This window comes from Xiphophorus maculatus, chromosome 5, assembly GCF_002775205.1.
Source record: "Xiphophorus maculatus strain JP 163 A chromosome 5, X_maculatus-5.0-male, whole genome shotgun sequence".
Lineage (NCBI taxonomy): Eukaryota > Metazoa > Chordata > Actinopteri > Cyprinodontiformes > Poeciliidae > Xiphophorus > Xiphophorus maculatus.
The window spans coordinates 26,232,526-26,304,614 of NC_036447.1; the positions used below are offsets into that span (position 1 = coordinate 26,232,526).

General features: G+C 40.0%; 1 protein-coding gene across 1 annotated transcript; it reads left to right on the forward strand.

The window, feature by feature from the left end:
• Positions 1-319: 319 nt before the first annotated feature.
• Positions 320-30,871, forward strand: LOC102233016 (vasorin-like). Its single transcript, XM_023334375.1, has 2 exons — positions 320-585; positions 25,436-30,871. Exon 2 carries the CDS (start codon positions 25,456-25,458, stop codon positions 27,562-27,564), a length of 2,109 nt encoding a protein of 702 aa, XP_023190143.1. The 5' UTR covers positions 320-585; positions 25,436-25,455; the 3' UTR covers positions 27,565-30,871.
• Positions 30,872-72,089: the final 41,218 nt, after the last annotated feature.

Here is a 72,089-nt window from a genome sequence, read left to right on the forward strand (position 1 = left end):
GTTTTACAGCAAAATGCTGTTCTGCAGAATATTAAAAACACCCACAGACACCCGACATCACATGCAAATAATAAGACTATATTAACATACATAAAAAAATAAAAGCAAAAAATTGGACATGAGTTGTAAACTGATGTTCTACGTGTTTTAATGATTACTTCCGTAACGAATGAGGCAGTAATGAACGAGAAGAAAAAAGCCTCGTCAGCTTCACTCAGCTCTCGTGCAGGTGCAGCGCGAAACGGGGACGCCCACGGACGCGCGCGCCCGGCCTGCCGTACCTCCCACTTCCCCGCAGCTTGTTTAACTTCTCGCCTCCTTCACTTCACTGAGCGCTTTTGTTGAAGTCCGGCGGGGCTGATGCGAGTCTTCAGAGCGCTGCAGTGATTCTCGGCTCACTTTAAGCGATGTGTTGGGGCTAACTGCGCTGTGCCGCGAGAAAAAGAAAAAGGTTTTCCCTTCAGTTTTTTTTAATTGTTTTTTTTTTTTTATTACTGATAACCCTCCCAGCCACCCCCTTACTGTGGATAAGGAATTGGAAGTGAAGCCGCATTCCAGCGGGGCTCTGGATTATACTTTCCCAAGGTAAGCTTCTTCTAAACCTCCGCTTGATTGGAAAACTGTGAGCGCACACTGAGTCTAATAACGACCTATTTCTTGTTTATCGGTAGAAATATTGCACTATTAATGACGCTTAACGCCGAGTAAATACATCAAACGAACAAGGATGTTGTGATATCAATTATACTTAGAGCGAATCAACAACTGGGTGAACTTTAACTACGAGAGAGTGTGAAAACAAAGCTCTGTTCGGCTCACATGTCAAGAACCGACTTCCAGGCTGGGGGACTTGAGCAGCGGCGCCTCACATTCCTCCGCACCCGGTGGACGGGTCTGTATCTCGGGTCAAGCGGGCGCTCTTGGTGGGAGGAGGCCAGAGGAGGAGGGCTCCCCGCGGAGAAATGTGGAAACACGATTAGTTCTTATCTCTATCGCTTCTTCAGACCGTGGCGGTGTTGAATTTTGCGGATTAGAGGCTGTTATCTGCCCCCTTCTCCGCGGCTCCAGCCTGACCTCTGGCTCTCTTATCACCTCGTGCGGGAAGCTTTTATTCGTGATTCGCGCGAGGCAGCAGAGGCAGCCTGCCGGACGCTCGCGCTGGGTCTGATCTTTCTGTCATGTCTTGTGTGTAAATGTGTTGTTTATAGCAGGCTCTGACTAATGTTTGGCCGTACATTTGATGCATAGAACATGAAATCGAAAAAAAAAAGAGTTGTTGGTTTCACCCAGCGCTATCTATGGTTTTCCCTGAATATTGGTCTCTTAAGGCTTCAACTAAAACTTAAAGTGAATCCTAATGAATTTAGAATATTATCAAAGAGCTAATTTATTTCACTTATTCAGTTTTAAAAGTAAAACATGTAGATCTCATAACTGATGGAAAACATCCATAATGGAAAGTTGTACGGAAGGAAAAAGGTGTGAAAGCAACAGGTGTCATCATCTTCCGAAGAGAGTATTTTTTGTTTTCTGTTTTTGTCAGCGTCTCAATTATATCTTAGTGTCGCAAAAGTTTCAACATACATTTATTTATCACTGTTGGGATGTGACTACTTGCAAGCAATAGTTGGTAAGATGCGATATCTTCAGTGTTACGTAGTTCTTGCTCACCATGTTACCCATATTTAGCTAGTAAGATGGACTCTACAGTCATCATCAATATCTTTGATGTAGGACCGCAACTAACGATTATTTCAGTAACTGATTATTCTGACGATTAATCAGGTTTTAAAAATTGGCACATTCTGCAGATTTTTCTTTTCACGCTTGATAGGATTAATCCTATCAATTGACATTAATCTGATTAATCACAATTAATCTCACTAATCACGATTAGCCTGATTAATCGTGATTAATTGTGATTAATCATGATTAAAATATTACATTTATGCAGTCATTTGCAATTGAATCACTGAACACACAATAAAATGAGAGCTGATGGCTGTAATTTGAGATATTGTGCAGCTCTGATTTAAGCAGCTCATCATGTAACAGAAGAAGTTTAAACACATAAATTGTTTTGTGAATTTGAACGTTGTATGATATAATTTACAGGCTACGTTCTTCAACACCAAACAGGCAAATCAGCATTGAAATAATCATAAATTATGATATATACTTGCTTTTTTTTCTCGGTAATTTGTTATTACACTCACAATCACGTGTCATTTTCATGTTTTATATAGTAAAATACATTTTTAATGTTTGTCTATGGGCTTGTAGATCTACACAATGATGATGTATTAATATGATGTATTGATGATGTATTGGCAGTATGGTTGAATTGTGCATTTAATCAGACTCAAGAGCCCTATTTTCATCTCAGGCTGCAGCTTTTACATTAAATCACAACTTGTCGCCCTCATTCTCTGACGTGTGAGGAGTCTGAGGCCCTGAAAGAAGGCCTAAAGTGGAGCACAAGGATGGGAAAAGCAAAGAAAGGTGGAGTCAGAAGGATGGCAAAGGTAGAGGCGGAGAGCAGAGCAAACATTCCTGCCTCGGTGCCTCAGCAATTTAATTAAGGTTTTTGTGAGATGCGGCAGCGAGCAGCTCGAGGTGAAGGCTTAACCCACCCTCCCAGCCCTCAACCTCCAGGTTTTCAAAGTTGGACTAATCCCACGGGGTCAGCTAATAAGTGTTCTGGTCATGCTGCCATGACAACTAAACAGGACGGAACCGAACGGGAAGCTCGCCAATCAGGGAGTTAATAACCCACGAGGGAAGTTAAAGAGGTACAAGGTGAAGAAGATGGGACTGATGCGCTGAATCGCGTGTGTGTGTGTGTAAGGTTTTATTTGCTATCAGTCACATTAACAACAACAAAAATAAATCCCTTCTCTTTGTAAGCTTAAGTGTGCCCTGTGGTGCTCAACACACATTGATACACACAAGCTGGCTCCTCGGCTTAGGTCAGGTTTCGGTCACTGTACCATTTTTTTCTCAGTAGGAAATAACATCAGTGACTAATGCGGGTGATGTTGTTTTTCTGATGCCTGTAACTCACATTTGGCCTCGGTATACGTGTTGTAATTTATGTTTCCATTACATCTTTGGTGCAAAGTTTTTCTTGGCTTTCAGGTTTTATTAAAGTTTTTCCTAAACTTTGATTAGGAAAATATAATTCAAGTGTTCACTCTCATGTCCTGGTTAAGTTTCTGTCCTCTCTATTTATTCTTTAAAAGGGCAGCATTATACAAAATCTACTTTTTTTTTTTAGCTTTACATCATGTTATGCCTTTCCTTTATCAAAACATACCTGGAGTGTTGCCTTGATTCTTTCATGCATGTTTGAGAAATCCTTTAATCTCCATGGCAACCATTCAGCCGTGCTAAACGCCTGGGTGGACCTAGCTCCGCCTTCGAGGTCAAAGCTCCTCCTGAGAGCTGCAGTTTACAAGCTTCCGAGCTTCAGCCTCACAGAGCAGCCCTTCCCTAAGCTCAGCCACTCAACTCCTTCAGACTAGCCAGCAGATATTAGCAAATACCTGGAGGAACTGCACATCAGCTGGAGTCATCATAGGAGCTGCTTCTCAGTTCAACTCTGCTAAGAACGATATTACAGGGTTAATAGAGGAGCCATGTTGTTCCTGATGGCAGAGTTGAACTGAGGCGTTTCTTAAAGAAACAGAGGCCTAATTTCTAGGCATTAAATTACAACGTTTCAAATTTCTTCTGAGTCGTGTTTCATATATACAGCATTTTTATAACAACTGAAAGAACACAGTTCCTTAATTGTGCTATAAAATGGCACTATGTGCCTGGAAAATACACAATTCTGCCCCTTTAAGTGGAGCAGAATGAATCAAAGATCTGGTTACAATGAAATGGGTTACACATTTTGTGTTTTGTCCCAGTTCCTGGAGTAATCCACCAAACCTTGATCACCCAGAATGAGCTGAACTGCAGGGATTATATAGCCCTCTGCCTCTGATTCACCAGACCTCGTCCATACACTTAAAAAGGGGGATTTTCCTTCTGAGCATGCTCTGAAGTTGCAATATAACTTTGTAAATCACTTTCTTGTTTTTTCTCCATCCTTAGAAATAAGATGATTGCAGATTCATATATTTCCCAACAGAGCAGAAATTGTTTTTAGTCAACTTTCCCTGGTAACCATGAAGATTTCTTGTGCTGAATGTTTCTGTGCTGTTTTCAATTGGGAAATCAGACGCTCACATTATTGGTAATGTGGTTTATGGGAGATACATTAGTTTGATATTGAAAATAAAAAACTATTTTAATATCAATTGGCAGGTTCATTTTCAGCCTCGTGATTATTTTTTTTTAGGTTTTATTGGCTCTAGAGGCCTTTATTGACAGGAAAGTGGGCATTGAGAGAAGGGGGAAGACATGCGGCAAAGGTCACCAGGGCGGGAATCAAACCTGCGACGGCCACGTCAAGGACTAAGGCCTCCATATGTGGGTTGTGATTAACCCCTGTGTCACCACAGAACCCAGCCTTGTGATTTTTTTAGTTTGTGTCTAGCGGTGTCGTTGCAGCTTATCCACTCCAGATCTAGTTCTAATTTGCCCTGTGTGCAGGGCGGGTTAACCTGAAGATTGACTAGTTAGTATCTCCAGCTTTACAATTTCTAATTGTCAAGAATTGAAAAGAACATTTGAGATGTTTTTTTTAACACATGTGCCTTAGTGGACAGCAGCAGTGCTGATTCTACCCACTGTCCTCAGCTGATTGTTGTTTCAACTAAATCCTATTGTAATATGAATTTTCTCTAGTAGAGCGTGTCTTAAATCATCAAGGATGTAAGCCAGTTTTGTGTCCGTTTTCAGAGTCGTGAAATGTCTCACATTACATCTTTACAAGTTCCTCTGACACCAAAGGCATTTCAGACTTTCAAACCTTGAGGCTTTACGTGCTCACTGGATTGGAACCGCAGTCATGTCTGAGCGCACGCCCTGCCTCCTCGCCTCTGCAGACACAGTTTAGGGGGTTGTTACTCCTTTACTAACCCACGAAGCGTGTCCTTAACTACCTTCCTCTAAGTTATCCTCATGGCATCTTCTGAAAACATGGAGGACCAGGAGGGTGAGTCAGAAACATCTCTTAACATTTGGAACAGGCGGGAAGGATGCTTTCAATCTGTAGTGAGATTACCTTGGCGTCTTTTCTAGTCAATGTCATTTACTGAATCGTAGAGATAAAAATATCCAACATATATTGTTCTTTAACTTTGTATGAAGTTTAGGGAGGTGTTTCATTTAGCCTTGTGATAATGTTCTTCCCGCATCAAAGCATACCTGGAGTGTTGTGCTGATTCATTCATGCATGTCTTAGGAATCCTTGACTCTCCAATGGCAGCCATTTTGAGAGTACGTAAATGGCGTCTCACTGCTCAATTCCTCCAGACTAGTGTCAGCAGCAATGAGCTAGCACTACTAAGAATGGTTGCTAATCTTTTAGCATTGGGAGCATTGTTGAAGTGTAGGAGCTTCTTAAAGAGACAGAGGCCATTTTCAAGGCATGAAAAAGTCAAATTTCTTTTAAGATTTATACAGTTTTTTTGTTTTTTTTACAACAACTTAAGGCAATACAATAAGTTGATTGTGAGCGGCAAATGTCACGGTCAGAAAGCAGGGGTGTTGTCCTGTCAGAACGCCAGTTTCCAAAACCACACACACACACACACACAAAAAAACTTGTAAAAGCGCACGCGGGTTCAGCGAGACCCCGCCGCACAGATGAAAAAACTTGTGGGGTCTAAATGACCCCATCTCTTAAGACTGCAGGAGGGCTAGGAGAAGAAGTTGTTCATTCAGCATTAATCGGAGCTGGCCGTTTATCCTTCTTTGTGCTAAAGAAAACACACCACACTCAAGTCTGTAAAGAGGAGCAACACTTCTTGGGGGCGTATGGTTCTGGGATGGTGGAGGTGTGACAGATTACAGGAAGACTCCCCCCTTCCCCACCTCTCCTTAGCCCTACTATGCTTTTGTCCTCGAGGCAGACAGCTTGGTGGTACGCACATGCACCCTTTCATCCTGATTCAATAGGCTGGGTTCTTCGAAGCACCCTTTAGCGCATAAACACACACACACACACACACACACACCCATTCAGCTTGTAAATCGACAGCTCCCTTGGGGCTGTAGGACTTTGACAAAGCACTTTGGAAGACAGAGGTCTGAACCTGTGATATTCCTTCAAACCCAAAAAGGCCCGACAGGTAAGGTGAGATGCAGTGTGACAAAAGATAACCTGCATTGATGGAAAGGTCCGACAGGCACTCTAAGAGAGAGTTGGATCTTTTGGACTTTCTTGCTGTCAGGAAGTGTGATATGTTAATGAGACAGAGCTTCAGGTATGAAACCAATTTTACAAGGACCCTGTTATATAGCAGAATACAGTGCACTGCAAAACTATTCATATCCCCTGAACCTTTTTGGGTTTTTTTCACTTAATCACAGCCTGGGAGCAACAGGAGACATGGGTTTCAAACTCTGTATTCAGGCCACCTGTTGCTCTCGTAGCATTCCAGGTCTTTTGAGGTGTGTCTCTAGCAGTAATTTACACCGAGGCATTGACGTTTTTGCCCATTCTTCTTTAGAGCATCACCCAATCACTGTCGGATTGGATCCAGAGTGTGTGTGAACACGAATTTTCAAGTCTTGCTACAAATTCTCAATTGGATTTAGACCCGGACTTTGGCTACGCTAATTCTAACGCCTTGATCTAACCCATACCATTTAAACTCTGGTTGCCTTTGGTGTTTTCTGACCAAACCAACTTCATCCACTTGACAGAGTTTTTAGTTATTCAGTGACGAATTGTGCAAATGCAAGTCATTCCTCACGTCGGTTAAACAGTATCAGATGATTTCAGTATCAGCTAAAATTGGAATCGGCAGGTCAGGCTTCTTAAAGCTTGGCGATCGGCCAGAAAACTGCAATCGGTGCACCTTCTTCTTTGGATATTTCTTTATAGCCTAACTCTTTAAAATGTTTCCTCAACATCCTTGATCTGACTGCTGTGTTCCTCAGTTGTCAGGATGCTGTTATTTTACCAATGTTCTCTCACAACCCTGATAGAACTGGAATTAAACACAGATAAGTTGTGTTTACTACAAGGATGATTTCTGAATGTATGCTAAATCGTACTGAGCAAACATTTTAAGATTAAAATTTGTAATAAAAAAAAAAAATAAAATAAAAAAAATAAACATTTTCCTTTGAGTTCATTTATCCAAATGAAAACATTAAAATCAATAGCTGAAACCTAAAAAGTGAAGTTTAAGGAGTAAGGCTAATTTTGCAAGTGAAATTAGACAAATTTTATTTAAAGAGACTGACAAGACCTGTTACAACAAGAATATTAACTCAGCTGTAGTCTCAGCTGCACCACAGTGTGACAGAATTGTGCTGAACTAATTCCAGTCATTTCAGGTATATTTTTTATCTAAGTTTAAGAGATATTAGTGATTACACTCCGCCTTGGTGTGTTGAAACACTGTGCAGTTCGTTATTTAACTAAACCATTCGATTTTTCACAATGAGAAGAATGCGCTCACGTTTTCTCGTTCCATCGCCACACTCGAAAACTCACAAGCAGAATCACTTAGTCCTCCTCTGAGGCCTCGCTGCAGCTGGTTGTGGATTAAAAGGTTAGAGGTCGAAGGGCGAACGAGTCGACCCGCAGAAATACCGGTGAAGCCGAAGAAGCGCAGATACAGAAGACGTTTACAATCAGTCAAACTTACAGTTGAATGGCGAAAACAAATACGCGTCCCCTCTGCCCGCGTAACAGAAAGTGTGCGTTTTGGGGGATTTGCCGTGTTTAGATTTGGCTGGAAGCCCAAACATGTGGTGATGGCAGGAAGATAAACAGATCAAAGCAAAAACCTGCAGGTCACGGAGCAAGAAGCAGCCAAGACACGGTGACAGTAGATATGCCAGCGATACTTGTAATGTTAAAAATGTTAAAATCTGAAACCAATATAGGATTTAAAGCTACATCATGTAACTTTTATTATAAAAAAAATATATATGTTTTTTACATATCAGTTAAAACTATCATTATGTCAGCAGTATGGTATGAGACAATCTGACAAAAAAAAAAAAAATTGAGCTCTTCTGGCTTCTTCAAGTGCTAACTGCGGAAATATATCACTTAGTCAGAAAGAACCAATCAGAGCCAGGGGGAGGGTCCGAGCGCCGTCAATCATTCCTGTGTACGTGCCACTCACACCGTCTCCTTCGCGCTCTGCTACGTTACAGCTTCTTCCCGATAGCACAGCCTGTCATGAACGCTAAGGCTAATTAGCATAGCCACAGATGAGGGTGGACAAATGGTTTTCCTGGAACTGTAAGTTGTTTCTCTGCCATTTGCACATTTACTTTTCACTTCAGGAAATTAAAAAAACAAATCACATTCTCCATTTACATCAGAACTGCAGTTTGCAGTGGTCAATCAAATTAAAACGCGACACGATACTTTGAAGCTTGCGGTAAGAGCCTTATAAAAAGAAAAACATTTTAAGGCCAGAGAACTTTTGCATGACACTTTCTGAATGCAAACACTCTGCTTCGTGCCAACAAAACTGTGATTATTTCTTCATCATTCCTACCAAATGCAGCATTTGCAGACCGAAAAACTTTGTTCAGCAAAATCCGAGAAAGAAGAAAACATTTTAAGTCTGTGCTTGCAAGCAATTGTGTGTAATAAATGAAGAAAAAAAATATGGTACACAACTTTTAATTACTGTTTTCTCTACATTTGTGGTGTCGGACGCATCGCTTCAATCTGACCGGGCTAGAGAAACCATTGTTCTGTCTGAAAGCAGTGTGGAGAGCTGCGGTGGCAGGCATGTCTGTGGCAATTTTAATTTGAACGTCTTGTTCACAGATGAGAACCAAATGCCACTTCAGAGGGCCGTCACGTGGATCAAAAGCTGGACAACAGCAGCTTTAAAGGACGATAGAGTACAGAACAGAATGAAACATTTCAAGTGTTGACAGTGGAAAACATAAACTCGCAAGTTAAATGTGTTCAGGATGGAGTGTGAGTGCAGAACGTTGCAAATGTCCTAGATGTATTTGCGAAACTGAAATTCAACTATCGACTACGTAGAAGTTTACATGAAATGAATGCAGTAAATGCAATATCAAGTTTAGATATTGCCTGCTACCTGTCTTTTTAAAATGTTAATTTCAAAAGCATTAAACGTTTCTGTTACCATTCACACAGTTTAAAGTCCCTATAATAAAATATGACTTACATTAAATATTACTTCTCTGTTTCTTTAAAAACTCTTCTTTCTGAAACTCCACTTTTAGGAAGTCATCACAACACGGCTCCTCTATTAACCCTTTAACAACGTTGTCACCAGCGCTGCACTGAGAGGTAGCTGGTATAATGAGCTCAGCAGGTGCTTGCTAATTGCTGCTGACTAGTTTGAAGGAGTTTGAGTGGGGAAGTGAAAGAGAGGTGAAAGGTGCGACATTTTGGAAACTGCAGCTCTGAGGAGGAGCTTCGTCCTCGAAGGCGGGGCTAGCTCCACCCAGGCGTTTTGCACAGCTGAACGGTTGCCATGGGAGATTAAAGGATTTCTCAAACATGCATGAAGGAATCAAGGCAACGCTGCAAGTATGTTACATTACATAATACTGCCCCTTTAAAACCACATTTAAAAATACAAAAGTAAGACATCTACTCCACATTATGCCAAATGACATTATAATTAATATTTCAGAATAATTACAACTCAGTGTTCAAGTCTTGCACATGCACGTTGGTAGAACCTGTTTGTTTGGGACCCTGGCTTGATATAAATGATATCTGTGTTGCAAAATAACGGCTCGAGACAAGTTTTCTGTTTCTGGATAGAAAATAATGAAATTCTTGTTGACTTGAAGGAACATTAGCAGAACAGAAGGAGATGACTGCAACCCTCCACATTCATGTTTGGTTTAGCATATAAGCACCAGGTTTTATCTGACGAAACGACTTCAAAAGTAGAAATTTTCACCTCGTTGCCACTCTAAGCGATTGTTTCTCTTTGGGCTCGTAAACCTGTTCTTCCCACACCAATAACTTGATCCCACTCAGAAACTGTGCGCAACCTTTGGCACAACCTTTTTTTTGTTCCAAAGGTTTTTTCCATTGATCTCACTTGAAATCTAAAGCAAGTTTTGAACATTGCCACAGGCAAAACTGAAGCTGTCTTATCAAAGCCAATTTTTTACAATTTTTTTTAAGGTTCATATACCTGCCAATTTCTGTTTCCTAATGAGAGGAGCGTGATTGGTTGGTTTCTGCCTGTCATGTGTGCCGTATCAGGACATTGTAACTGCTCTTGGCTAATGCGAGACTCTCCATAAACACAGACAGACCAGCGCAGGTCCAAACCAAGCAGTCAGCGGGTCGGTCAGCTGCAGAAACATTACTCCGTGGCTCTGATAGGGCCAAAACACACCAGGCTGCTCCCAGAATGACAGATGAGACGCATTGGACAAATTAATGCAGCGCAGATTAACGGAGCAATTTTCCAGCCTCAATCAACTGTGGAAAATAAACTCAGAGGATCTGCATTGGGTCTTGACCGGGTTGATCGTTGGTCCAGAACTTCCTGCTCGTTAAAACGTAACTGCTGCCATTTTTCAAAGTGACTGGAATGAGATTCCTGATCATAGTTTACGCTACATGTCGACTCTTTTTGAGTTCAGATCTGCCTGGAAAAATACGCATTTTACTAGCTTTCAAAACGTGGATCTTGAGTCGGATCAAAGATTGGTTAATGGAACAGATCAGAAACCGACTTCATTGTTTCACAAATGGGAAATCCAGGTGTAACAGCAGCAAAATTCACACAAAAAAGTTCTTAAAGTCTTAAAAACAATAGATATATAAAAAACAAGATTGACAATCATGCAACAATAATAGTACTACTAATAATAATCATGTAACATAGACTTGAGTCAGATCACTTTTCTAAAAGTGTACAAAGTGAGCATGTTTATCAAACACTGAAAGAGACAAACTATTCACAATATCAACCGCCAATATTGATCAGTGTAGAAAAATAGATGAGCAACAACAGCAGAAATGTTATTTAAAAATGAGTCATTACAACCTGGCAAGAAACAACGTGAAGCATAATTTAAAAAAATAATAATAATGATTGAACTCATTGAAATACTAAACAGAAAATAAATGACACAATGATGTCGATGTTTCTATTCAACAGTTTACATTTCAAACTGGTTGTGGTCATTTTGTCGTCACGCCATTGTGATTTTGCAGTTTTGGTTGTTTTTTTTTTGTTTTTTTTACTGACAGCCATGACGTATTTTGTCCCTATCATTCATAAATTTAGTTTTGAGTCTCCTTTGAGTGTACGGCTTTGAAAATTAGAAGATTAAACTAGCCTTCCCCAACCTATACGTAGTCCACTGTAAGAAAAAATGATTTGTGTGACTCTAATTGCGTGATGTTCAAATTGTTTGATGTAAGCCTTGGTCAAGAGTCCAACTGAGGATTAGGAACACAATCAATGGAAAAAAAAGGGGAAATGTAAAATCAATTAAAGATATTCAAATTGAGATTTGAGCATCGTTGGAAATAAATGTGTCTGTAAATGATCAAAAGGAGAAGAATAATTTAACATGGTTAATGTCTTTTTAAATACCTCTCTAAAAAAACAAATGAGAGAACAAATTGGAGCATCAAAAGGAAACGAAAAGACTTAAAAGAAAATTTTAACATCTGCGTTGTTGGTAATTAACCCCCAAACGTCTTTACCTGGGCTCACAAGTGAGCATGCAAACCAGAGTGCGTGCAGAACCAAAACTTTGACGTAATTTGATAATAATATTCCTTTTCCTCAATAAAAAAACAACAACACGATGTTCGCAGTTTGAAGAGCGGCCAAGTCGTCAAAGATGTTCCAGCCGTGTTCATGCACGGTAACTGTTTGCAGTTTCCAAACCAAATCCGTAGCAGATGTCGTCCTGAGTGGAAGGAACGATGTGCACTCGCACTTTGCCAAAAGCAGCCAGTTAAGGCTAGGAGCAAAATTTAGATCCAAGACTGGTATGAAAGGCAAAAACAAAGTGAGAAAAAAAAAAAAAAAAAAAGATTGGTTACAGCAAACAATGCGACTGCCCGGTGGGAAACGAGGTGTTTGTGTAAATGCTTCACGTCGTGTTTGCACCTCTCCAGGCGTACCTGCCGGCTTAGTCACAGATAAGCTGGTGTGAATGAAATCTGGCTGAACCGCAGGTACACAGAGACTCTTACACATTGTTCATCAAAGACTTGTTTTGCTCCAGGGTTTGTTTGAAAAAAAAAAAAAAGCGTCACCCATTTGATAAAGTCTTGTTTTTCTGTTTAGTTTGTGGAGTTTATGTGGGGTTCTCTTGCTATATAAACCTGTTGCGTTCAATGTTTTTACGCTCTTGTCTTTTTTTTTTTCTCGTTTGTCTGCGAATGCAGCCCTCCTTATCTATACAAACACAACACCGTTTTCTCCCCGTTCCTTACTCCAAGAAAATCACCCTGAAGCCCCCGCCCCAGCCCTCCGGGATTTTTTTTTTTTTCTTCGTTTCAGCGCCTGGTCTGCAGTCGAGCGTGTCGTCGCCATTCCTTCACGTGTCTCTACCTCGGAGTCCAGTTTCACCCCACGGAGCGCGGCGGGGCCCGGGGTTTAACCACTAGCATATGAAACGGCGTGTTTGGCATCGAAGTCAGCGCTGGTTGAAGCTTTGTCTCAGATAGCTAAGAAAAAAAAGGGATAAAAGTTCAGTAATGTCCATTAGTCAGTCTGTTGCCTGATCTGTTCTCTGCGGGGTTATGTGATGACTGGCTGCTGTTTGCTTATTTTAAGCTCAGACTAATGATTTTAAATTGTAATAACTTTGTTTTGCTGATCTTCTGGAAATTCACCGCTAGCAGACTTAGAAAGTCCCACAGCTGAAGAGTCTCTGAATAAAAATTGACTTGGGGGGCAAAAAAAAAAAAAAGAAACAGAAAAAAGTATCTCCTTAACTCTTTAATAACTCTAATTTGTAGACACACATGGATCTGAATGTTGTGGCCAATTTCTGAGTTTTGATCTGCTAATGTAAACTATTGCTTACTCAAATTTCTCTGTAACAGTAATGATATAACACGATCTGAATACAGTTTTCTATATTTATGTTTTTGCAGGCGCCCTGCCAGGTAGGTTATGTTGCACCGTGTGTCAGAAAACAGGATTTTATAAATTTTTCAAAGCAGAAAACAAAATAACTACAGACTTTCCCACTTAAGCGGAATATAGCATTTAATATTAGCGATTAGCATGGTTAGCATGACTGCTAAAACAGCAGTCTCTGTATTAAGTAAGGAATACAGAGCCTTAAATTTTATTTCCAAAAGGCTGTCAACATTTTCGGATCCAACTTGTTTCATGATAAACAGAAGTTTAAAAGCTCAAAAGGAAAAAAACAACAACTTTACATGTTGAGCCTTCCTGTTATCTGCTGACAGATTAACTCTCTCTCTCTCTCGCTGTCATGGCCTGAATGAAAAGAGAAATATGAGGACAAACACTGATGTTGGATAAGTGAGTCTCTCCTGTAGTCGAGGTCAGGACCATCGATATATATTACTGGGTTGGACATCGGCAACTAGTAACGCTCACCTGCAGGCGCAGAGATGACGTTCGAGTGCATCAGAAATCAACACTGAAAAGCACAAAAACATTTCCCACACACAAAAAGGGGACGTAAAAATCACAAAGCTGAACGTTCAGCCCATCGGAGTTACAGGTTTTCAGGCTTGATGTTTATTTGGCGATCATTAACAAGTGATCGTCTGAAACCTTGATTAGCTAATATTAGCTAACACCTGCTGTAGTGATGACCTGTCACAGAGTGTGTATGTGGGTCGCCTTATTTTAGTGTTTACTGAACCCAACATTTACATGCTAAGGTTGTCAAAGTCAAGCTAGCGTAACTGAGCTACTTCCCACTTTCTCTACATTTTTATAGTGAAACCTTTTCCTGACCTGTGAAATGTGATCCGCTTGGACCTTGTTATCTAGTTGTTGTAATATTGACAATTCAAAGCCAAACACTGCGTCCCTTCTTCGGATTCTTTGCATCATTTTTCTTGACCACCGAAATTCCTCACTTGATGCATCCCGATGCTGCATGTGTGGCGCACAATAAGTCACGTGACGTCCAATCCAGTAACGCATATCAACTCTGTTCAGCCCAGTCAGCTTCTTCAACACAGAACGTCCTCCTTCATGCCAGTTTGTCTGCTCATGTTGGGACATGATGGGGACCGTTCCTGAACTCTTCACATAAAACGGGAAACATAACATTGTCTGAAACGTCTCGGTATGCCGCATCATAAAGAGTTCCATTCATTAAAAACGGAGGGGCCGAGCCCGACTGCTGACAAACATCTCAGCACCATAATCAACTCTGCAACAAAATTCACACCTAATCTAGACTGTTCTGGTACCAGATTAGCAGACAGAAAGGCAGAGAACTCGTCTCTACTGACCGTAAGTCCAGTGCACTTATTGCAATGGTTTTCCTCCCTTAATGGTCCGACGTTAGAATTCTCCAAGTCCCGAAGAGTGACCCATTCTTTCACTAATGTTTGTAAAAGTGCCCTGCATGCCTGGGTGCTGCATTCTTACTCCTGGAGACTTGGAGCGATTATCTGAATTTGGAGGGTTAAGGGAACAGTTTTGGTAGAGCAGAGTATGAAATAGATGCACCGTGCAATCTGTTGCAACTCGTGTGTCTTTCAACTGCAAGCATACATATATACACAGATTGATATACAGTATATATACTGTATATATACATATATATGTATACGTGTGTGTGTGTGTGACTCTACTGTTTGCATGGGTTTCAGCTGAACGTTACATTCCCAAGACAAGAAAAAAAGTGAGCAAGACAATGTTAACTTGACCTTTAACCTGAAGCATCTAAATCACTCACAGGGCAGCTTTTGTACTTTTTAGCAGAGTGTGGGAGTGTTTGTGAAAGATACTGTAAATGTATCAAGGTCACTTTAACATTACTTCAGAAATATAAAATTTCTTTTTTTTTTTTTTTACATAAGAAGAGCCATTCTAAGTTTATCAGTAGATAGAAAACTAAGTGCCAAACAGGGAGTGCCTGGCTTCTGTCATGATTAATGGTAGGTAGCAGAGATAAGCCTTCTGACGGGTGTGTGTGTGTTTTTAAGCTGTGGCGTCATCATCGATCTAAATTTAAGACGCGTATGCCTAAATGCATCTGCGATTGTGCAAGGGATTATTTTTTTTCTCTTGTCACCCATCTCTCATCAGATGACAGACTCTCCTCAGACTTCAATAGGCTCCATATTTTCCCTCTCTGGGAGAAACACAAAGGCTCCCCAGCAGAGTCGCCCTCCAAAACACACATTTCCCGTGTCTGCAGTCGCTTTTCAGAGCCGTGAATTACAGCGGCAGGGAACAGGCCCCGTCTTGTAAACGCAACAACGCATACGGGTCGGCACGGCGCTGCGAGCTTCAGCGTAAAGAGTTAAAAATCTGATTCTTTTTTTTTTTTTTTTTTCTTCTGTTGCTGTGAATAATGCAGCCTTTGTTTCTGGGTCATGAACCAGTCAAGGTCACTGGCTTTAACAGAACCAAACAAACACAACGCGGTTCAGTTTGCGCTAATTGATTCGCCTTCCAGCGGAGACAAGAAGGAGCATGTGTGTGAGTGTGTGTGTTTACTTTAAGGGATCTGTCAGGAGTCAGAGCAAATAGATAAGTGACAAAGTAAACAGCCGTCCCACACACACACACACACACACACACACACACACACACACACACACACACACACACACACGCACACACACATGACAAAACATCGCTCTGCAGGAGTATGGCTCTACTCTGAGCTATTCTCACTTGTATTTTTAGAAAGTAAACTCCTTTTTCAGTTGTAATCCAATTATGGTTATGTGCATATTTGTGTGTGTGTGGACCCTGTGTCTGTTCCTGCGAGGTCTCTCAGCGGTAAATCCATCCACACACTGGGTTAATGAGGTGTTCCAGCTGCAGGGGACGGTTGGTAAAGATCTCTGAGCTTGTTTGCATGCGTGTGGGGGTGTGCGTGTGTGTGTGCCTGCGCGCGTAGAAGATTAGGAGAGTGCAGCGGGCGCAGCATTCATTATGGTGTAAAGTCTCGTTTGAGCCAAACAAATTGAATCTGGAGACGTGTGATTTTGAATAACAGCTCTGACTGTTCCTGATTTTCCGGTGCAGGTCTGCCATGCGTGTAAATTTCCAGTGCAAATTACTCTGCAGATTTCAGCGGCGGACCCGTGACCTTGACGAGCCCCGCCTCTTTTGGCTGAGCCGTCAGTTAAGTTCTGAGTAAACTCCACAGACTTTCTGTCATCAGAAAGACAATACGCCTTGGTAACGTTTCCCACCTCCCAAAACCTAAATCTGCACACAAAAAGCAATAGAAACAATATAATCCAAGTGTTGCCACACTTTGCATTCCTATTCAGTTAGATGAAGTTTGCATTTCCATTACAAATCTGCTCAAGTCATTGTTCATATTCTAATGTCAAAAAACACAATTTCTATCTATCTATCTATCTATCTATCTATCTATCTATCTATCTATCTATCTATCTATCTATCTATCTATCTATCTATCTATCTATCTATCTATCTATCTATCTATCTATCTATCTATCTATCTATCTATCTATCTATCTATCTATCTATCTATCTATCTATCTATCTATCTACTGGTATCAGTATCTTGTATAGTAAAGTTAAATGTTGAGGCTTAAGTCTTAATTGAAATAAGCCGAGTTGTTTGAATGCATAGTTATTGTCCAAGTGTTAAAAGCATTGCAATGCCTGCCTAGACTTGTGCCATTCCAGAGGGAATGTTTCATATACCCTCGCTCATCCCCCCCCTCAGTCCAATCCATTCACTATCTTGCCAGAGGGCAGAATTTGGAAACTGAGACTGGGTCTAAACAAGCATGGAGGGGCCCCTGTTGGCCAAGCATCCCGCAGGTGATCGTCAGTGAGTGATCAGTCCTCACTGACGGAACCGACGGATAGACGGAGAGGCGTAACAGATGAATCCGCAGTGGTGACAACTGGATATATTGAATGTGAAGGAAACGGTAATGTGCAGCAGGACAGAAATGAAAGCAAGCAGGTTCGCTAAGTAGAACGGTCTTCAGATGAGATGCCTTTCCCAGATGGGAATAGTTTATAAAGAGAAGTGATGACAGGTCAGGAACTGACGGACCTAAAGAGGCCAGATGGGTCAACAACAGACCGCTGAGCAATGTCTCCATGTTACAGTTTTAAGAGTTTTTATTAAAGGGAGAGCAAAAACAAATACAGTGAAGAGGAAATACTGTATGTCTTGTGTTTCAACCACCAAATGTTGAACTTAAACATGAGATGAGTAAAACTCATGAAAATGATTTCTTCTAGTGTCTTTGGAAACGTGGGAATACTTGCCTGCATAAGAAATTCAAATTCAGTTCAAAATTCAAAACTTAGATCACTGATCCCAGAGGATCAATAAAAACAGTTATGGGAAAAAGCTTTTTCCGTTTTCATAGGTAAAAATAATATCTTACAGCAAAATAGAAAACATGGGAAAATCTTCCTACAAGTTGAACATTTTAAAAAAATATTCCTTAATACTATGTTGACATATTTTTCACGGGAAAATTACATTGTAACATGTTAATACAAGGTTCAGATGTGGGAAGTACATGTTAATGTAAAACATGAAAAAAACGTTGACACGCAGATCCATATGTGAAACGTTAAATAGACTGAATTTATACAGCATAGATATGCAGAGCAGTCGGCATCTTGAGGTGACGTGCCTTGCCCAGGGGGCACATCAACACATGACAGGAGGAAACTGGACTCAAACCTACTATTGTATCCACTCATGCTCGCTGCCCCAACGTTTAACATATATTGCGTATAACGGGTGGATTTGGGCCAGGTGTTTAGATTTTGAAAAGCAAAGGAAAACCTGTGGAGGGGCGGTGCAACGGGGATTGGACTTGCTGGGTCGGGCGAGGAACCCGTTGATAACTGCTTGCAGTCCTACTTCTTTTTAGTTATCACTTTTGGAGACGTGATCACATGGGAAACATGGAAATTCAACGCATTTAACTGTCACAGTTACTCCTCTTAACATGTAATTGCCAAATATTCTGCTGAAAATCTCACATGGCTCCTCTATTAACCCTTTAACAACGTTTTTACCAGCGTTGCACTGAGAAGTGGCTCCTACATTGAACTCAGCGGATGTTCAGTTACACCAGGTCTTTGCTAATTGCTGCTGGCTAGTCTGAAGGAGCTGAGTGGGGGAGTCAATGGGAAGGGCTGCTCTGTGAGGCAGAAGCTTGGAAACACCTTTGGCATGAGGCGTTTTGAACAGCTGAATGGTTGCCATGGGAGATTAAGAGACTTATCAAACTTGCATGAAAGAATCAAGGCAACACTCCAGTGTTTTTTTTTTTTGGTTTTTTTTTACGAGCGAATAATATTATAACATAATGTAAAGCTAAAAAAAAAAATCAATCAAAAACATTCTGAGCCCCTTTAAGATACAGACAGATTTAACAGAGGCTGTAAGAACAGGAATAGAGAGAGCTGGACATGTTTGACAGGGTTTTACCTTCTGCCAGCACACCTGTGTGCAGCCAACTGCAGGTGACATGCTTATATCCAGCTGCTGACAGACTGATGAAATGAGAAAACTCACACACGCACACCTGCAGTCGTCACAGAAAGCTCATTTTCAGAGGACAGAAACACCAACATGCAGCTGGTGTCGATCAGATTTGTCCCAAAAACGTTGCCGCATGAAGGATCTGTGATTCTCAAGGCGAAATTTAAGACAGAGTCAAACTGGCAATAGATGGCAGGCCTTAAATTTGCCCGAGGGGCTTTTACCTCTTCGCATGTAAGATGAGAAAATGAACAAGTCCTCACAAATAAAGCCACAGGAACACAAGCATTCCTCCCAACGCTCTGTATTTGTGAACCGCATTCACTTTATTAGCAGGGCGGTGAAAAGGTTTGGCTGCAAACACCAAGAGGTACACACTGCAGTGTGACAAGGCACAGCAGAGCATCTAAATGCATTTTCATCATAGCAGTAGCAGAAGCAAAGCAGTCAGACAAAAGGAATCCCCAGTGCGTGGCTGGAGCCACGGCCAAATGATGACAGATTAGTCGCCAATCCGGTTTGATGGTGGTTGGCATCAAACCTCTGGCTTCAACAGAACTGTATCTGTGAGTCATTGTCTAGAATCAGTGCCGTCTCTTACATTTCCGCCTGTTTAACTTGAATTCAGTTTCTCTGTCTTTGTTTTTCCCAACTCGCCTGTTGTAGCGTAGAAGCGTGTGGGCGTTAGAGTGACTGAGGCCTACAGTAAAAAGCCTGGAGGAAGCACAATAGAAACTCAGATTAGATCAGGATTAATCAGGCGAAGGAACAACTATACCAGGATTACTTTCAAATAATAAGAAATAAAAGAGTCTCACACAACATGTCATTAATTTGTGCCACAAGGGACACGTCAGAGTCTGTGTACCGATACACAGCGATAGATAGTTAATTCCTGACATATGAAGATCAACATGTTGTTTTTCACTTGCCTTTTCTTGCTTTACTTTCCCATTTTGATTTGTGTTATTTGTGATTGATTTGACATAATTCTGAAGAAAGAGATTTTTACACTGTCTGCAGATATGAGCAAACTTATGCTGCTGTTATTTTCTTGTAACTTTCCAACTTGCATACCGCATTTTCCAGACTGGGAGTCACAGCTTTATTCATAGGTTGACTCGTCCTGCGAGTTATAGTGCAGCGTCGTGACAGCGTGTTTTATTTTTGCTCAATCCCTGAATTTACTGCAGGCGTCGCTGCTCTGCTGCGCACTTCACCAGGTACTGTAGAACAATCTGAAGAGCAATGATGAGAGCATCAGAACACCGACAGAGTGGAGCCGTTCTGGTTCCACCCTGATTTAGAGCACATACATTAATACTTCCAGCAGATTTTCAAGATAAAGCTGATAGTTTTTGAGAGTTTGTTAAAAATAAGCTAACTGAACACAACCTGTCACCAACATGGTCAAAATTGTAAATAATTGCGTTTTATACTCCGGAGCAACTTATAGACTGGAAAATATGGTATGTTCTGATGGTTTTCCCAATTCAACCAAGTGTAATGGGCCTCTGAGTTTACAACACAGGGAAAAAGGAAGCTATGAATTACTAGCTTAATAAGAGTGACAGGTGGGGCTCCTTTAAGTTCTACACCATAACATCTCATGTCTTTCTTGACCATTTCCAAAAAGCTCAATATCTTGCTAGGGACCAGCAGTTTACAGAAACGGGTGGGGGGAGGGGCAACACTTTAGTGTTCCTCCTGCATTTTTACCGGTATCCAAATGTAAACGCATAAAGTTTCAGTGACACCATCCGAAAGTAAACTCTGATAGACGAGACACCAACAACCGCTCTTTGCTAGACACCAAAGTCTCTGTAAAAGAATACATCAACAACACCTCTAAATGTCTGAGCTGTATTACATCATCCCACTTGTAAACAAGCACTTCAAAGACCTGGTGTTTTAACAAGTTATCTACCACAAGACAGGTATTATCTAAATGGCTCTGTCTACTCATCTACTCAGATGGAAATGCTGGTCAGACGATTAGCACATAATCCACAGATTAGCTTGTATCATGTATGAACTAATCCCTGCCAACTGTCAAGCTTCATGGTGAAATTTGATTTTCTTTTTCTTACAGCAACAGGAGGGGGAGGGGAAGCGCAGCGATACTCCATACTTCACAATATTCCAATATTTAAATGATAAATTAATATTTATGGCTCTGTTTTAGCTATACGCTTACAATATGAGAATTGTAAGATAATTGTGGGTTCAGTATGCGTGGCGCACACATATGTCTGTGCGCCTATTTGCAAACATTCCTGTGCAACAGCACACGTATCCTGGTCGCACTTTAACTCCTCACACACCACTGACACACCAAGAGTTTTAGGAAGATTGGAAGTTGTGAAACAGATTTGACTGGTAAGCTTTTCAGGCATGAGGTAACAGGATATTTCACTTTGGGAATTTGGTGCCAATAACTCAAGTCCCCGTTTCATTCCGAAAGAAAATGAAGTAACCTCCCAGTAAACTCTCTTAACACAATTTATGATCCCAGCTTTGCTTCTTTGTCTCCGGCTCTCAGTTCTTCACCTTTTGCCTTCCTTCACTGGTGAAGCCTTTATTGTCTGATTTGAAGATTTCCTCTAGTGATTTAAAGATGCTGTAAAGTCACGTTACTCACCTAGTCGCTTGATGTGACTTTCATAATCTTCGTAATGCTAGCTGGCCTAAAGCCCTGTTCTTGGCAGGATAACTGCCGTTAGCTGTCCTGTAGCAAATCACACACAGCGCAGTGGGAGTCTTCATTATAGGGGCAGTATTATGTAAAATAAACTTTTTTTTTTTTTAGCTTGACATCATGTTATAATTTTGTTCTCTAATCAAAAACATACTTTGATTCTTTCATGCATGATTGAGAAATCCCTTAATCTCCCATGGCAACCAATCAGCTGTGCGAAACGGCTGGGTGGACCTAGCTCCACCTTCGAGGTGAAGCTCCTCCCCAGAGTCACAGTTTCCAATCTACTGAGCTTCTGCCTCACAGAGCAACCTTCCCTTGTCAGCTCCTTCAGACTAGCCAGCAGAAATTAGCAAACAGCTGGTGCATCTGCCAAACTCATTATACAAGCTACTTCTTAGTCTAACGCTGGTGAATGGAAACCCTCCATTAAAGGGTTAATGGAGGAGCCATGTTGTGATGACTTCCTGAAGGCGGAGTTTCAGGAAGAGCAAGATTCTCTTAAAGAGACAGAAGCCCACTAACAAGGTGTTAAATTACCAAGTCAAATTTCATTTAAGTCCTATTTGACATGCACAGCATTTTTAGAACAACTGAAGTTAAAATAGTTACTTTATTGTGCTTCAAAAAGGGCACTATGTGCCTGGAAAACACATAATACTGCTCCTTTGCAGAAAGATAGTAGAGAAACACAGATGGAGACTTCATTCTCTGTTCTCCCACTGTCTCTGTCTTATCACAAGGGGAGGATGAAGGTTTATGTGGGTCTCTCATTCTGTCTCACAGTGACCGATTGCTGCAGTGAACTGTGGGTAACAGAATCCAGCTGTGTAGTGGACTGAGTTTATGCATGCGCTTGTGGAAACATATGCAGTAATATGTGTGTGAGGGATATGGGTTGAAAGACCCCAAATCCCCTGCTGCTGAAGCAAGGGACGTGTCCAAACAGCACCTTGAGATGTATGTTTGTACCATGTGGTTTTGTGCATCTTTTCGTTGACTTGCAGGCTTTAGAAGTTCATTGGTCTCCTTATTGTTGTTAAGAAGATAACAACTTTTATGTTGCAAATGAAAAGTGTATTATTTATACTGCTGTGATCTCTTTGTGAATTTGAAATTTGTCACAATAAATTTGGGATCGTTGGAACAAAAAAAAGATTTAATTTGCAAGTTTATGGTATTTACGTATTTCTGTAATTCTGTTTGTGTGGTGTAAAGAGCACCATGGATAACTGATCCATCATCAAGAACATACCCAGGTTGTTGTGTTGATTCTTTCATGCATTTTTGAGAAATCCTTCAATCGCTAGTTGCCGTTTAGTGGCTTGCTCACAAAGCGCCACCTGTTTCCATAAAGCTCTTCCTTGGAGCTGCAATCTGAAAGCCCAGCTTCCGCCTTACAGAGCAGCCCTCACCTTCCTCAGGCAGCTCCTCCAGACTAGCAACAGCAGCAATAAGCAAACACTTGGTGAAACTAGGAGAACAGTTGAAAATGACTTCATGGAGAATGTTGCTGCGATGACATGCTGAAGGCAACGTGTCGGCAAGAGCCGGAGCTTCTTAAAGAGGCAGAGGCCGAATTTCAAGGCGTTAAATCGCAAAGTCAAATTTCTTTGAAGTTATATTTGTGTTATTAAATGACATGGCGTTCCTAGAAAATACATGATATTTTCCACTTAAGCATCTGTTGTCATAAATTTTCAAATACTTACACAGTGTAAACGTCTTGAAATAATTGGTTTGTCAAAACTCTTGTTATTAATCCCTCTCTAATACTGTCAAACAAACGACAACAAAAAAACTCAGAGTTTGTAGTGACCCTACTCAAGTCCTGGAGACAAAATGCTCTGGCTGTCATTCTTAAAATGGACCTAAAACCATGTTATTAACGTCACATCATTTTCCATGACGCTAATTCTATACATTTCTTTACATTTACACTTTTTGGCTCGGCAGTGTAGCTGGGTTTTGGTTCACACTTGTCCATGTGAAGGTCAGCATCAAGTGCAAAGTTGAAATAACTAGTCAGTCAGAGAAGGTCAGCCAAAGTTTGTGTTGCCATCTTGACGTCTCGTGGGCACATTCAAAACCGCATACACACCGTCCTGAAACTGGCAACTCACATCGTGTTCAAAGAATGATGGATGTGTCGTTTTTACTTAAAACAAACGAAAAGCTTCTTATTGAGTCCTCAAGTGAAATTTACTTTCTTTGTAGATGAAAAGCTGCATGTCTAATTACTTTGTCTGGTTTAAAATAGGGTCATAGGTCAATAAGTAAAACTACAATAAGTAAAGGAACAAATAAAAAAATATTTTTTTTAATATTCCACTAAGTCTCATAAGATAACATGCTGTCCCAGTTTCTCCTCTTGCTCTTCCTGTTTTGATACTAACACATAATTATATTTCCTCTCTTTTCCTGTCATCAAATTACTCGGTGTGTGCCAGTAGTACTCTGGGATCCTGAAATGACTGGCTCTAATGTTCCATAAACAGTAAGTGACCGCACATAGTGAAAGTCTAGTAATCTAAATGTATTTTCATCCCAGCAGAGAGCTCTCATTTGGTCTGAAACCAAAGAGCTGCTACTTTGATTCAGTAAGTGAAAGTAACGGCATGCTGTGGTGGTCAAGAAAGTACAAACGCTTTGCTTTTCTGGTTTTACGTCTAAATTATGGCATTTTAGACAGAACTATCAAGCGATCAATTGATCAGTTTTTATTTATTAAGCGTTTTTCAGAAACTGCGAGAAAAACACCAGGATAAACACAGAAGGTGCAGTAAAACCATTGGCAAAAAAAATGAATGGATTAAAAATAGGATCAAAACAGAAAAGCTGAAAAATATGAGTTGACATCCAATGGTTTGAAGTACTGACGAAATAATTGCATTACCTAAGGCAGTGGTTCTCAAATGGGGGTACGCGTACCCCTGGGGGTACGTGGAGGTACTGAAGGGGGTACGTGAAGCTTTTCAAAATATCTTTAAAAAATCAGCAGGCTCCTCATAATAAGTCTTGGGAAAAATTCGTTTGTAAAAAGTTTGATAAAATATAAATGTGTGTTCATGCACTGAATTATTATTTATGTATATATTTAATTTTGTACCATTACAGAGACCAATATAAATTAGCAGCGTTTTGCATATTTCAGTTTTGACTGGTTTTATACCTTCCTGGTGGTCACCGTCTTCTGTTTTTCTTTTTTGTTTAACCATGCCATGTTTGCAATATGGATGTATTTGTCAGGTTCACTGATATAAGTTGTTTGGCTTTAATAAATCAGACAGTGATTTTACAGCACTGTACCTCTTTTTTATTCCAAAAATATTTTGCCCGTGTCAGGGGGTACTTGACTAAAAATATATTTTTAAGGGGGTACATCAATGAAAAAAGTTTGAGAACCACTGACCTAAGGCATAGGTACTGCTATGTCCAACATTTACAGAAATAGGAAAATAAGGGCAAGAAATAAAATAATTTAAAAATCAATATGCAGACAATAGTTGTGTGACACAGTTGGTGGAGCCAGTTTAATTTATACAGAGGGCATAGTGCTTGATGAAGTTGACTTGGGTTTTGGCTTGGGGACAAACTAAAAGTACAAACATCTCCTAAATATAATAACTTTTACAAGACCATATAAGCTGCATCACACACTTGCAATTTCTTAAGTCAGACAGCTTCACCAGAAAATTATTGTACATTTGTTGGCAGAATATTTCCTGCCAACAAATTTGGATCAAATTTATCCAACAATTAGCTTAGTACGTTTCCAACAATGAGTAGAAGTCTGCATTTCAATTGTTGGGTCTACGGCTGTACCTAAAGTTAAAAATGTGGACAGGAAAGCATTCACACATAATTTCAAAATGTCTTTTAAATATGACCTGCTCAACCAGCAAATCAAAATTAACCTTTTTCTTTCTGTTTTATGTTTTTCAGAGCGTTGGGCTGCCGTCATCATGTTCCTCTACATCGTATGCTTCCTACTGGCCTCTGAAGTGGTGTTCTCCACTGATTGCCCAGAATCCTGTTCCTGCATCTCCCCAAACTCAGTGTTTTGCATTTACAGGCGGTCCAGCACTGTACCCCGTGTCCCCATCTCCACCCAGCATCTATACGTCTTTCAGAACGATATTGAAACCTTGGCCCAAGATGACTTCAAAGACATTGTCGAGTTGCTGTCACTGGACCTGAGCCAGAATAAGTTAGCGGAAATTCCTGACATGGCTTTTAAGTCGCTGTCTAAATTGAAGAACTTAGACCTTTCTGCTAACCATATAACTCACATTTCCAAAGACAGCTTCTCAGGGTTGGGCCAGTTAGAGAGGCTGTATCTCCATGGAAACCTCATTCAGAGCATTCATTGGGAAGCTTTTGAAGGTTTAGAGATGCTGTTGGAGTTGAAGCTGCAAGGAAACAGGCTCACCTCCCTGCCTTTTCTCAATTTCCCCAGGCTACTTCTTTTAGACCTCAGTGACAATAAACTCCCATCTTTGGAACGTTCACATCTTCATACTCCCCATCTAGAAGCCCTAAAATTGTCCTCATTAGGGCTACCGTCATTGGATGAAAATCTTGTAGCCTCCCTGAAAAACCTTCATGAACTTGACTTGTCAATGAATCAGTTAAAGGAAGTCCCTCAAGCCCTGAAGCAGGAATCCCTCAAGGGGCTTACGAAACTAAGCCTAGCTGCTAACCCACTTTTTGAGCTGAGGGTGAGTGACTTTCAGCAACTGGTTGCACTTCAAGAATTGGATCTAAGCGGAGTTAATCTCCAGGGATTTCCTGAAGGTTTTTTTGAAAGCTTCTCAAAGTTGACACAACTGACCGTAGCTGAGAACCCCTTCAACTGTCTCTGTCCACTAGCCTGGTTCCCTGTCTGGCTAAAAGAGAAGGAAGTCAATTTGAAGCGACCAGAGGAAACCAGATGCCATTTTCCTCTCGTTAATGCTGGGAAGACACTTTCGGCATTAGAGCACAACGACTTTGGATGTCCACTAACCACAACAGAATCTGTTGGCTCCCCTGTAGAAAACACCCCAGTTCCCCAAATCCCTACCACCTCTCCAGAAACCACCCATACTAATGCTATCCCTCCCCCTCTACCACCTAGTGATGAAACTTTTTCCTACATAACAGACAACCCATCCTTCGGATCAGATCCTCCAGTGTCTCCTAGCTCTACTGTTGTGGAAAACGAGTTACATTTCTGCCCACAAAACATCTGCTTGAATGGAGGGACTTGCTATTTTGACCCGAATGGCCTACTCAAATGTTTGTGCTCTTCGGGATCATCTGGCGACTACTGTGAAATTCCCGAGGTCCCGCAGAAATCTGAAACAGAGGTCTCTCTGGTGACTTCAGCAATGCCAGATAAACTAGATGCGATCAGCTCACGGGAGGTGACATCCACATCAATACTCCTTGACCTGCACCGCTTCATCGGGACACGGCCTAACATTCGTGGCATCAGGCTAACCTATCGTAACCTCTCTGGCCCTGACCGTCGCCCTCAAATGCTGAGTTTGCCAACATACTACCCTGTATACACTTTACGAGGTTTGAACCCAAACTGTACCTACTTGGTCTGTGTCAGTCCTCTTGGAGAAAAGATCATTTATAAAGGCAACAGCTCTGTAGAACTGGGTCCCTGTACAGAGGCTCGCACTAGTCCTACTGTCTTTGTAGAACATTTGATAGATCTAGACACCCCTATGACAAAGAATCTCATTGCAGCGCTGGCGGTCCTAGCATTAGTCCTGGTGTTGGTTTTGGTGGCTGGTACAATCATCTGTGTACAGAAGAAAAGGCAGGCAAATTCAGAAATGGAGCTAGAGCTGGGCTCAGCAGATCCTGAGGCAATAGACTTGGAGGGTAAAAAGGTTCATCTAGAGAACGGAGTCAATGGTACACTACCTCTCAAACAGCCCGAGGCAGATCGCTGCCAGACCCCACAACTCCCTCCATTACTGCAACAAAATGGAAGTTTGGACTATGAAGCACCCTTGATGCAAGGACACTGTCCATCAAATAACAATCAAGCAACACTGAAGCCGTCTTATTTCTAACGCTGAGCAGAGTCTAAGCAGAGTTTCCATTGGGACTTTCTGAACCTGCTATATCTCTCTTAGTTTTTTTCATACCCATATCAGATGTCCACTATTGGAGATAGGGCACTTTCTGTCCTTTGTTGTGCATATGATGAAATAACATACCAGATTATATATTTAAGAGACTCAAAACAATGGGATTTCAGATCACAGCATATTCCAAATGTGCTTAACCACTATGGGACAATGAAGAAGACGCGATTGAAATTCAGTGAATGGAGGATGGCAGTGGAACATCTAATCCAATCAATAAATCAAGTGCAATCAATTAGAAGGGTCTTTTTAGTGGACAGTGCCAGCTAGCAGTGACCTACTATAACTCTACTTTTTTTTCTTTGCTTAAAAGAAAGAGAAAGACTTTAATCTTGTTGCTGGATATGGGAATACTGAAACTGAAAAAGTGCCTTGAACTGGAGAAGTGCCAGAGGTTTAAAGACATGAAGACTTTTGAATCATACATTTTAATGTCAATGGACTTTCAAGTACCTGCAAGGGATTGAAAAAAGAAGTTGCACTGAAAACTGCATTTGTTTCTTTTGTGATGACTGCTACAAAGCGAAGATTTGGAGAAGCAACAACAAAGTTATGTTCGGAAACTTTGCAAATTATTACAGACTATAACCGCTGTTCAAAGTCTGGATTCAAGCGTCAACATTGTCTAATGTAAGGACAAAACAAACCTCGCCAACACAGATTTGGGATTCTGCAGTTTCTCCAGAACCACCACAGTTTCCTACATGGCAGAGCCTTTGGCTTCTCTGGAATTAAATTTACTGTGAAAGATTAAGTAAAATGGACTTTATTTGTATTATTCTGTGCCGTTACAGAGAGGCTGTTTTACCAGTTGGTTTTCTGCATTTTTTGTAAATTTTACTGCGTTTTTTTGTAAATAGTCATTTAGTATTAATATTGTTGAGAGATGAAGCAATAGTTGTTTCTGCTCAAAGGGCATAATGTCATTATGTCTCATCATGTCAACTTTTCCTCTTTATTTTTGTTCAGCTCAAGACACCTTCACTATATTCTATGTCCAGAATCAAGAAAATTGGTTCTTGAAAAACAAAGAACGGAAATATGATCACGTTAAGTTTGAAACAGAAAACTTGGACTACAGAGCATAATGCAATGTACACCCAGGACATGAGCGATGCTATCAAAATGTCCCGGCTCAAATGAAAGTTTATCAAAAACCTTTGTAAGGTAATTTGTCCAGTGAAGGGGAAGAAATCAGGAGAAATGTGGTAACTTAAAAACTTCACATAGAGTGAATGTGAGTTTTTATAAATGGTGGGTCAAGTTATTGTAGGGGAGTTACTCTAGTGACTCCCTAGTCCACCTGATGTTGCGTTTTCAGCAAACCCCAGCGAAGTAGGGTCTTAAAAAATGGGCTGTTAAAGCATAACCATTACAAGTGGAAAACCTTCATCACCATGTAGAGCCGAGCTGAGCCACGCTGAGTAGGCATTGGTGAAAAGAGGCCATTATCCATAATATTCTTTTTGACCATAAAATGTAATTTTACACTAATACAAGACGTGGTGGGTGGAAACAAAGGTAAAACGTTGGTATAAAATCTAGTTGTAGTAAAACTCACTCCTTCATTTGGCTCAGACATGGAGAAAGATGAGTAGCATCAGAAGCTAATTACTGCGGCAAAACAGCAGAAGGACCATTTACAAAGACCAGTAATGGGTTGAATGCTTTAGATGGTTTGTAGCAGCAGGGTACAACAAACGTAAAAATAAAAAAAAAACTGTTGTAAAATGACACATTCTCCAACCTGATAAACTTTCATGGCATTAACTGTGTCGTGTCTTTCTCCCTCTTTCCAAATCCAAAATTTTAGTCCAGATTGTTTTATAATCCAAAAGAGAAACTGTTTGAGTGTGGGGTGGAACAGACCTGTTGTCGTCTAAACCTGTCGTAGTTCACCCATACTTTCAGCATAGATTAACTTTATAGTTCTTATCAGGAGTATATCGTTTTTCCAAGTTAATTAGGCACTAAACAGATGGGAATATTTCAATATTTAATGGGAATATGTAAATTGACATAGTCTCATTAAACAAATCTTGTTCTTGTAAAGTAACTGTCCTCCTGTGTACACCAGTACTGCACCAGGTGGTCACTTCTTGTTTTAAGAGAGACAATAGCTTTATGTGTCAAGAAGTAACGCTAAAATCACTCATCCACTGGAAAAGCAATGAATTGTGTTCATATTTTCAATCATTAAAATACAGTTTGATTTTGGGGTGTCTTTTGCTCAGAAATCTGACATTTGCCCTACAAAAAAAGATGTATCGTCATGGTTATTTTTACTGCTTGTCATTTTTGTTAACATCACTTAAAAGTTTCCTAAGTTACAGTTTGCGTAAAGATAAATACCAGTCTAATTCTCACGAGACCTTATCAAAGCACACCGGTAGCAATAAAACACAAACTTAAAAATGCACACAAGTTTGCATTTTTAATCCAAATTTAACATCGAAATAGAATTGCAATTAATGCTATTAATATTTCTCTATTGAAGATGTACAACATGTTCAGCTCAAAATAATGTTTGTGTTTGTTCTCCATAACGGAGTAACAACAATAACAACCCCGACACAGCAAGAGTGGGCTTCTGTGACGTGCAGCGAGACTGTGACACACTTTGGGGGTTTCCGTCATACTTATTTATTTAATTTTCATGGCGGGGAAAAAAATTAATGAGAGCAATTATGTGTTTTTAAAGCGATGTCATTGTGAAAACGTTAAAGAGTCGCGTTGTGATTTTGTACACATCTCAAAAGGTTTTTTATTTTGCCCCATGCCACACTGTATAAACTGGATAAACTGAAACATCAACTTCATTGGAGTTAAATTTGTCAAAAACCCTCATTACTTTTTAAAAGTTTTGTCTATTTGTTCATTTTTCTGTATCTTTATATATATATATATATATATATATATATATATACAGTATATATAAACCAAGACCATCCATCACCAGTTTTGTCTTCCCGTTTTCTTTTAAACAGTTTTACAAAATTTGTAACTAGAAGATTCTCCATTTTTCTTTGGCCAGTGAAAATAGCAGGTTCTGTTTGTAATACTTTTTTTTTTACACATGCTTTTTAACAGTACCTTCCCAGTTTGTTTAGGGAAAATTGTCTTTTCTTATCGTTGTCTTCTTTGTTTGTTTGTTAGTTTCACTTGTAGCATTTCTGTATATATTTTACCAATGCTGAGAACAGAACAGTATTAAAATGACTTATTATTGTTATCATCTGTGTTGTTTGGTCACTGATGCATTTTTACTCATGCGTTTAATGACTTAGTGGTGGATTTAAGAGTTTACATGAGATTGTTGTTTGGTTTGTGGTTAGAGCACAAATCGAGCATACACTTCCACAATCAAATATTAGTCCCTTTTCATTGTAAACTATAATTTTTTATCAGTCTTGATTGATTATAATTTTATAATTAATTCTTTTTTTTCAGTAATAATCATCAAAAGCTATTTCAGTAAATGACGACTGATGAATATATACCCGCATTGAACATTTTTCTCTGGATAACTTAAGAATATTGAATATGACTAGTTAGTACAGTGAATAACAAATTAAGACAGTAGCATTAGAGCTGTTTGCACACAGAGTTCACTATATTACAACACATGTCCCTGTAAGCAAACCAGTCTTGTTACAGTGCTTTGTTCTCAAAGCTGAAATAAATAAATAAAGCAGATATTATTGTAAGTCGTCAGATAAGGCTTCTGCATGTTGGTGGGTAAGCTAAAGCCTACTTCACATGGCACAATTTCACATTTTTTTGTCCTGGTTTCCCCAACATGTTGAATGTGACAGGTAGCCAATCAGAAAACGCGGTGACGTAATAAGCACGGAGGGGAATCCCAAACGGCTGACATGGCGCAACCGAGAGTCTGGTGGACATCGGAGATGATATGTGGAAACTATCATGTGCTTAATAAACATGGATGTTTATTCAGTTAAAATGGTTAACTATGAAAAAACATAACTCGCCTCCAAATCATAGTGCAGCAAATAGAGCAGCTGATCCTTCCGTCTTTTATCAAACGCCTTTTCTTTTAGTTACGTCTTTTATCGCTTAAAATGAGCCACAAACTATCACTGCTGCTTCTACATCGTCATCCGTGTTTGATTATTAGAAATTCACGTTTGGTATGTTGTGGGTTTTACTGGATTTTCTTCTGGAATCGGTACCAATTGGTCCACGGACCGGGGGTTGGGGACCACTGCTGTAATGGACGAAGGGCAAACACATACAAGAGTGATTGACACCACTAAGACCCGCCTCCTATCTCTGATTGGTTGTTAGTTAGTCAGCAATGGGAGAAGGCAGGGGAGTTTTTTCACAGTTTACCTGTCTCACCATACTGTCACGACATGGTGACAGTTTCAACAAATATGTAAAGAGAAAAATTTTTTACTTACGTACTGCAGCTTAATGATCTGACCTGTTATGTGCATTGAAATGTGATGAACAAACTCACTATTTGTGATACAAAGCAGTCAAATTGGTGCTTCTTGTAATTTGCATCACAATAATATGTACATGTTATCAAAAAAAAAGAGGGTTTCCAACTCTACCAACTCGACCCCAATGGATGCTTTGTACAAAAGGTGAATCTTATTTGCTAAGGAGAACAAATTCCCAGTTTACAGTCTGTCATCCTCATCAGCCTCTCAATGTGCTTTTTATTTAGAGACGTTGTTCCACATGGACGGCTGCCGGGTGCCGAGAGAAAAGAGAAAGAAGTCGGGGGCGGGGGGAAACACACAAAAAACGTAAAGAGAGCGAGGCTTGATTTATTTGAACAATCTGCTTGTAATGGAAGCAGTCAAAACTTGCCATGGGTGGATGGATGGATTATTGGAAAGAGGAACGCAGATGAATAAATGAATGGGTTGAAATCCAACGGCAGACAGATTCTTGGACTTGACGGCGGCTTAACTGGACCCTGCAAGCCACTAAACTCCCCCCCCCCCCCCCCCCCCGGTTCAGAGTTAGCGTGCGTACAAAGCACATAGCATGCTATAATATATCCATAGCCTCCACGTGTGAAGCATTTGTCTCGGAATATGTCATCGTTGGCCTACCTGCGTATTTTAATACTAAACATGAGAAGTATGGATGTTTTTTAAGCACATTAAAAACGACTATAAATCCTTGAAGCTTAAGACTACTTTAAAACGTACAAAAAAAAAACATTTTTATTCAGCGAGAAGCGAGTTTTGCACAAAACTGAAAAGAATCTACCCAGGGACTTTAGAAAACTGTGAAATATAGAACTTATTTTGACACATTCTCAGTTTTCTTCCCCCAAAGAAACATTTTACTGGTTACCGTTGTGACGTTGCTTTAATGGACCTGCATCAAGAAAAGCAACATTTTGCTGCTTCTAACAACAAAATGTTCAAAAACACTGTGAAACCAACTTAATTTATCGCATGCGTCTCCAGGCCCGCGCGACCTTTGAGTGCAATGAAGTTCAGAAAGACGCAATAAAGGTCAAGAGGCAGAGGGCTTGAGGTTTCCTTTAGAGGAGAGAGATGTCCAAATGAAGTTTATTTTGTGCTTAATAGCTTGTAAAGATAAAATTTTTAAAAACTCTAAACAAAGAAAAATCGCGTCAAATGTGTCTTCTGTCGAAAGAGGAAAAAAAATTGAGAGGGAATGAAATTAATTGCAGCAATATTCCATTCCATTAAGAGCGGACGTTGCAGGAAAGTTGCTACTTCAAGTAACTTTTTAGAAAATCTAGCTGGTTTTCTTCTTTCTTTGCTCTAATTTGCTTCAAGGTTCGACATGTGACGTCAAGTTAATTTGTATCGCATATTTCAGCAACAAGGCCGGTCGAAGTGCTTTACATCAGACATTTTCATAATACATCAGTACCTTTATATAAAACAGTTATACATTATGAAGCAGACCTGTGAGGAAACTTGCACTAATCATTGCAACTAACAATAAACCTCTGGACGAGTTTCTCTAGATCTTGCTGGGACATTAGTTCTTTAAGTCTGGAAATGTTCCTCAGGTATTAGAAGGCCGACTTTGTAACTGTCTTTATGTGAGTCTGAAGGGTCTGAAAGGTCAGAGTCCATCATGGGCCATTTTGGGCCTGATTGCTGGTTTCTATCTCTAATAACTGAAGCTCAGCATTGACCCTAGATTTGTTCCTCTTTGGGTCCAAAGATAAAAAGTTCAGTTTTGTTTCTGTTCAGCTGAAGAAAGTTATGGCTCATCCACACATTTACCTGTCCTAAGCATCTGCTCAGAAGAAATGCACCACTGTAATTGTAGAACTGTATACGTTGTGCTTTCCAGAGTTGGTATTCTTCATGTTGTGGTTCCAGACCGTTTATGAGAGCTGCTGCTGTTTCTCTCAAACCAGTCTTTCCATTCTCCTCAGACATCACTAAGCGATTGTTCTAATCATTGGATATTTTCTGTTTTTCAGGCCATTCAAACAAAACCAAGAGAAGGTTGTCATGAAGGCACCTAAAACCTCTACACCCCATTCTGAGGCTCAGTTTGACCTTCGGGAAACTGTTTCCAGGCCTTCCTGATGCGTCAGTGACTTGCTATGAGCGATGGGCTCACTGACTGTGCTAAATTGTGATTATGCTAAAACACATAAAAGACAAGCACACAAAAAAAAAAGAAATAAAACAGAATTGTCCTTCTTGTCTTACTGACTTGCTTTGCTTTTATGCCAAATGAAAGACCCCAAAAAAACGCAATTGATGTTAACTTTGTAGGTCCGTGCAAAACGTTTTCCCACGCTGGCTCGTTTAGCAGCTCTTACTTCTTACTTTCGTGAGAGAGAGAAAAAAATCCATTTGGAAATGGTCGTTCCAAAATGCACATTGTTTAATTAAATGATCTGTAATTGCTGTTCATCTCGTCGTGCAGCCCTGTGGAGTCGTCTTACCCAGAAACCTTAATGATTTCCATCCTCTGTGAGGCAGAAGTTAGAGGAAGCCCACCCAAGATTTCACTCTTCTTTTTTTTTCTATCTCCCAGATAATGACTGCTATTTTTTAGGTATGCTCACCAGAAACTGTTTCATTTCTGTTGTAAGTAGCAATGAAGATTCAATTTGAGTGGCACTTAAACCGTTAAAGGGAATAGTAAAAAAAAAAAGAAAAGAAAAGAAATTTGACAATTTTGTCCATTTCTATAGGCTTAAAGCTGCTTTTTTTTTTTTTTACAAAAATGTTGTTTTTACCCTTTTTTATAACTACCACCAGCCCACACTACCACAGTGTAATATCAGTCAGATAATCTGTGAATAGATTCATTTCCTCCACCTCCTCCTTAAGCTACTGTTGATGTCTGCCCCCCGGTCAGAAACAACCAATCAGACCCAGGAGGCGGGTCTTAATTCTGTCAATCAATCCCATGTACTCACCGCTAAACATGCTAATAGCAGAGAAAACTGTTCATCTCCCATCATCTGTGGCCATCCTAACTAGCCCCAGCATTCGTGTCTGGCTACGCTGTGATGAACCAGCTGTAGCTGGCAGAGCACGAGAGTGATTGACAGCGCTAAGACCCGCCTCCTGTCTCTGATTGGTTGTTTCTGACTGAGCGGTTTATCTTTGCATTTAGTATTGGGAGCTATTTCTCCTGACTGATATTTTTTCCCCCACAGATCATCTGTCTCATACTGTCATGACGCAGTGATAATTTTAACAAATATGTTAAAAAAAACTAACTAATTTTTTTAAAGTTACATACTGCAGCTTTACATTAAATATCATGTATAATTTTTCACAACTAGCTTCCTTTTGATTTTAGTTTCTATATACAAAAACTTGTAAAAGCCTAAAACAGAAAAGATGGAACGAGGAGGTGAGCGGAGGAGCAGTTTATTGGCTCTGTTGTCTTTGCGGCTCAACAGCAGAGCCTCAGGGTCGGGCGGGGTCATGTTGTGACAGCAGATGACTGAACAGAGCGGGGATTATTTTACATCAGCCGACATTTTCAGTCCTCCACTGTAAAAACAGCCAGGTCATACAGGAGGGAATTATTTGGATGTAAACGAGGGAAATGCCTGAATCATCAACAAAAAGGTTCGCTGTTGTAGATTTGGTGGGGGATGCAAATCTGATTTCAGACCAGTTTAGTCAAAAAGATGGGTCACCTTTTTTTTTTTTTAAAAAATGTGCCGTATTGGAATTTGTCCTGCTCTTTTCGAAAATCATCTTAATTATAACTGTAGCTGAAGACATGTTTTAAGTTTAGCTCTTTTTGTCTCGCGTTTTGAAGAGTGGCGAAGAGGAACGGGACTCCGCCACATGACATGTTTGCAAAAGGAAAGACACGGGTTGTTAATTAGACGTTTCTACATTGAAAGCGCAAAGAAACATTCTTAAGAGCTTAAAAAGAATGAAGGATACACTGACTCAATTTCAATACGGAGGCTTCGCGTCAACCAAATTTAGACATCGTTCAATCAAGTGTGTGCATAGTTTGGTTTATTAACCTTTCAGCAAGATATGGGAGCTTGTCAATAATTCCTTATTTCACTTATAACACGGAAAAACAATCTAAAATCATTTTTGACTTAAAGAAAGCTCCTATATCTTGCTGAAAAGTTAGCTTTTGCCTTAATATCACTAAGATATTTGCACTAGAAACTAGATCAAAACTACTGGGTAAGAGTTTGTGTTTTTGCAGTGGAGTGGTGCCACTTCTAACAGAGATACATCTGTGCTGACAGAATATCTTTGAGTTAGAATAGAGATGGAGTTTAGGTTGTAAACACACACACACACACACACACACACACACACACACACACACACACACACACACACACACACACACACACACACACACACACACACACACACACACACACACACACACACACACAAATCCCCTCATTCCTCCATAAAAACATCCTGTAATTGTTTTAAATTTCTTTTTGACAAACATATGTAGCTTATTTCCACATTTTTTAGTTTCCGGTATAAACGGGTTTTACGCCGCATCTACTCTTAATGCTGCTTCTTCGAACACTTGACTGCTGCGGGCCCGTTATTTCCCCCTGACCTCTCGCCTCTTTGACACGTGACCTTTGCTCCGTTTCGGGCTCCACGTCTCACGTCGTTGTCAGCTTTAATTACGCGGCTCCTCTCATTCTCCCAAAGACATCTCTGCCTTCGCCGGTTTAAATATGTTCGTTCCTGTCAGCATGTTTCAATTTCATTTTATGAGACTTTCTCTAAATCAGTCATATCCTTTGTCTCTTAAGCCAGACTGCAGCCCCTGGACGGAGGCTGCGTCCAGGGGAATTTCTGGCATGATTTTATTCAGAATTATTTATAGAAATTATCTTCCCGTGCTCCACCTCTGTCGTTCTTCCACCGAGCGAACAAACGTCTTTTAAGCGTCCCCGCCGGGGCTTTTTCCCCTCTCATCGTCAAACTGATGCCGGTGGAGTTGTTGAATTGCTTCCCACAACAAAGAGCCCTGTTTTATTGTTGTTTTCGTTCTTGCTTTGTTTTCAGGGCACGTGTGCAGCAGGCCTTAAAGACCAGCAAGACGGGAAAACAGGAAAGAGGGGATAAACCGGAAGGAAGGAGGAGATGAAAATGTATGAGGAGAAATTTGGACCCGTTTGCTCTTTTTTATGACGAGGTTTTTGTTTGTTTTAAGCCTTGGCAATTGTTGGTAACTTTACAGGGTGGAAAAGTAGTATAACAGTAGGATTTTGGGGGTTATTATTAAGAATACTAGTTAAAGAAAAAACAAAAGGATTTCCTGTCCAAAGTCTTACCTGCTATTAATCCTGTCATGATGAACAGTCTTGGTAACTATTGTTTTGACATCATTCTCCAGTGCTACGTCGATAATGGCCTAATAATTCACGTCACGTTTTCAACCTGTAGCATTGCTTGATGTGCTGTCCTTGAATAAACCTGACTTGAACATGACAGTAACTGATGAGGAGATAAAAAAAAACAACCAAGGGGAAATCAAAGATTGAAGGAAAAGCGAGAATAAACTAAGAAGCTGAGCATAAAACAACCAAGGAAATAATCCAAAGTGCAAACACACCCAACCAACAACAGTTTTCTGTCTGCACCAATTTATATTGTTATTCCAAATGGAAGTCCTTCTCTGTTATCTTAGTTTTTTTTAAGGTATTTTGCATTCTGGAGTTACTCAACTAGCTTAAAAAAAACAATGGAAATGCTGATCATGAGTGTCTTTTTGTTTAGGTATCCTAAGAGTTTCAGGGTTTCTGGTTCGATTTAGAGTATTTGATGCAATTCTACTGTAGCGGACAACAAAGTAAGCCTTAATCTTACAGCTGGATCCAGATCTTTATGTCAAAATGGGTTAGAAGGATGTTTATAAAGCTTAAATTTGAAACAGGTTAAAAACTCAAGGTCAAATCTACCTTTTAACGACGTACGCCCATTCACTGTATATGTCGTACATTATGATTAGCTTGTTTAGACCAGAGACTGTCAGGCTGCTTTAAGTACTCTGGACTTTCCTGCCGTGTTTTTTTTCTTCTTTTTTTCAGTGGGCATTCACCCTAACCCATATTTGTTTTGAACTCGGGGAGGACTTCTGCGTTTTCACCGTGGTTTGGCCGCTCGTCTTTTCAAAACCCATCCATCTTTTCCTACCCGACATGGTTTGGGGCTTCTCTTTCCCTGCTGATGGCGAGTGGAAGTGGGTGGGGTAGGGAAACTCGCCGAGTGACATTTTGGGCAAAGTTCAGGGGAATAAAAGCTCACCATGAATCACAGCTCCGACTGTATGCAGACTGTTTTGAAGTCCACTTTAAGCAGTTACCAAAAGAAAAGTGTATGATTTTTCATACAGGGTGGAGACCGTCTCGTGTCTGCGATATTTTATTACACTAATACAGTTGCCTTTATTTTATTAGGATGTAATTTTCTTCAGCTTCACCCGTTGTTTTGTTTTTTTTTGTTGTTTTTTTTTTTAAACATCTGGACTTCAGTTCTGTTCGTCTGCTTAAAGCCCGCTGACTGACGGACACAAGTTTAATTTCCCCTGACATAAAACGATCTGCAAAGCCCCCGAAACAACGACAGAGCCGCCCCTCGCAAATATGAGACTTTTTTTCTTCTGCTTCTTTCCACAAAGAGACACAAAGACTTCATGTCTGTGTCCCTGGGACTGATTGTGATGAAATGTTAAGACTCTGCGCAGAAGAGACTCAGCTAGCAGGTGCAGTCCGCCGAGGGCATAATGAGTTTACCTCGGAGACCAAACACACAAGGTCAGCTATGTGAGAGACACACACAGACACTCCAGTGCTGAATGAACACTGACTCATGTTGAACTGGTTCTTTATCCGCTCCGTCGCTTACTGTGCTCTGGAGGCCCATTAAATGATACAGAAATAAATAAAAATTTGTTTTAGGAAATTAATGTTTTGCTATGGAGCCAAATTGGGGCCATTAAAGCTTGTTCAAAAGAAGAAAAAAAAAATTGAACTGAAAAAAAAGAGATTTGAAACTGAAGAATTATTTTGAAACTAAAAAAAAAAGTTTGAAACAGAAATAATGTTTGGAACTGAGAAAACAAACAGTTTTTACTTAAGTCACTGTGTAGCACTTTAAAAGCACTTTTAAAGACACCATTTATAGGTTCCAGGAGAGGCCACTGAAAAGTGTGGGGGGGAATTGTTTACGGGTTTTGTGGTGTTTCTTTATGGTGTAATGATAAAACATAAAAAATGTATAAAAAGTAAATGGAAATGTTTGTATTTAGTAAAAGGTACTTTGTTTTAATAGGTGGAGATTGGTGAATTGAGATTCCCCTGTGAATTAAAGGTGGTTTGGTCCGTCACAGCTGGACCAGGGCTGCAGCTTCACCTGTGAAATGATTTTATTGATGAATAAACCACTGCTGCTCCACCTGACTCTGACTCAACTTTTCATCCTCACTGTAAAATCCAGCCACAAAAGGCCGCCTTGTTACGAAGTCTGAAGCTGAAAAATTATTTTGAAAGTGAGAAAACATTCGAGCCCGAAAAAGGTATTGAAACTGAAAATAAAGCTTTGTAGTTGAAAAATTAGTTTGGAACCATAAACAGGGTAGGGGGAAAAAAAAAAGATTTGAAATTGAAAATAAGCTTGAAACTGAAAAGAAATATTGAAAATGTAAGAAAAAAAAAGTGTGAAACTGGAAGAAAATGAAGTTGAAAAAAGTTTGAAACAGAAAAAAGTTTGAGAGTTATAAATAATAAAGATTTGAAACCGAACAAAAAGGAAGTCAACACACCAAACCGGTATCAGCGGGAAAAATATATTTATAAATTTGAGCAGCGTTTTCAGTCCATCTTTAGCGTTTCCCATGCTCCAAAGCTGAAGATCCACCAGAACGCCCAATCCAGCTCCATGTTTTTCTACATGCTCAGTTTGGATCAAATTCAGTGTTGATCCAAACAGTGATCAAATTCAGAAAACAACAAACAACACCAAGACTGACTGACCACGGTGGAAACAATCAACCAAATAAAACCTGGCGATCTCCAAGAGGACGGAGTCATGCCAACATTAGTGGTGTGATCCGCGGCTCAGCTGCAACAATCTGTTGACAGGACAACTATCAGTTAAAGTCTACACACAGGGCCTTCATTTTAGAGCGTTAAAAATAAAAAGCCACTGGAAGGTCCACATCAGCTTACCACAAACCATGTCCGAGACGCCGCATATATATAAGCGGAAGGAGAAAACTCTGGTAAGATGTACAGAGAAACTGGTGAGAGTTGATGAAAAGACGGACGGAAGCAAACAGAGAGGAATCCTGGAAGATCGACCGCTAGAGGCTGAACAAGAGGCTCACCTTTCAATTATCATATTATTCTGGATAAAAGATAGTATTTGAGTTGCGACTGCAGTCCCCAGTCAAGCACTGCCCCCTCATCCTCAGCTCCAGCAGACTAGCGGCAGCAGCAATTAGCAAACACCTGGTGGAACTGCACGTCTGCCGAGCTCATTTTACGAACCAGAACGACCGTAAGAGCGGCTGTAAATGACATTGGAGACGCACTGCTGTGATGACGTTCTGAAGGGGGGAGTGTCAGAAAGAGTAGGAGGTTCTTAAAGAGACAGAGGCCCAATTAGATACGGCAAAATTGCAAAGGCAAAGTTCTTTGAAGTTGTTTTTGATATGTACCACGTTTTCATTACAACTGAAAGCAACGTGGATGCTTGACCGTGGCTTAAATCAAGAGCCTGGAAAATACATAATGCGCTCCCTTTCAACACACCCGGGTGTTCTCCACACTGCTTTGTGGTTGTGCACTTAAGGAATCAATGGGATTTACGCTTACTACAAACTCACATAGACCTGGTCAAAGGTTTATGTAAAAAGCCCAGATCCAGATTAGACCCGAGCATGTTGATGTGTTACAATCATGAATATGTCCAGACCCGAATCCAGCTGGGAAATTTGTGTCAAGACCTGAAAACTTGATGTTCACAGACAGTTTATATCCGTTCTTACTAGACTTGAGCTTAATTTATTTTTTATTTTCTACATAGAAGAATGAACAGGTGGCTGTAAAATGTATTTACCTGAAGGTTTGAATAATCACGCAAGCTGCAATTTTCACATTTTTATTAGCAAAAATTTTAACCCGTGGCTTGGAACAAAAATACTATTTCAAAGTGCTTGGAAATAGTATTTTTTCCACGACAAACCTCACACTGATTTACCTTTTTCTCCTTCTTAATCTTGTTCTTTTTTCTCCATCGTTACATGCGAGTTCCTCAACAATCCATGCTAATGTCTTCAAAGTCAAATATTGACCTTTTATGACCTTCAATAGACGCTTATAGGCTTTTAAGAATCAAGTCCTACAAGCCACCAAAATAATTCAATACTAATCCAAGAAAACTGACTAAACGCATGCTTACCAATGATTTCTTTTATCCGTTTAAGGGTTTTATTTACTAAATGTTAGTCACATTTTACCAAACGCATTCACGCGGTGCTATGATCCGTGGGAGAATGTAAAAGTCAGAGACTGAATATTGGAGCTCAGCTCAGGCCATGTGGGACCTGCTGAGACGAGATATGAAAGAGTTTCCTGCTGAGAAAATAGCAACATCCGTTATTAGTCGTCTCGATAGAAACCAGCCAGAGATGTTTCCGCTGCCAGCACCGAACTCACGGCAACGAGACGAATCTGCTTGAAGAGGCAGCAGGGCGTCGCTACGGGCTGATCTTCCCATTTAGATTCTGTTTAAATGTAAAAGAAAAACACACAAATCAAAGTTTTTCTTCCACGCTTTTGTTTTACTTCTGCATTCGTCGTGTGAAGCGGGTCTGTAAAACGGCTTCCGCATGAGCCGCTGTGAGTTACGTCTTTTAGTTGGACTTGTTTTAAGATGGCAGAAGTCTGCTCCGAAACACTCTGTGCCTCTACTTCCATTATCCGGGTTGAATTTCTTTTTGTTTCATCAAATCCTTCTGAGTTCTCTCTAATGCTCATGCAAGACACTGACTGCTAACAACAAATCCACAGAACCCCTTAAAAACAAAGGCATCAGTTGGATCATATGTCACAGTGTTTTTAAAGGCGTGTCGATACAACAATACTGATGCATTTTGGCTAGAATCCTATCAAAGTATCTTGAACTGTGACAAAGGGAGAAAAAAAAATAACTTACACTGCAAAATAAACCCTCTAGTTTGAAACAACTGAAGATTGATTTGATGAGAAAATCTGAAATCTTTCAATAAAAGAACTTCCTTCACTTTCCGTGCTGGAATATTTAACGCACTCATGAAGTAAATTGCTTGAAACGTTGGGGAAATAAAACACAGTCAGAGATTTGGTCTCAATCTGAGGCAGACCACCTAAAAGGTTTGAGAGCTTGATGCGGCAGCGACAGGAAACCTTTCATGTATTTCACGCTCAGACATGTCAGCATGTTAATTACTGACACAGATCCAATTTCTTAATAGGGACTCAGAGATAACACCGGTAGGAAAAGTGGGTGGCAAATTAGATGAGAAACCTCTAAAGATCTCCCACTGTGAGACCAGGCTGCTTTTAAAATCATGTGTACAACTGCACAGCTGGTTGTGGATTTATTTCAGAAGCAAAGCAAAAACAAATTAAATATTTTGTGGTTAGAAATGTGTTTCCCCCCCAATTTACTACATTCAAAGTTGAACTTTCAAATCTACCTAAAACCGTTTTCAGTACGTCTGGCATGCAGCTGAACCTCAGACCGGAAGGAGGAAAAAACATATTTTGAAATCTCAAAGTCCTAATTGGATTTAGGTCTGGACTTTGACTAAGCCTGTTAGCACAGTGATAGGCTTCGATCGAAACACTTCCACTATTTTCTCAGGGCCTTTTTTCTGTTTGAATACGAAACTCTCGTCTCGTTTGGTTTCCTCCAGGATTGCTCCGTCTTTGAGTCTCTGCTTCAGCTGAAGGAAATGGCTCCCACAGCAAGATGCTGCCACCACCGTGTTTCACTGCGGGGATTCTGTGTTGAGCTTGATCTGCACTGTGCGTTTTCCACCACGTATAACATTTTACATTTAGGTTGAGTTGAGTTTTGTTGAATTAAACCACCTTTATTCACAGCAAATAAATAAATAAATATTTGCTGTTTATCCTGCGTGACTTTTGGGAAACTACTAATAATATTTCTTATTTCTCGTGTGACACTTCTCAATGAAGGTCAACTATTAGTTGTCCTGTTGACCAATTCTCCCTTTGTCTTTAGTCTTCATGATGCTGTTTGTTCTCCAATGTTCTCTAATAAACCGCTGCATTTATAGTGGGATCAAGTGAAACAAAGCAGACTGTTTATTTAAGAGGTGACTCCTGAGGGCAGGCGGCCCCGTTAGGTTTTATTCAGGGATCTTTAAAGTAAGGGAGACGGAGTACAAAGTCACAGCACGACTGTCCGATTTTTATTGGGAAAATGTGAAAACTGGGAATCATGTTCCTTCTTACAATTACATGCCAGATTTTCTTGGTTTATCACTTGAAAACACAATAAAATACAATGCCTGGCCGTCACCTGGATTTAACTAAGCAAATAGGTATCAGCCTCCAATTGGATAATTACTCAACCGGTGCTTTTGTATCAACTGGCAACAAGTTATTTAACCCCAACAGGTGCAACGAGTTTGATTTCTTAAAGTATATTCAAGTAGAAGCAACCTTGTTCAGAAGACAACTATCAGATAAGACTTATTTTATTTTCTAGCTCTTGGGTGGCCCACCCCTTTCTCATGCCGCCCTGGGCGAGTGCCAGTTTGAGATTTTATTTCATTTGTATGTACCAAAGTTTTGAAACATTTGGTACATAAAAATGTCTTCTTATTTCAAACCAAACATCTCTGAAGAGCCTCAGGTTTCCAGGTTGTTTTTATTCAGGAAGATTTAAAGGAAGTCATTTTGTTTTAAATCATTCATTTAGAAATGTCCTTCTCCATTCATTTCCTATGGACCTTGTGCGAGGAGGCGACAGTCACTCGTCAAAATTTTCGGATCAGTCGCATGCGTTGACGTTGCACTGCTGCAGCTGTCATCCTGTCCCTTAAGTTGCCGTCCTCTCTTCAGATCGGTCTCACAGCTCAGCTCGGAAACAAAACCAGCTCTCGCTCTTTTTGTGCCGCTCGGTTTCTGTCTGAATTCGCTGACACCACCAACCTGCCTGTCGTCTATGTTAGCACAAGCTAACATAGACGCTCCAGGTCACCCTAACCCTACTCTCCTCAAAAGAAGACAGCTGAACTCGCGTCCCCTTTTAGTTTTTGAAGACATCCACCCACTTCCCTCCAAACCCAAGGCCGAGAAATTGATACGCATTTCTCATTCCAACCTAAACTTCTGCTCCTAAATCCAGCAGTGAGATTAATCAGCTGTCTGCGTAGTGTTTCTGCACCTAATCTCAGATCTGCTTTTCTCATCTGGCATGTTGGTGACCCTTCCCCTCCCTCCTCCTCGGAGGTGCAGGCAGGCGGGCAGAGCGCTGACTGATGGCTGGAATTGTGAATGCACAAAAACTCTGGCAACTTTTTCCTGCAAGTACCTCATAACTTTATTTTTTCTTTTTTTTTTTAAAATCAAAACCATGCCGGGGACTTGCCCCAGACATTTCCGCCGCGGCTCCTCCCGTTCGTGCTCGAAGAGGAATTAAAGCAGTGCCTTCTTTTTTTTCTTTTTTTTTTCAAACAGCGGAAAGTTTACACAAAGGAAAGCCTTTATCCCTGGAGCCTGACTCTCTCTTCTTTTCCAAATACTTGCGAGATGAAATCAAACTCCCTTTTTGAAAATTACATTTCAAGTCTCCCATCCTTCCTTCCCTTTCTCTCTGTCTCTAAGATTTGTGTTCTTTAAACCTGTCCAGCTTTCCTCCTCTGCAGCATCAGCAGCTCTGTTGCAGGTCTTAAGAAATGCTTTCTGGGGGTTTCGTGGAAGAACGGCGCAGCGAAGGAGATGCTGCCAGACTAAATACAGGAACTTGGAATCCAAGTAAGATGTAGTGAAGGTGTGTTCTTGATGGATATTAGCTTTTTTTTTTTAATGTTGCTAATAAACAGCATCGCCACATTTGCATTGTTGCCACAAATTATTATCTGTGTCTGTTCGATTATTTTTACAGTTCCATGCAAAACTTTATAGGTATGGTTCAACGTTACGTCACATGCTCATGATCCCCGCCGGAGGGTAAAAAGCTTCTCATCGATAATAATGACTATGTTTTTAGCTGTCAAGTTGTCAACATAAGACAGTAAATCTTAAATGTATGCATGATATATAAAAAAGTAATACAGTGCTATGATACTAATTGTCAACACTAGCACAATTGGATAAAGTCAAATGGTACATTACATTTCACAGGTTAGGAAAAAATTTTATTTAAAGAAATATAGCGATGGTGATAGTTTAATCTTTGTAATTTTTTCCCCAGGCATTGGAAGAGAGAGCGAAAGAAAAGCTAGTTCTAATTGGCTACATGTGAAGGAGTGTGTTGTTGTTTTCTTGACGTAACAGGATGCAAACACATTTCCAAAGAATGGGTAAGGAGAACCCATCTGAATTGGTCGTCATTGAAATGCTTAAATCTGCAGTGTGAACAACATGATTTTCACATATTTGTTAAAACTTCTACTGTCTTGAATAAATTGATGTCTGCCTCCTTCCTGTGGTCCTACTGCCATCTGCAGAAAAACACTGCTCAATCAGAAACAACCAGTCAGAGCCAGGAGGAGGGCCATAGCGCTGTCAATCAGGCTTGCTCACTGTCCAAGTGGGGGAGAAACAACTTCTTGTTCCAGGAAAAAATGTTTATTTGCCATCATTGGTGGCTATGCTAACTAGCCTGTGCATTCATGGCAGGTTGAGGTGTGGGGAAAGAGCTGCAGCTTAGCGGAGAGCAAGAAGGAGCAGCGTGTATACAAGGATGATTGACAGTGCTAAGACCCTCCTCCTGGCTCTGACTGGTTGTTTCCTTTTTATTTTTTTCTCAGTACTTTGTACTATCAATACCTAAATAAACTGTGTTTATGTTGTTTTTCTCACATTTTTCATTTTCTTTCTGCATCTGGTCATGTAATTTGAATGCTTTTTTTTAAAAATTTTTTTACATCACAATAAAAAGGTGGAGGAGCTCAATTTTTCCCGGACTGTCTGTCTCATATTATTCTGTCACGACACAGTGACAGTTTGAACAAATTTGCAAAAAAACATATTCTTTATAAAAGTCACCCGCTTTGAACAGGACTAATTTTGGGAGGAACGAAGAATAAAGTCCAAATGTGCAAAAACCTTTTAACGTTTTTAAAATTGTTGTGAGCAGAGAACTGGGTGGTCACTTTCATTTCCCGAGACAAGGTCCAACAATAGTAAACCCTATCGAAGCAAACTGCTGGCTTTAGCTTTCACACAACCCTGACAGCTTTAATCAGGCGGCTAGTGTGAGAGACGGGCCAACACTCAACTCTAACTCCAACTCCATCCTTTCTCTAACAGAACGAGACCCTGGCTATTTAAAGAGTTTAACCCATATTTCGCATCACTATCCTGTGTGTTAAGCTCCAAATCCACAGTTGCATAAAATCCATCCAGTCCCTCCACCTATACACGCATTCTCTGTAGTTTTTCTCAAATCCTTATAGACTCGTTTGTCATGGGTTTGTAAATATGAATTCTCCACGAGGAAGGAAAGAAATAAAAGCTACGGTTTTATTAGCTGTCGCTAATAACGACCGATCCCACCACTGTCAGTTCCGTCACGCTTCATCTGCGTCTGAATGTTATTTCACCGCGGTGAGACTGTAATGCGCTCCCCTTCCCACACACCAAAGGTCACAGGTCGCTCTCTCTCACTCCCCTCGGCACGCACAGTGTAGCCACAGTCATCATCGGTTTCATCGCTCAAACTTCCTCTGGAAGGTAAACTACATGGACCGTTCAAACTTCAGCATCAGATATCTTCTTTAAGACAAATGAGATGATTAGTAAAGACGAGCGTTATTATTTTTTGTTTATTATTAAAATTATTAGTGTCACAATCCACCTAATTCCTCGATCCCAGGATGCATCGGATGAACTCCGTTAGCAATGTCTCGCTGTGTAAACAAACGGTCTCTTGCAGAGCAAATAAACATATATAAATTTATATATCGTGTATTGAAAGCGCTTCACTTCTTCCACATTTTGATATGCTACAGCCTTATTCCAAATTGCATGAAATGAATCTGTATTAAATTCATTTATTAACCGGATAACAGGAACTGGGATTGAATCTCTAAGCATCTCTAAGCTAGCCAAGTTAGCTTTTCTAAGTATTTGGAATTTCTTAACACATTAATATTAACATTAGACCTTAACCTTAGCCACCATGTGTGTCATACATTTTTATGACATATGATTTTCACTTTTGGATCGAATTATTGAAATAAATTAGCTATTCAGTTCTGGCAGCAGTAGGTACAAGCAGTACGTGGTTTGTGTTGATTTCTCTAAGCTAACTATGTTACCTTGGAGAAGCTAATTAAGTTAGCTCCTCTAAGCTAACAGGCATTTGTGAACACATTAATATTGACCTTAAACCTTAGCCTCAAATATTTTAGTGGGACGTTGTGCCAGAAAACAGCTTAACTGCAGTCTCATTAAATGCTGAGTGTTCTAGGAAGAACATTTGTGTTAAGAGTTTCATAGCAGGAGTCTCAGTGACTCACTGCTGTGATTTCTTTCATTAGGATATTTGCATGATTGCACCAAGTCTTCAGCCCCACCCCGCTGCCACTGACATGTAAAGCATTTGTGACCTCCTCGAATGTTTGGCATGACATTTGCTACGGGGGCGAATTTTTCTCTTTGTGCGGACCAACTGGAAGAGAATCAGAGGAGAGGAAATTCTTGCGCGTCCACGTGTTCAGTAGAAACTAATAAACTGTCGCCAGACTTCAATCTTGAGGCTGTCTCTTTAGCCTTGTCTTCCTCATCTGGCTTTTCTTTTTCGGTAAACAAGATTAACACTGAGAACTGCAGACCAGGGATAACAAGCAAATATCTCTGCGCTGACATTGGACACGTTACAGTGTTTAAATCTTAAACTATAACCGAAACCTTCGGAGTAAGTGCTCGTTCTAGATTCCTGCGTTCCACAGAAAGCACTCTGCAATGATTAAGCATCTATGTTGACTGTTAAAGAAACGGCTCTCTGTATTCATGAAGCTGTGTGTTGTGGTGGAAGCGAGGACACTCAGCCACACAGGCACCAAGCTGAACATTATGTTGAGGAAAAAAAATAACATATCTTCAAATGGCAATTTTCTCATTCTTGGTCGAAACAAATTTAAAACCTTCAAAACCACTTATTGTAATTTATGTTAGTGGTGGCTTCATAACAAACTTCTTGTACTTGTGGAGGATCAACTGAATCGAACGGCAGAGACAGAGAAGCAAAGACTTGGTTCTATCATTTTGAGCACTGAAGTGCAGCGTGATATGCTGTGAATGTGCTTAAACCGGAGTCTGAAATCTGCAGCTACAATAACTACATGTGACTCTGTAGGCCCTCCGCAGAGGCTCTTATTAACTTTGCACAAAAAATATTACTTTTAAATTACCAAGGTCATTAAAGCTGCTGGAGTGTTGTGAGCACCCATTTGCATCTTATTTTGCGCCTTCTCTTCAGCCCACTCTTTTTGATGCTATACTTTACGGGTCAACAGGGTTTTGTTGCCCCAGGTCCCGAAAGGTTTTCAGCCTCCTTTCTTAACAAAAAAAACACGTCAAATACATCCAGACAAAAGAAAAAACCCACCTTATTACGTTTTTTATTACCCATTTCTGTCCAAATCACAGAGATGCCCATACACACTGGATCAGTATTATCACAGGACCTCAGAGTTCAGCAAAAATGTAGTGGGTAATTTGCTGGTTAATATTTACTTTACACATTACTGACATGGCCGATTCACATGGGATTAACAACACAAACAATCAATTAATCAGAAGGGAAATAAAATTGCTTGCTGACCATGACTACCACTGGTTTTAGCTCTCAAATTGTCAACATGACACGCCAAATCTCTTATATTTACACGTAAAGAAAGAGGTCAGCATTGCTTTGCTACTAATTGTCAACACTAGGACAACTGCATAACAAGGTCGGAGTTAAAACGTCAGTTAAAATGTTTGATTAAAAAAATAGTGAGGGACGTAGCTCAGTTATGCTAGCTTGACTTTGACAACCTTAACATGTAGATGTGCTGCGGAATTCTGTGTTTCTGTTCAGTTTAAAACGTAAGGCGACCCAAACACCAACTCTCTGACAGATCATCAGTAGAGCAGGTGTTTAAGTTAGCTAACCGGTAACATGCAACACGTCTATAGAGCTAACATCTGGAGAAAGACTAATCCCGGTGGCTTTGTCACAACAGGGATAAAAATTTATTTAAAATTAAGAATAAAGCAAGAGGCTCCTGGCTTTAGGCCTTTTTTTTGTATGTGGTTTACATGAGTGTACAGGTGTATAAAATCCAGACTAAAAGCTTATATTTCAGCTTTGACTGCCTCACGTGCTTCCCCTGACTCCACATCACTGGTGTACATGTTCTCCCCTTGCAGGCGTATCCTGCCTGTCATCCACTGACTGCTGGAGATAGGCAGCAGCACCAAGCAGCCGATTGAACTGGAATAGAAGACGGATGGAAGTTTATTTAACTGTGCCCCTGTACGGATTAAGCAGATACGGAAGATGGATGGACGGGTTTTGGTGTTGTACAAATAGAGAGAATTCGAATAAGTGCTGGAAGATACAAGCAACGTTCAACATGTCTTGTTGTTATGGCTCAGACAAAAGAAATCACTACGAAATAAATGCCAGAAATAATTAAGATGAATGTAAAAAAGGATCAAATTGGTTGGTTGGTTCATACTAAGTGGTGGTGTTGTAAAGCTTTTTCTCTTATCTGGCATTAGGTCTATTAAGTGGCATCTGTTTTAAAACGATTATCAGGCTAAGAAGCCTAACATATAATCTTCACCAACTCTCACGGGAAGTCCATTGCAAGCCCAGCAGAAAGAGCCATGCAAGCTGCTATAATTAAATCTTATTTGTTTTTTTTACTTGTGGCACTAAGAAAGCAGACATAACATGGAAGTGCAACTGTGTCAGAGTGAAAGGTTCAGTGGAAAAAGTGGAAATAGAAACTAAAGTACAAACCTGCTAAGAGGATAACCTCCCAAGTGCTCTAAATGCCACAGGTTGACTTTTAATGCAGTGGATTTGAGATTTGGGTGCGTGTAAAAAAAAAAAACACAACACTCGGCGACGCGGGGGAAATGAAAAGTGCTTGAGTTTCTGACGGGAGAGGAATGTTATCTGTCATCTCGCATGGAGTCTGTTTTCCTTTTTCATGAAGATGTGTACATAAAATGCAGCCCTGGGGGCACCGCCACTGGTTAGGTTTCTTTTTTCTCGGCACTGGGTTGAAACATGTATTCCCTGCACGCAGAATAAAACAAAAAGACCACCGGTGTTGTTTGACTAAGATTTCATTCATCGTGACAGAAGCTTTTCTTGTATTTGCCGCGTTGTCTGTGTTTGTATTTCCTGTGAAGGAAAATGAAATTAGTGACTACGTGCACATCTCCTGATGTGTTTGGGGAATTTCTTTTTTTTTTGTTCTTCTCACTGTTGAGTTTAGATTAACGATGTGTGTAAAAGGCTTCACGTTCAAACTGAAAAGATGTTTTCTTTGTAAAACGTCCTGGGTCTGTGTTTAAGTAGAACATCATGCATTTTTTGTGAACATAATCAGATGAATCGATCATTAAAGGGGCAGTATTCTGTTTTTTTTCCAGCCATATAAAAACATTTTATTGCACAATCAAGTTATTCTACAGTTGATATAAAAATGTTGTATATTTCAAACATGACTTTGTAACTTAAGGCCTTGAAATTGGGTCTCTGTATCTTTAAGAAACTCCTGCTCTTTTTTCAGGGGAATTGAGATTTAAAAAAAATTAGAGCGTCATTAGTATTAATAGAACCTGTCAGGCTGGTCAAATTATTAAAAAGTGTTCCTGATACATTTAGTAACTTACAGAGTAGACAATTAACCAATTCAGAATAACATTAATATTTCTTTATGATTAAAAAGTAAAGAACCAAAACATGAAATATATGCACAAGCATGAAATGTAACTACTTAGAGTGACATTTCGAAGAAAACTTCAAAGAATTAAAGGTGTAACCTTTGAAAAAGAATGTATCTTTTTCTCTAAAAGTCAGATGTTGGTCTTATGTAATTTTAACATTGTCTGTGAAACAGATGTTAGGGTTTTCATTAGCTGGACAAAATGCCTGAAATATGCCACTCTGTGTGCAATGAATGTGCTTTTTGCAGTGAATCACTACCAAAAAGCTACTTTTCAATTATCTAATTTATTGAGACGCTCTTGTATTTCGACAATCTGCAGATGGGGAGAATGTGTTGATACGCTACCTCCATCATTTGCAACTATAGTACTTTTTCCTAAACGTTTAATTTTCACCGTCACTTCTGCCATCTACCTGACCCGCATCTGTTAGAAGATGACTGAAGGGAATATAAACACGACTCAATTGAATTCAAACTAAAAGCAACTGAGCATTTCCACTGTTGCGCATTTTTGCTTTCCCCACCATGCCGTTTTTCAAAAAAAAAAACAAAAAAAACAAATCTGGACTTGTAAACTCAACGTTTCTCTGTGAAGCTAAGCCTCAATTACTTCTAAGGTTGTTGAGGCTCACTGGTGATGACTTCTCCAGTTTTATTCTTCCCTCTCCGTTGTAAAAGTGCAAGCCAAAGACACCAACGGGCTCCATGACTTTCCCAAATAATCACATTCATCATTACATTGGCAAGTCTTAATGGCTAGTAATCATGCGGTGTGGAAAACTTGTGGCAAGAGTTTGATCCAATTCCAAAGCATTAGTGGTTCAGAGGCTCTGTTTTATAGGTTTATTTTTTCTGTGTGTTTTTGAATCCCGCTGCATGCACATAAACGAACTGACATTTTGGAAGCTCCCCAGAGCAACCGCAGGCTTGGCCACTGAATTGTTCATTTTTTGGAGAGGCTGGAGGTTAGCGGGGATATTCCATCGCTGGAGACTCTTGAAGCATAATGCATCATTGACTCTAGCAGCCACTTTGTCACAGTTTGCACAATTAACCTTTTCTTGTGTACCCAATTTCCACTTGAAGAGGGACATTTTCTCCGTTTTACAGAAGAAGTAACCTTTCAGTGGTTGACAAAAGAGCACCAGCGAGGTCAGCACTTAAAGAAATGATCCTGCTCTCAGATGGAAACAAGAGCTACGTTTTTTTATTTCACGTATAATCGACACAAATTCTTGCCATTAAGAGAAACTTTGTTACCGTTTCAAAACCTATGAAAACTGGTCAGAAACTACACTGGAAACAAAACAGCGCACACATACAAGGTTCCACATGTCTTCCACAAGAATTAATACCGCTTAAACTTTTTCAGTTTGTTACATTATAACCACAAACTCTAAGGTGTTTTTGTTGGGATTTTAGGTAATAAATTAACACAAGGTAGCGCAAACTATAAATGGAAAGACAATTATATATAGTTTTCCATAGTTTTTGTACAAATCTGGAAAGTGGTGTGGATACGTGTTCATCCCATAAGGAGCTGTTATTTAACCCTCTCATGGTCTTGGTGCGATGCTCAGGACGAGCACAGCAGATGTCACGGTCAAAGCTTGACCATGAAAAGGGTCAGATCGTCAGTTCCTGAAACCACACAAAACAAAAACTTTCGTAAAAGCGCACACAGGGTCAATGCGACCCCGCCGGACCGTGCACAGTGTAAAACGCTTGTGGGGTCCAAATGACACCATTTCTGAAAACTACGGGAGGGTTAGGAAAACCTGTTAGAGGTTAAAAAACACTTGATAATGGAGTGGAGGGTCAACTTCTACCTGGAAGGCATGTAGCTAGGACAATGGATCAAATCCAATCATTTTCACGTAGTATATTTTACATTTCCAGTAAAAGTCCAACCGTAAACCTATTGTAATGCAATTTGAAGTGCAGAGAGGTTCAGGCAGCAGGTGAGTCTTTATTGAGTGTGAGTGGCCACGACAAAACCAGGAACAAGTCTTTCTGGGAGCTTTTTGAGTTATTTGTAGATTCTGAATGTGTGGATTCTAAGCTTCCTAATAATGTCAAACACATAAAAATCAAAAGTAAATGAAGAAGATATGGCCATTTGAATGTTGGCACTGTGGAAGCAAGATTAGGGACAAAACAGAAAAACTGCCCCCAAACATATTAATTTACATTACTTTGCAATAACCCCCAGCATTGACTGTCAACTGGTATTACTGGGAAGGTGTGCAGACAAAAGTGAGCAATTGCCTGGCTTACCTAGTTAGAAATATATATATATTTGAGAAGTTTTCAGTTTTTATTCCATTTTTCCTGTAAGGCTGTGAGCTTCTGTCTTGTGAGTCTTTATCACCTAGTCGCCAGTTTCTGGTCTGGTGACTTGTTGCTGGTTTTCCTGTGGCAGGAAGGTCAGCGCCGTAATCCTGACCAGTTGGACATCAGAGTCCATCTTCCATCTTCCCTTCAGCCAACCAAAAGCATTCTCAACAACGACCCTTGGGCTGCAAAGGTTTTCATTGCACATCTGTTGTTCTGCTGTCAGTCTTCTAGTCAGGAAATGGTTTTAAGAGTCAGTATAAGGATGGAAAGACTGAGTCATCCAGGGTGTAATAGCTGGGAGTCACTGTTCCAATGTTCCTGATAGGAGCTGGGAATAAGTTTGCCTGGTTGACAAGCTTCTACAGCGTGGACAGTCTGAGAACCTTGGCGGTGTGCAGGATCCCCAATCCAGCTAACACATTCCAGCACAACCCCTTACCAATGTTTACCTTTAGTAGCATTGATTACTGCAACAGCATCCTCACATGTCAGCCTCCCTAAACTCTCAGATTTTCTGGCTCTGGTCTGCTCTACATCTCCAGAACCAGAACCAAACATGGAGAAGCAGCATTCACCTTCTATGCACCAAAAATCTGGAACAAACTTCCAGAAAACTCCAGAACAGCTGAAACACTGAGTTCCTTTAAATCTAGACTAAAATCCCACCAGTTTAGTTTCTTTTGAATCATAATAAATGAAACACTGACCAACATTGTGATATGTAATGATGACACTTTGCAAAATATAAAACATTTACTGGTTTTCACAATTGTTGACTGTGTGGTGTCTTGTATGATTTTGTGTTTTTATGATGTAAAGCACTTTGAACTGCTTTGTTACTGAAATGCGCTACACAAATCAACTTGATCGATTGATCCACAACAGCAACGTCAACCTTTTAAATTAAAAATACTCAGTATGATAGTGCTGTGATGGGCATGTGGCTATGATAGCACCCACACAGAGTGGGAGCCCTCACATGTTCTCAATATACATGCCCATTTCTCTAAGCCTCTCTTCATCAGGCAAACTGACTTGTTCTGGCACCAACAATGTCTCTCCTGCAGCACAAAACTCCTGCGCACAAATACACGTCGTCATGATACTGACTCCAAAAAGCTGTCCAACACTCCTGTAGTCTGAGCCAGTAGCTAGCTTCCACAGTGCAGTGGCCACTGTATTCTTTAAAGGCACAAAATGTCGGAAAGTCGTATGCTGTTGCTCCAGAGCTGGCCAAAGCTAGCTGCACAGGTAGATAAACGTTCGTTCTGCAACCACTGCTCCATTACATACTGCTTTATGGCTTCCAACAGCCTTTTCCAGGTCTCTTATTTTTGGAGCCTGACAAAAAAAAAATCCACAGACAGGTAAGATCTACTTAAGAGCAGTTTTCTAACCTTCTTAGCTTGCTTTCTTTGCTGTGACCTACATTTAACCTGAAAGGAATTAATCAGGGGCTTGTGTTTACTGGCTTCTGCCAGTAAAATGAGCTCTAACAAATGAAAATCAGATTCGAATTGCACACAGTCTGAAACGGTTAGGCAACTCACAGCAAGCAGCGGACATGTTGATCCAATGCTAGGCATATGTGAGTACTTAAGTGTTTTCTGGCAGCTCTGGAGTGCAGTTTCTGAAAACAAAACACCAGCAGCGGATGAAAGACTTCATAAAAACATGCTGAGTAAGAAAGTGCAAAAAATACTGGATTGTGCAAGATGAGAAGTGAAGAAAAGGGGACTGGCTGGACAAAACGCAGACTGAGAGACCAAGGGTTTTATTTTTAATTACACTGGAATTTACTGTGTAAATTTACTGTGCTTTGAGATTTATCTTCTTTATCTGCATATCAAAGGGACGAGGCTTTTCTCTTTTCCTGTTCTCCCAAAGAAGCACATGCTCGAAGTAGCTTCACCTTCTCCTTCAACTCTTTTCACCCAACAATGCGTCCTCAACCGAAATCCAACTAAAGCACCAAATCTTTAAATCCATGTACTCCAATTTTCATCAACTCCAAAACAACGGCTGCAGGTGGAGGAAGCTCAGCACACACGGCGCGGCCAGCGATTTATAGGGCCGCTAAGCTCTCCTGCTGGCAAAACTGGTGAGAACGTTCTGCAAGTCCTTCAAGAGAAAAACTCAGTAGCCAGCAGTGGAGGCAAACGGGAGAAAACTTGTTGTTCTCACTCTCCCTTTACACCAATAATTCTAACTGAGGCAATTTAGCATCCAAGTAGATTGTGATTATCCTCCTGGGAGGATCTGCAAAGTGGGCAAGGAAAGATTCAAAACTACCGCGAGAAATGTTATGGTCTTTACTTGTTTAGCAAGTACTTTACTTTTCTAGTTCATATATATGAGAAAGATACTGTATGTTACAACACAATGATGTTTGTTAGTTTTTTTATATAGTTTTTGAAGTAATAACTTCCTTCAGCACTTGAGATGTACCTCAACAATTAAAGAGAGCACCTAAATCGCATTTTGTGACACCCAACACAGCAGCAGAGCGTAAACTGTCAGTGGTCAGCAAAGTTTCCCCACTAGGAAGCATTCATGGTCTCCATGGTAACTGAACACTGTGCTTTCCATGAATGATGGTAGCCCCGACCCCTTCCATTACGGCTGTGGGCTTTAGTTCAGAGGTAAGCCACGGATTCAGGACAGGCCTCCTGTGCAGGCAGACCTACTGTTTTATCAATTTGCATAAAAAGAAGCTGCTTACTGCTTGGACATCCTACTGGAGTCAGACGTTGCTATGGAAATGGACAAAAAAAACCACACCAGCAGTTTCTTACTTACATGCTGCATACTTACCAGCAAATCCAAGAAAAAAGCAACCTAAACAGGAACTGGTTGAGCCTCATTACCCCACTAGTGAGCTCCAAACCTTATTTCACACGTGGTTGAAGGGACTTCTTCTTCTTCTTGTATTTTTATGACAGTTGTCAAACAAGTTAAAGTGCATTACCGCCACCTTCTAGATTGGAGGGTTAAAGTGACCTGACGGTGAACTGGAAGTGGTTTTTATGTCGCCGTCGCCTGTAGCAACCAAGCTAAATTAACTTTAAAACTGCTTCTTACTTACGTTTTTTTAATATTTCTGAACGTGATGACTTCATGTTGAATGTTGTAAGGTATTGAAAGATATGGGGGGTTTTTTTGTTCTACATGTGGGTTTTGGCAAATTAGCTTTAAGCTAATAAAAATGCTTAAAGCTAATGAAAGCGGTTTCATGGGTTATTTTGTCTTTTAGCTGTTATTTAGCACAATGACAGATCTCCATGGTAACTGGAGAGCTAGCAAAAGCACCACCGTGCTCTTGTTTACAGCACGGTGGGGTTTGATGTTTATTACACTGTAAAGTGTTCAAGGACTAAACTACGTGCTTTATAATTTGTTGGTTAAATCAAGCATAGCTGATGGTTTATGGTTTACTCATATGCTCATATGGTTTACTATTAAGGTTTAAATCTGTGTTTTTAGTCCGTGTTGACTTGAATATTATCAAAACGAAGCTTTCCAATTTAGTTTTTTACTTTGTTTACAGTTTAATGAGCATGTCTGAGTAAAGCACCAGGCAATAAAGTAACGATAAGCACAACTTGTGTTCTTTGTAACACTTTCACTTTCTTCCTGATGACTTGACATTTTCCAGATGTTCTTTTCACACAATTTTTTCTCATATATAATGGTTGATATTGTTAAATATTTTAATTGTGCTTTAATCAGAGCTGTATCCAAAAATGAAGGTTTTTGCACCTTAGTACGCAGACAAGACTCATTTCTTTATGGATAGTCTCACTCCTTTCAGCGTCTTCGGAGGGTCTTTTTCTCTGTTGTTGAACGGCACATTTTAAATGCCACTTAAACATCTCAACCTACAAATACCGAGGAGGTTGTCCTTTTACAAATCAAAAATTCAAAAAGTTGATTCATCTGGACTCAACCTCGTTCAAACCGCGGCGCTCGAATCTCTTAGTCAGCCCAGATTTTGAAAACAAACTCAGAAAATACACCGAAACGCCCCGCGTCATTTCACACAACATCCTGCGGTATTTGTTGAAGTCAACACTGAAGCTGCTTTTCGGCGCGTTTTCTCAGTCGCTCCCGATCTGATGAGCTCATCACTCTGCGTCAGGTTGGCGGTGCGCTGGGTGTCGTCTTGCAGCTGTGCAGCATCAGGCTGGAAATCCCCTCATCCACAGTCCGGGGCCTCAGATAAACACGACTGTTCGGTTTGTGTGTGAGGCTGGTGGCGCTTGTTGAGCTTGGCTGCTGCACTGTGTATTTAGGTGCTCTCTTTAATGGTCGAGGTATTTGTGTTCGACTCTGGCTGCGCGATGTAAGTGTTTGTTGTAGTTGTGTGTGTCTAGGTGGACGGCTCCAGATCTGGATTCTTCCGGCCCATGTGGCCGCAGCGTGAGAGAGGAGGCGTGTGGCATGAAATGCGTCTGTGGAGTGGAAGGAAACACAGTCACTTCATACCGGCGCTGTGTATCAATGCCTCCATCTGCGAGAGGAGAGTGGACAAAGGGAAAACGAGGACATGACCTTTGTATAATTAAAAGCTGCTTGCTTTTATTTCCTCCACCATGATGGTAGTCCTCTGTTTTAACCCCAGAGACCCCCGTGTACGTTCATACGCTGCCTCCATATTTATACTTAGATCTACAGAGTCATTTTTCACCTTTTTTTTTTACCTCCTACATCCTTAATTCCTCATCCCTCATTCACCCTCCCCCTTGCTTCTGCTTCCTCTTCTCCTTCACTTTCGCCCTCCTTTTCTGCTTTCCCTCCAAAGTCCTGGAAAGTTGCCCCGCTCCCCTCCAGCTATGACGCCCACACTTTCCCCACTGCTGGTTCACACAGAAAACTCCCCACACACGCTCTCTCTCTCTCTCTCTCTCTCTCCCTTTCTGCACATACACACCACAGGCACCATTTGTTTCCAATTAGTGTTTTGTTTGCAGGTCTTCTCAGACACCTATGTGTGTGTGATTCAAAGCAGTGAATGAACGGTGGAAAAGGAAAATAAATTAGACTTTCCTTTTGCAAAGACCGAGTACCTTTTTTTTTTTTAAACTGGTCGCCCGAGGTTGACTTACTTTTTATTATTCCATCTTTTTTTTCCTTCTTTCTTTTTTTTGTATTCATCCTGCACCTCTAATTAGTTAACTACTTGTCAGTCAACCGGTGTGGGTGGCAAAGGGACGTTCTGGCTCCTATAGGACAGCTTTTTATTTGAAAAGCGACAAATTGACATATACGTAGCTTTGCAACTCCCACAAAGTCATACACAATAATCACAAAAACGACAACTCAACATTGGCTGTTTACAGACCTATTGAATAAATTTGAACATTACTGAAACGTCCACTTATTTCAGGAACTTTATGACAAAGTGACTTTAAGTAGATTAATTACATGCAGATGGATGTTTGTAAGCCTTCGTTTCTGTTAATATTATTGATTTTCCATTTGCAGGTAATGAAAACATGAAATTTAAAACATAGAATATTATGCCAGAATGTTAAAAAAAAAATTATTTAATCCAAAATGTGGGATTAATAAAAAGTTTAGTGTCTGTTATAGGTACGAAGCTTTAACAGGTATCTTTCAAAAGATGCTTATAATTTGACAACATGGCCTCATTTCATACTTTATATACTGTAAAGTATTAAGTTCAAAGCTGTATTTAAATTTTTGAGATGATGAAATTATGGACCGTAATTTGCAAAATGAGCAACAATATTTGTTTGCTTGTTTTTACTGGAAATATTACGTTACACTATTCAGTATTGATCAGTGACCCTATTAAAACTATTCAAATTTCACTTTTTTGACGAGATGCTAAAACAATGCAGCCCCTTCCCCAGATCAGAACCAATTATTGAACTGTTTGTTGAATAATTGTTACATAAATGATGCCTTTGCAGATTTGGTAGGACAGAGAAGCCTCAATGGAATACTAACGGGGTAAACAACATGGAGATAGTTTATCTTAAGAGTCAGTGACAGAATGGAATAAAAATAGCCAAAACCATAAAACCACACGCAAAGTACTTTGGGAAAATCTCAATTCACATGTGCACTAAAAAGTAGATGGGTTTTAACAACAGAACAGCTTTTCTGGCCTCAAACGTTTCATGAAACCAGGGGAAAAAAAAGAATTACAGTAAACCATAACACAGTTGTCAAACATTTTCTTATCTGGGTCGAAGGATAGACTCTATGCTGGCTGGCTGAATTTCTCGAGATGTGGTGTTTTTTTTTGTTTTGGTTATTTACTTTATCCCATTTTATTTATCTATTTACTTTTGCTTCCAGGCGGGAGATTATAGGGGGGTGTATATTCCCACGATCTCTCTGGGACAGAGCCAAGAGGACTGAGGAGGAGGGAGGACCAGTGTCACTAATATTTGTCTCCAATAACAGCTGCTTGCCTGACCCCAACCTTAACTTTCAATTTATTCACAACGTGACGAATCGCCTCTCTTCCCAAACAGAGGTGAGTCCTTATAGCTGAGAAATGTCGTCACAGCATCAGTAATGACGCTAATAGACACACATCCAAGCGCCAGATGCTGATTTTTAAACACTCAAAAAAAATTTTACACAGAAATTTAAAGGTGTGACATGAATATGGATACTAAATGAAAACTTGCAGCTATATTTTTGCTTCCGTTTCAGTTTCACGTCTTTCATTGTTCGTGTCCACAAAAATGTTCATTTTTGTTAAACAGCTTAATGGCTTGGGTGGGAAAACGTTAAGCTGGGATGGCCTAGTCAAATTTAGGCCTGGACTTTGACTAGGCCATCCCAACACATAAGTATGAAGTTGAAACTCTCCAGTTCCGCTAAAGAAAAAAACGCGACCCAAACTAGATTTTTTTAAAATCTTTTTCGCCTTCTATCTAACTTTGTCAAGGCAGTCTGAGAGGCCTAATCCGATCTATCAACCCCCCCGAAAATCTGACTGGTGCCACGTCCATATGAAACACTAAATCTGACTCGACTGAAAGATCATGTCGCACTTTATCCGACCTTTACGTAATTGACGAGAAATTTGCATAATTCTGCACCAGAAGAAACTGGATGCTGTAAATCTGTTGTAAACGATGGCTGAAAATTACAGTTCTGAAAGTTTGAAATCCTGAAAGAAGTGTGTATGGGTGAAGCGCATCACATCACAATCCCACCACTCTTAGCTCCGATTACGCATCCAAACAGACTTCTCTCCAGGAGATGCAGTCAACGCTTCACGAAAGGACGTCGTTGCTAGTTGTGCTTTCTTTATATTAGCTTCCCACGATCTTGTAGCAATCTTGTCGGCTCAGAATGACTTTAAAATCGATCCATAGATCACGACGTGTGTGACTTTTACGTCCTGCCTTCTGCTCACACTTTGGGGTCGTGAACTGTTCACACAGAAGTCTGATTGCAGTCACATTTAACTAGTAGTGTGTAAAACATATCGGATTTCAGCAAACAAATTGGAATTCAGCATTAACACCAGCTGTGCACAGAACTACAGACTCATATTCAGTTATCCCAAACACTTTAATGGCAGTTGTTGTCAGCAAAGTCGGCACAGCCAATTAGCATAGCGTCAATTAGCATTTCACAAAGGACCAGGTTGGTTTCTATAGGCTTTTCCCCAAAAAACATGAAATTAACCTTATAAAATATATTTATTTTGGTTGTTTTAGTTTGATATTCAACATTTTTGGTCTAAAACTCTTTTTGTGACCAACAAGGCAAAAGGAGAAGAAATCCCTAAAGTGCTCCACCACTTCATAACTTTAAAAAATGGAAATTTAAAGTAAAATATAGAAGAAAAAAAAACTCAGCAAAAGATACAATTTAATGTGCTTTTATTGCTTAGAAATCTGTGATACTAATACAGGTGTGTGCATGGAGTAAAAATAGTTGTTTTTGGTATGGTGGACATCCAGAAGTAGCAGAATGTGTTCAGAGTGAAGGAGGAAAGTCCCGTAACATGGAGGTGAAGAGAACGGGCAGGAAGGCTCGAGTCTTGTTATTGTTGGAAGAGAAAATTTGGAGAGATTAGAAACAAAATGAGTTTCAGTCTGTGAGGTGGTGCACAGAGTGCCTCTTTGCTTCTCCCACTGAGTGCCTATATAAGTAAAAAATCTGGAGAGAGGACAACACTTTGGAGTTTACTGCAGTAACACAAAATTTTACCAAGCATTCTTGTCTAGTTTCTGGTTCTAATATTTCAGTGCACTTGAAATGAGACAAAACTAGCTTGAAAGTAACTTTTCAGCCAGATAAATAAGTTTAAGTCAATAATTCTTGAGTATAGATACAATTTTTTCACTTAAAACAGGAAACATATCTTGTTTTAAGTGGAAAATAATGTGCCAGTGTAACTAGTATTTTTTTTGGTCTATATTTAAGTGGACTTATCTTGCTGAAAAGTTTCTTTTAAGCTGGCTTCGTCTTATTTCAAGTGTGCTGAAATATTTGAACTACACTGCCCAAACACAAAATCCTGCCAAGTAATTTTGGTCAAGTTTCTAGTGCAAATATCTTAGTACATTTGAAATAAGTTAAACTAATTTAAAAGTAACTTTTCAGCAAGACACTTCAGCTTGTTTTAAGTAAATAATTCCTTAACCCTAGTTCTACTGGCAGATAAATTAACTTAAAACATGGAGAAAATGTCTGGCAGAAATGTCTGGCAATGGAACAAGAACTTTTCCATCAATATTAAGGATTAATTTACTTAGAACAAGTTCCTATTTCTTGATTTAAAAAGAGTTACATGTCACTTAGTTTTGTCTTATTTCAAGCTTAATAAGATATTTGCACTAGAAACTAGACCAAGATTACTTGGTAAGATTTTGTGTTTGGGCAGTGTAGTTCAAATATTTCAGCACACTTGAAATAAGATGATTTTGTGTTTTTGCAGAGTAGAAACTAGACAAAAAACAATTGGTGTTTTTGCTGTGTAGCTGAAAAAAAAACCTGCTAAAAAAGTCAATTCAAATACGAAAACCCAAGCTAAGTAATGCAAAAACCAAAACACGGCAAAGTGTGGCAAAAACATTTTAAAGTCACCTAAACCAAAAGGGATAAACTAAGACAATCTATTTAAAAATAGACCCAATAGGTTAGCTTCATCAGTATCAGCTTGTAACTACATAGATTTTACATGTTGGGTCATTTAAGCTGAGAACAGCAGCAAATAGTAGCCACACACTGCAACTTTATCAGCTCTGAGAATAACATTAGGCAATCTGATAAGTCTAATCTAGATCTACCTGTCTTTCTTTTTACTTCCTTTTCTAAAAAAGAAGAAAAGAAACCCTGTTGGGGTGGGTGGTCCGTGCTGCAGATACACCATCTGAGCCAGGACTGTTTTCTCACCAGTGTTGTCTTTCAAATGTTGGCCCGAAGAAGTGCAGCGGGCCGTCAGCGTCTTACTGCTGAATCACTCCTTTGCTTTTAGCAGGAACGTTTCCGAGGTTTATCCTGAAAAGGTGGATCTGTTGCCAATAATAGAAGTATGAGTGAAATGAAGATCCTGTGTGAGTTCTGTGTTCTGTCTGAAAGGAACACCAGGGAAAAATTTGTTCTTCGCAAAAAAGAGCTAATTGAGAGCTCGTGCTGTCAAAAGATTTTAAAAAAAAATGTATACATATTTTATCACGCTGTAAATTTTTATGTGCAAATGTGATAATGGATGCCTGCAAACATGTTTTGACAGGGATCTGTCGGTTTCACATACTAAAGACGTCAACTTAAAAACCTCACATTCCCTAAAGTAATATCTAAATTTTTTTTAAAAATTAAAAAAAGAAAAGAAAGGCAAAGCAATGGTGGAGTCCAGATGTAAAATGAGACAAATGCACAGGAAAACACTTCAAACTAATCTGAAGCCGACATGAAAGAAATAAAGATTGGGTGGTCTCATGTTTGAAACCACCAAACATGGCCGCAACGAGAACCACATTCTCTCAAATAATTTAAATTCACTGGTGAATGTTCGGCTCTTTGTTAAGGTAACCGCCAACTGATGAGCTGGATGTGAACAGCACAACAGAAACTAATTTGGCTCATCTGTACTGGCTGTTTTGTTGAAGCTGCGACCATAATACATCATGCCTTAATTCATAGTGTTGTCTAATCTGCTGAGGACAAACAAACTTTCCCAGAGACAGAAACTAGCTTTTTTTTTTTTAAAGACTACATTCAGATGTGACATTTAAAACGTTTCTTTCCCAACAGCTGAGTCGAGCCGTGCTTGCTAACTACAGCTAGCGTGGATCGTATTGTTTTAACTGTGACACACGGCAGAGTTTTTGGTTACAGAAACAAGATTCTATGCTTCATTTTCCTTTTTGTAGCAAAAGTTACAGCTTAAATTATTTTCTCTAGTCATTATCGCTCTGAATACTTTGAAATGCACATCCGGTCATGAAATGGTAATGACTGGATTTGGTGGGTTTATCAGCTTTGGGGGATATTTGGGCTATTTTTTGGAGTGTGTCTCCGTCTTTGATTAAGTTTATCAACCCTTATCAAGACTAGGGTCTTAAGAGACCCTTGTCACTTAAGAGATACACTGCTATGACAACACGCCATGCTGAATGCAGTATGTAACTTTTATTCTAAAAAAATAGATGATCCTCCTCCTGGCTCTGACTGGTTAGCATTGAGAGAAGGCAGAGGACCTTGATTTTCTCTCTCATACTAAACTGTCAGAACATAGTAACAGTTCCAACAAATATGTGAAATATATATACATATATTGTTTGTTTAATAAAAGTTACATACTGCAGCTTTAAGGTGTGACTCAGTGACCAAAGCCCACTGTATCCCTGAGGCTCATTCCTTCTCGTTATTGAAACTCAAAAAGACAAAAACGGGGGGAAAAAGATAACTGATGGCAGTAGATTACTAAACAAGGAATATGTGGAGTTAACCCTAAAACCTTAGACCAAAAAAAAAAAATCATAAAAAAATAAAGCCCTCACACTTTGCTGTAAAGAAAATGGAAAAACAATAACAGCACACAAGGTCAGTTACACCCCTGACACAAAGAATGTGTAAAGAAAAAAAAAAGACCAACAGTTAAGACATCAAACTCAAACCACATTTTGTTAGAAAACTATTTAGTTTTCTGTCAGTTAAGTCCAAAATATCCATTACACATCAGTTTACCAGAAACTGGAGTAATTTGTAAAAGCAAAGTGATTACGGTCCTACATAAACACTATGTCATAGATGAGTTCGGCATGATCTCTTTTCTGTTTGTATTCATCCAACCATTGTTTTTACCCCGTCATCCATGAAGGGCCGTGTGGGCTTGTCGTTAGGCGAGAGGCGTGGCACACCCTCGACACATCTGTTTGAGTCATGAACATTCAAAAAAATGAATAAATGAACTCCTGTCAGTCTTTTCTTGTGCAATTAAATTGTGTCCCTAATGGTTCCATCCATGTTGGCCACACTTCCAAATACTGAGCAGTTAAAGGGGGATCAAGAGGACTGTTTAAGACATTTTACTGCTGGGAAAAGATGTTGTTGCTTTACTCCCAATGCAGTGGGGGATGGTTGCTTACAATGTACACAATTTCAGGTAAGCTTCATAGCGTAGCTTCCTTCACGATCGAGCCAGAGCTTTACATACAATCCGATAAAACGTCAACAGAGTCCATACCTCCACCAAGCAATTGTTTCTCAATAACCAACGGTCCAGACCCACTGGACAAAGCGAACATAAAACAATAGGGTGGTCATTCACCAGACTAGGTTCCTTGTTTGCACTTCTCATATATCAGAAACCCTGGTGTGAACCTTGATGGGGATTTTGAATTCAATAAGCAGTTCAACTCTGACATTAGGAGAAGTGTTTACCATAGGCAAGGTTCTAGACAAACAAAAGTCTTTAACTTTCTGGTTAGAGTCTTTACCTAACCAGGTTAGAGATCCTAACCTTATTAGAGCCAATCGTGTCCATCAAGAAAGCAGTGTCTTTGAGGTGCGGCCATAAACTACATCCACAAGTGGACTTCCAATTAACTCAAACAGCCCATCAGAAGTTTTCAAAGCCATGGCATTATTATCCATGGTTTCCCTCATTGTTTAAGAAGATAGTAATCATTCATGTGGTTTTTAGCAAAAAGAAATAGTTTTTGCTAATTCTAGCAAGTTTGGTCTGATTTAATTTCAGACACACTAAGGAAAAAAGTGTGTGTCTTTTTAGTTGATGGGTGTAACGTTTAGTTTTAGTTATATATATTTTATTGGCCAAGAGAGGTACAACCTTAGTGGGAAAAAGTGAACTCTATAGGACATTGAAAGACTACTTTTTCATGTTTAGTCATTTTGTACAATAGCTGATACTAGCATGGTGAAGGTGAAAGTGAGGAAGTACTTTTTCTCTAAACGTTATGCTCAGTGGATAAACAGCACCCAAACATATCCTAGGTTTATCTAGGATAACCTGGTTATCGAAACGATATGATGGGAGAAGTTTTCTTTGAACTAGTTCCTCTTTCAGGCTGCGACTGTCCCACCAGACGATGGCCCACCAGCCTGCTTTTCCCTGTTTGCATCTTTGTCTGCCAGACGACCCAAGTTGGTGCTAAACATCTGCAGGTGCTCTGAAGAGAACCATAAAGCGTCATCTGCAAACACAGACACCTGACGCAGCCTCTGCTGAGAACCCCACGTGCGTGCAGCCTGGAACTAAATAGGACCTGAATTATGTGCTCAGAGCAAACAGGGACAAGCTGGTCAACAGAGAAAGGTGGTGTTGTAAACTTGTCAGCATGCCTGGCTGAAGTTAAAAGCTGTGAGAACTGTTGCATCCCGGTGTTTACAGCACACGGGAAAGAGGAAGGAAACAGGGGGACGAGGCAGGTTGTAAACGTGTTTGACTGCTCGCTATGGCAACCAGCACTTCTCAGACCTGCTTGTGTACACCATTTTTGACTTCAACAAAAAGATAAAAGACAAACACACTGAGACTTGTTTAAAATCAGCCAAGGCTTCAGAGTGTAAGGTTCAGACCACAAACAGTATAGTTTTGGATACTGCAGGTTTTTCATTGTTCAAAATGAAAATATTTAAAGGGGCCGTTTTATGTTGAATCGACTATTTGAGCTTTATATCCTGTTCTAAGGTTAGTCTCTCATCAAAAACATACCTGGAGTGTTGCCTTGACTCTTTCGTGCGCTCTTTAATCTCCCGTGGCAACCATTCAACTGTTCAAAACTCCTGGATGGATTCGCCTCACAGAGCAGTCCTCCCCTGCAAATCCCCAACTCAGCTCCTTCAGACTAGCCAGCAGCAATTAGCAAACACCATTAGAGCTCATTTTACAAGCTACTTCTTAGTTCAAAGCTGGTAAAAATGTTTTTAAAGGGTTAATAGAAGAACCATATTTTGATGACTCCTTGAAGGTGGAGTTTAAGAAAGAGCACGAGTTCCTTAAAGAGACAGAAGCCCAATTTCAAGTCATTAAATTATGAAGTCAAATTTCCTTTAGGTCATATTGTATTGTTAAAACAACTGAAGATATCAGTTACTTAACTGTGCCATAAAATGTGAAAACTAATAGTGCCTCTGTTTCAAAAGTACTTTGAAGTAAAGTGGAGATTAAAACAGACTCGGTGCCTTCCATGTATGAAAATGTTCTGCATGCCCAAAGCTACGTGTTATCACAGCAGGAGCAGCTCACATTCACAGCTCCTGACTGCAGCAACAAAACTTCACAAAAGTTGTGTCCATGCAAAGGTTGGCAGCAGCCTGCCCACTGTAAGCCAGAACGTTTTCATCACAGGAGGAGACCGAGCTTGCAATCAGCCCGTGTCTGTCTCTCTCTTTCTGGTAAGCAGTGAAAATACGGTTCTTAACTTCGACCATCTAAAGAGCTAAAATCACTCAGCGCTGACAGCCACTGGAATGCGCGTAAACGTGTAAAAACAAACTTATACCCTCCCTGTGAGCGTGTTTCTGTCCTCACCTTGTGTGCAGTTCGGATGACCAGCAAGGACGCAGTGAAGGAATATGTTAATATCTAGAAATATGAGCTTATCTTAGTGTTTATGTACAGCTGTCGCAAATTCAAGTGAAAATGAGCCCAGTCTGCGTTCACAGTCTTCTGCCTTTTCTGCTGCACTTTTTTCTTCCACTCTATGCTTGAGTACAGCTACAATGACCTTCTCCTGCGCCTTAGCCTCATTGTGAAAGCTGTCAAAGACCATCTGCTGGTCAACTGTAAAGTCAGGCCGTAATGTAACAACTCCAAGAAAATACAATAATGAGTCTTTTTAATCACAGAAATACATTTTTCATATGATTTACTGTCTTTACATGCATAAAAAGAACTGAATATAGAATGGCTGTATATGCATCATGTACTGCACATGCTGTTCCAGGATTCTCTTATAAAATAAACAAACAAGTAAGTAAGTAAGTAAGTTTTAGGACAATGGATCAAATTTAGCTATTGTGCTCATATCTGCATATTTACGTTGCCATGAATTGCCATGTTGATGAATATACACCGCTCGAATCAATTAGAAAATGAATTTAAAAGATTTTCAATCTCGACTGGATTTACTTGGCGAAATAAAAGTTAATAGCAGAGATATGATTTGCATGAATGTTTTGGCTACGAAATGGCAACGCATGTCAAAGTAAGACAAACAAATAAACCAGAAGTTATGTTTTCTATCAACAAAAATTATTCATCTCTTTTACTTCCCCTACCAGAGGTTTTTATTGCTCTTGCTGAGAGTCGAGACAGTCTAATATATTCTGCTGGTGCAAATTGTGTTTTTTTGTTCTTTCCTGTTCTCAGAGGGGCTGTTAAAAATGATGCAACACCGTTCTCACTTAACAACACAATACTTCTTGCTCTCCGGCTCCTTCCTGAGCCATTAATTTCAAACGGTTACACAATCTCACGTACTCTGCATATTTATATTTCTGTACCCCTGAAAGTTCGCCCTCTCGGCTTTCGCTCAACAGAAACCCTGTTACATAGAAACGGTGAAGAGATGTTGAAATGTAAGTCAGGTTTAAAAAATAAAAGATTCCCAGACCCCCATCCGTGAGCACACATGTCAGAATAACTATATTTATACCGCCCCTACACACAGAGAGATCATATTAAGCACAGACATGAAAATAGCCAAGCGAGACCAGACGTAAACATAGGCTGAAAAATAAAAATCATAATTATGAAATGATTAAAGAAGTATGTTCCACTGTGCTTCACATCAGAGTCCCACCATTCTACACATTCTCTACAGGAGCTGCAGTGACGTCATCCGTATCAGTTGTGATTTCACTGAGTTAGCTTCCTTCATCTTGTTATCATTTTGTGACAATCCTGTCTGCTCCCATAGCTGAATAAAGTTTAAAATCGATCCATAGATGGCAGCGTCAATTATTACTTCCATAAACTGTTGTGTGACGTCTACCTACTTCTTGTGAGCACAAACTGTTCAAGTCTGACCGAGATCACGTCATTCACGAACGACCGCGCAACAACAACATGAAAATCTAATTTCAGGAAAAAAAAAAATATTATCGAAATTGAGCATCACGACCTGTTGTGTGAACCAGGATTGTAATAGTTTTGCGTTTGTCACTGTAGTTTAGTTTTATATCATTGAGACCTTTTGTTTGTCTCATTCAGTTAGTTTTAATTCATTTTAAGGAGAATGTTTGCTAGTTTCTATTAGTTATTATTGTTTGTTCCACAAATCTGGGACAAACTTCCAGAAAACTACAAAACAGCTGAAACACTGAGCTCCTTTAAATCAAGACTAAAACCCCACATGTTAAGAGTTGCTTTTCAAGCATAATAAATGAAACCTTGACCAATATATATGATGTGTATGATTTTGGTGATGGCACTCATCAAAATACAGCATAATGTCTGTTCAATTGACTGCATGGCGTTTTCAATTTGAAGCACCTTGAAGTGCCTTGCTGCTGAAATGTATAAAAATAAACCTGACTTGACTTGATTACTCAGCAGAAAATACTATTTTCAAAACATGTATTCAGTTATTGCTGATCAACCAACCGACTCTGGTGTTTTCACCCAACTATTGCTGTCGCCATTTTTCAGACTACCGTAAGCGCCACCAGGAGGAGTATGGAGTACTGTAATTTGCCATCAGTTGATGTAAACAGCATGTGTGGGGGGGAAAAAAAATCAATTTCACATCAGTTCGAAATAGATTCATAAACAAGAAAACTAAGGATATTATATAGTATATGATTTGTATGTCTTAGTTAGTTTTGTAAACGTACAATATAGTTCTAGTCAGTTATAGTTTCCCCCCCATTAACCACCGTTTTTATTTACCAGTTAATAAAAAATATTTTCTCAATTTCAGTATTTATTTCATTAGTTTTATTTTGACTACAACAACTTCGGTGTGAACATAGCCAAACAGTAAAGTGTAAGTGTTGCTGCTGTTCATTCTGCTGAAAGTACAATTTCATGTTCCTTTGAAAAACATCTTAAAATAATAATTTAAAGTGTTCCTTTCAGCAGCTGCGTCTCAGAATGACTCAACTGTAAAACGCTGGGATGTAGTCACGTCTTCATGCACCACCACACAACAGTTGGAGAATCTAAAGAAGAATCTCAACATCTGTGTTTACTCATCAGAACACAACCAATTTTCCCTACGCATCCCCCTGTCGAACCCCCCACCTCCCCTCCTCATGCCTCATTGTGTTTACACTGATGTAAACATCTGTGTACGTTTATCCGACACAAAAATGTGCCGCAGAACGTGCTGCAGAGCTCACATGAAGCCAGGCAGCTGTTGTTGAGATGACAGAGGAGGAGGAAGAGGGCAGGACCCTCTTGACCTCAACTTACGCCACTCGTATGAAATGAAGTCAGCAGCGGGACGGCTGCATGTTCAAACCTCCGTTCAGGCCAGAGATTTTCAAAGCACACCAAGGGGAAAATAAAAAATAAAATAAATCAAGACAGAAACATGCACACAGACAATGTTGTACAGTGAAACCGCAAGCAGTCTAAGTCTATCTTCAGTACTTTCGGCCATAGTTACTCACTTCCTCTGGTTGTCACATTACAGTCTAAACTTTGAAGGCAGGAATGAAGAGACTTATGCTACAAATACAGTTGGTTTGGCACAGGGTGTTAATTAAGAAGGCCGACTGAATGCAGCGCTTTTGAAACGTGCTTTAAAATACTAATTCATAGCTATTAAAGTAAAATGATGCATAAATTTAGCTTTAGTTTACACACTGGGAGGCAAAAGAAATGAAACGGACATTGCTGGTAAAATGGTTTGCTTTCTCACTGCACTGTCAAACGATCCTGCGGTGGCGCTGCACCAAGAACCATTGAAGAAAATGACATGAAAACCTCTGAAGAAGACACTGAACGCAACTTTCTTCTTCACGAAATGCAATCAAAAATGGAGTCCCGTCAGATTTTAGAGGCTGTAGGATTTCTCTTTTGTCTCCGGGAAAAGACCACGAGCCATTTCTCCCACTAGTGTTAAAACTCCTGCGTGGGTTTTGGTTGTATTTACCCAGAATGCCCTGCGCTAAAACCCGCTTCCTGCTTTTGGAGCTTTCTGTGGTTTCTTGGCATTCGTTCAGCATACGAACTGAACCAAAGTTCACTTCAACCGAACCAAAACCTTGACTTTTAGGCGGACCAGAGTTCAATTTTATTGGTCAGACAACGCATTCCCACTTCTCCAAACGTTCCAGGGAAACAAACTAGAGTTTGATTAAAGCGGACTAAACAGGCCTGGTGTGAATGCATCCATAGGGTGAAAAAAGAGAAATCCTACAACCACTAAAGTCTGACACTACTGAAATTTTGTTTACATTTTGTAATCGATGAAGTTGCGCTCATGTCTTCTTGAGAGGTTCCTTCAGTAGTTCTTGGTGCAGCGCCCCCACAGGCGAGAAGGTGAACAGGTTTTTCAAACGGTTTGGTTGGTTTGACACAATGAAATGTGAAAGTGACCCTCACCGGATGAAAACGCAACAAATGTTGCAACTTTGGTCCACAATCCAACCAAGTCTACAGGACTATCAGGTGTGAAAACTGAGAAATCTCAACTCACAGTTCAGAGGTTTGTTAAAGAACATTAAGAACACGGCACACAGGTCACTGTAGAGAACAGATGTAGAGATGAAACTGTAGAGAAGCTTAGGGTTATGATCAGGCTATCAAACAATATTACAAGCTGTGAACATCTCACTGTCCAATTCATCATATGAAAAAGGATAGAGTATGACTCAGCTGCAAATCAACCAAGAAATGGCCAAAACTGACAGGGTCAGCAAGGTCAGCATAAATCAGATAAGGCACAACTCATGTTCCTTAAAAATGAAAATAGACTAGCAATAAAATACAAACGCAAAAATGTCAAAAAAAAATTTATTTTCATGAAATGACGACGAACGCCGCA

What these genes read in the sequence shown, in the direction of transcription:
- LOC102233016 (XM_023334375.1), top strand. Translation starts at nt 25,456, where the DNA reads ATGTTCCTCTACATCGTATGCTTCCTACTGGCCTCTGAAGTGGTGTTC.